The sequence below is a fragment of the Silene latifolia genome, chromosome 1 (assembly GCF_048544455.1).
Source record: "Silene latifolia isolate original U9 population chromosome 1, ASM4854445v1, whole genome shotgun sequence".
NCBI classification, from domain to species: domain Eukaryota; kingdom Viridiplantae; phylum Streptophyta; class Magnoliopsida; order Caryophyllales; family Caryophyllaceae; genus Silene; species Silene latifolia.
The window spans coordinates 107742443-107814531 of record NC_133526.1 but is presented as its reverse complement, the minus strand read 5'-3'; the positions used below and the strand labels follow the sequence as shown (position 1 = coordinate 107814531).

The 72089-nt window shown below is 38.1% G+C and overlaps 1 protein-coding gene across 1 annotated transcript; it reads right to left on the bottom strand.

The window, feature by feature from the left end:
* Positions 1-13748: 13748 nt before the first annotated feature.
* LOC141652515 (uncharacterized) lies at positions 13749-42231 on the bottom strand. Its single transcript, XM_074460033.1, has 7 exons — positions 42081-42231; positions 40550-40711; positions 37334-37434; positions 36983-37147; positions 25332-26312; positions 23562-25135; positions 13749-14328 (listed from the first exon to the last, which is right to left on the bottom strand). The coding sequence occupies exons 1-7, from the start codon at positions 42229-42231 to the stop codon at positions 13749-13751; spliced, it is 3714 nt and encodes a 1237-aa protein (XP_074316134.1).
* Between the last annotated feature and the right edge of the window lie 29858 nt (positions 42232-72089).

The window sequence follows — 72089 nt, the reverse complement described above, 5'->3', positions numbered from 1 at the left end:
GGATCTACGCCTTGGAAATGGAGCTCGGGTAGCGGCCGAATCCAAGTGAACTTATGTTTTAGCTTTGCCAAATGGATTTGAGTTGTATTTGCATAATTGTTTTTATGTGCCTACACTCTCTAAAAACATTATTTCAATCGCCATGCTAGACATGGACGGTTTTTGTTTTGTCATTAAGAACAATCGTTGTACTATTTCTAGGAACGACTTGGTTATAGGCCAAGCTTCCTCTATCAATGGCATTTACATTTTAGAGACCTCAAATCCGACTAATGATATTTATAACATTCAATCAAAGAAACTCAAAACAAGTGACCCAAGTGAAGCGTTCATTTGGCATTGTCGATTAGGTCACATAAACGAGAATCTCATCAAAAGATTAATTTCAACTAATGTGATTACACCATTTGATTATCAATCATTTGGTAAATGCGAATATTGCCTACTTGGCAAAATGACTCGTAATCCTTTTAGTGGTAAAGGGACACGAGCTAGTGAGCTATTGGGACTCATACACACCGATGTGTGTGGACCAATGAGTATCACCGCTCGTGGTAATTATGACTACTTTATAACCTTCACCGACGACTTAAGTAGACATGGGTATGTCTATTTAATGAAACATAAGAGTGAAGCGTTTGAGAAATTCAAGGAATTTCAAAACAAAGTAGAGAACCAATTGAACAAAAAGGTAAAAGCACTACGTTCCGATCGTGGTGGTGAATACCTTAGCCTTGAATTTGATTCACACTTGAAAGGTTGTGGTATTATATCACAACTTTCTCCACCCGGAACACCACAACTCAATGGTGTTGCCGAAAGGAGGAATCGAACCCTACTTGATATGGTTCGGTCCATGATGAGTCAAACCGAGTTACCGAACTCGTTTTCGGGATTTGCGATTCAAACAGCAATTAGATCTTTGAACAATAGTCCCACTAAATCCACCGAAAAGACTCCATATGAGATGTGGACGGGAACGGTTCCCAATATATCCTATATGAGGATTTGGGGATGTGATACTTACGTCAAGACTAAACCCGACAATAAGCTTGCCCCAAGATCCGAAAAATGCACCTTTGTAGGTTACCCCTCGCATTGTCGAGGATACTACTTCTACAAACCTCAAGAAAACAAAGTGTTTGTGTCTAGCGAGGCTGTCTTCTTAGAAAGTCAATTAATTTCTAAGAGACAGAGTGGGAGAAATTTTGAACTTGACGAAGTTCAAGAGCCACAAACCGAGGAAGAGACGCAAGAAGATGTTCCTTCGTCGTCTAACGCGGTTGTACCTCCTCCACTAAGAAGGACGGGCCGAGTAATTCGCCATCCCGATCGATACGTGGGACTTATCGAGGAAGATGGAACACTCGATGTGTTGCTTATGGAAAGTGACGAGCCCGCCACCTACAAGGCCGCAATCTCTAGTCCAAATTCCTCCTTATGGCTTGAAGCCATGAAGTCCGAAATGGATTCTATGCATGAAAACCAAGTTTGGGACTTGGTAGATTTGCCTAAAGGGGCAAGACCCCTTCAATGCAAATGGATATTCAAAATCAAGAATGGCATAGAAGGACATGATGATGTCTAGAAAGCTAGGCTAGTGGCAAAAGGATTTACCCAAGTCCAAGGTCTCCATTATGATGAGACCTTCGCCCCCGTAGCCATGCTAAGATCCATACGGATTTTGTTAGCGATTGCCGCATTTCATGACTATGAAATTTGGCAAATGGATGTCAAAACCGCTTTTCTAAATGGGCATTTAGAAGAGGAGGTGTACATGATACAACCCGAAGGTTTTGTTGATTCTAAAAATCCTAACAAAGTGTGCAAGCTTAAGAGATCTATTTATGGTCTTAAGCAAGCATCTAGAAGTTGGAATCATCGATTCAATCATGTTATAAAGGAAAATGGTTTCACTCGAAGTGTTGAGGAACCATGTTTATACATGAAATTCAGTGGGAGCAATGTTGTGTTCCTAATCTTGTATGTCGATGACATACTACTCATTGGAAATGATATTCCAATGTTGCCTTCTGTTAAGAAGTGGTTAGATAACCACTTCCAAATGAAGGATTTAGGAGAGGCACAACGCATATTAGGTATCCGGATCTATAGAGATAGATCCAAGAGGATATTGGCACTAAGTCAAGAGTCTTATGTTGATAAGATTCTTTGACGGTTCAGCATGGACAAATCCAAAAGGGGTTTGGTACCTATGGTAACCGGGACGATATTGAGCAAGACTCAATATCCCTCCGAACCCCATGATGTTGAATGCATGAAGTTGATCCCTTATGCTTCCGCTGTTGGATCAATCATGTATGCCATGATATGCACACGTCCTGATGTCTCGTATGCCTTGAGCATGACGAGTAGATATCAAGGAAATCCAGGTGAGAGTCACTGGATTCTTTGTCAAGAACATCCTTAAGTACTTGAGAAGAACTAAGGATTCTATCCTTGTGTTTGGAGGAGACACTGAGTTGCGTGTTAATGGATACACGGACTCAAGTTTTCAAACAGATAGAGATGACTTGAAATCACAAGCTGGTTTCGTGTTTATGCTCAATGGTGGTGCCGTAAGCTGGAGAAGCTTCAAGGAAGTCAGAATCGGATTCTACAACAGAGGCTGAGTACATTGCAGCATTAGAAGCTGCTAAGGAAGCTGTTTGGATCAGGCAATTCACGGAAGGTCTAAAAGTAGTACCTACCGCCAATGATCCCATCACTCTCTATTGTGATAATAGTGGGACGATCTTCCAAGCTAAGGAGCCGAAGTCTAGTAATAGATCTAGACATGTACTTAGAAAATATCATGTAATAAGAGATTTCATTGAAAGAAAGGAAATTGCGATTTGTAAGGCTGGGACGGATGACAACATAGCCGATCCGCTCACCAAGCCTTTATCGCAGGCTAAGCATGATGGACATGTTACGTCCATGGGACTTAAACGTGTACCAAATTTTAGTTAGATTTTGAAATGAAATAAAAGTGTTGTTTTTGTTCATGTTCATAATCACATTTGTCTTTTTATCTTTAATTTATACATTGTTACATCCAAAGGGGTTGTAGTGACAATTGAACCCCGTTAAAGTGAACACGGATTAACATAGTATTTGCCCATAGTCACTTGTATGAGGTGACGTCTCGAAGTGACTAGAGTGTGAGGCGATTGATGGCAAGTTCAAGTGCCATAGAGTCATGTGAGATGACTAGTCGATCACATAGGCAAACTGTTAGGAACATTTTGTCGGGCCTTATGACCGCTTATAGAGTTTTGGCAATTTATATAGCCTGGTCGTGGCGGGAGCTACTATAGTATTCAAATGAGTCGATTCTTTTGACTAAAGACTATTCGCCTAAGATCGCACAGTTTCAGATTAACTTTGATTTGTGTTACTACGACCTTCGTAAATGGGGTCAAATGGGCATATCTTGGCTTATGATGGCTGTGGCTAGTCGAAGGGAATGAGTGCGATAGGAATTGTCCACCCCTAGTCAGGGTTATAACAATATCTCAGGGCCACTCGAGGAGTAATGAACTGGAAATGCGTGGCCACGCTCGGAAAGTATCTATGATAGATAAGTCCAGTCAATCAGTTATTCTCCAGATCGAGGAAACCACTCTTGATATGATCACTTGCAAGTACGACCTGAAAGACACCTTGCATTGAGTGGGAGATAGTAATAGGACAAGAGAATTGGTGACGCACACTTGTCGAGGACAAGTGGGAGATTGTTGGGAAATGTGTCCTCAACAATAGTGCGATCATATGATTTAAATATCATTATTAAATCTCATTTTAAAGAATACAATTGGGAAGTATTTATACTGTCAACTGGTCAACATATATCGGTAATGATTGGCTGACTAGAGTTTGACATTACTGTCGTGTGACGGTGGTGATCAGTTGACCCCCTAGGTCATACCTATAGGGCAACACTCTTAATTGATCATTTAATTAATCGTATAATGTTACGAGTTAATTAAATTACTTGAAAAATTGACGGACGATTTTGGAAGTAAAATTTACGTATCAAATTGAAATATGATTAAATGAGATACAGTCTGAGTAATCGAATTGAATCATTACTCGGATGAAATTATTATTTAAAGAAACAATTGGATTTGAATGAATTATTATAAATGCGATTTATAAACGGTAAAATATTTTAGTACAAGTAATTATGAATTACTAAGTCGATTTTTGTATATGACGTATTTTTATTAATACGTTGATTTTTAATATGATAAAAATACATAACAAATTTATGTCACATATGACATGTGACATGTTGACAATTGACAAAAATAAAATGGATTCCATTTTATCTTCAAATGGACCGAAATATGGGTGTGATTAACAAATTGTATTGTGTTAATTAAGATTAGTGGAATTCATTATTATTACTCTAATTTAGGCATGCATACCTAGTGTCTTTTGTGTAAGAGCACAAAGACCATGCATTGGCCATCACCCTCCACCCTACCCGGTTTTCCCTTGAAAAGAACAAGGGTTCTTTTGCTTTTTAATTATCATTCACCATTTGAATGGGTGTGTGATAATTATTATTCATTCACTTCATATTATTAGTTTTAGAGAGATAAAAATAACACTCTTTCTCTCCTCTTCTCCTACCCGGTTTTAGGAGCCAAAACAAAACAATTTTGGTTAAATTTTTCACAAGATTAATATTGTACTAGCTCACATAATATTAATTAGATTAAGAGTTAGCTTTGGGTATTATTCCTAAGGAGAGATCCTATACTTGGATCTTGTTTCTTCCATTAAAGGAAAGCTCAAGAACAAAAGAAAAGGAGATTTCTTTTGTGCCCCATTTGAACCGAAATACCCTTTGTAAGAATAATGTTTCTTTCTCATTTCTTTTATTAGTTTGCATGCATAAGTTCCACCTTTAATTTTATGACAAATTAATTTAAACATATATGAGTATGTTAGTATGTATAAAGATCTACATTTCCTTCAAGCACTAATTATTCTTGCAAAGGTTCACGTTAATGAAGAAGAAAGAAATCGAATAAGCACTATTATCTAATCACGATAACAATAAGAACGAGTATATGAGTTTACAACACACAACCTTTCAAAAATAACAAAACGATTTTTCTGCTTTGAAACACACGGTTTGCTTTGTAAAAATAAGATCAATTTTAACTTAAGGTCTTTGCTTTAAATGTTGTAAAGAGTAAAGTATTTATAGGAAGGAAAGAGCAAAGCAATTCGGTTTAAAGAAACCCTAATGGCCGAATAATAGGAGATATGTTAACAAATCATATCTTCTATTATTTCTTTCCTAAAAGCCTAAAAGATAATAAAGAATATTCCAAAAGATAGAATATAATCTATTCAAATATTATCTTTACTATAAATTCTAAGATATGATAAGATTTCCTAAATCAAGAATATCTTTTATCATAAACAAATATATTAAGTAAGATATATAAGATATGTAAAGATATTATTAAGGAATAAAATCTTTACCAAATACACCTTAGGTTACACGAGATGTCACGGCTCATATGCCTCGTGACTCGTGCAAACCCTAGCTTAATATATGAGTTAGAATTTAGGTTTTAAGAGAGGCTTTGTTGAAACCCTAATTAGTAGCATGGTCCAACTCATAAGTTGACCCAACACGACTACTAGTCAACGTTCAACATAAAACCGAACTCTACACTAAACCGGGCTTTATTAAATAAATACTTTTATCAAAACATTTAAAATAACTTTTAAACAACTTTCAAAACAATTTTGAAACATTATATGTCGTGTATAATAAACTCGACATCTCAATGTTATAGTAGGAGAGTTATAACATTGAGCTCTTTTACTAGTAATGTTATAGCTGCAAAGTTATAACTTTACCAATTCAAGAAACTCATTCTTGGTTACCATTATGAGATAATCACCTATACTATTCTACCATTATGAGATAATCACCTATACTATTCTAATCTTCAGGAAGATCTTCGAGCATAGGCTACGTCATCATCCAAGCTTGATTAATCTTTAGACGGACTTCGTCTTCACATAAATCTTGAATGAATCTTCACATCGTTTGATCTTGAATAGAGGCTTGACTATTGTATACTTCCATCACAATTTCTCTTGTTGCTTGTATTAAATAAGTTGAATCTAAAATACTTAGACAAACGATTACGCGCAACAAGTATATAAATTATAAAGCACCTTGACATCATCGAAACATAAACATATAAACTATATGCTTCAACAAATTCCCCCTTTTTTGATGATGGCAAGTCTCCTAAAATTGTGACTAAGTATGTAGTTCCCCCTCAATATAACACCGTCATCTTAATAATAAAGATCAACGCAAGATCAAGACGATTAACATAAAATCGAAACTTTAAGGACTTTAAGAGACAATTGGTCTTGACAAGGAGCAAGCTTAGGTAGATGCTTACCATAGACGTTCGTTCCCCCTCTTGACATCATCGAAAAGTTAAGAATAAATCAAAAATGACTAGAATAATATAAGACGAGACAAGAGATAAAACGTCATAGAAAATAAAATTAGCACGCATAACTATAAGCATCTAGAGAATTAATTAGATAACAAACTTAAGAAAACATGTTTTAAAGCCGATGGGCCGAATGAAAAACATGTTTAAAGAGACACTTGGGCCATAATCCACAAGTGTATGCCAAAATGGGCCGAATTATAAGTTTGCAAAACACACCACTAGAAAATGAAAAAGAAGGGCTAAAAATAGAAAGTGCTAATAAAGGTAAGGCAAGGGTAGATCAAATGTTGCGGGTTTTATATGGGTTCACGTAGTCGGGCCGAGTACGATGCTCCAAGGCATCAAGATGATCAAAAGAGCTCCGCACAAGTTGGGACATACTTTGAATACTTCGTTCAAAGTTGAGCACCTTCAAGGACAAAGCTTTAGTGGCCTCCAATGTAAGCGATTGATCATTTGCCATAGCCTTTCCGTGCATAACCAACGCTCCACCTTGACTCGTGATAAAAGTGAGACGATCTCCATGTGGGAACACTTCCCCACGGATTGCCATCAATTCCCGTTCAAATCCCATTAACCTTTTATCCACCTCATCCATCCACGCATAAACCCGAGAAGCATCCAAACCCGAGCCTATAGACCGTGTTGGTCCAACTTGAGATAAAACCGTAGCAATGTTAGTTGAATGCTCCTCAAACTTCTCCATTAAACTAGTCATAAAACCTTCCAATTTAGCTTCCATTGCCCCCAAACCCGAATCACTCGGACTTTTCTCAACATCCTTGACAAGAAGTAACTCGGGTCCATCAACGACAAGACCCATAAGCTTAATCAAACGATCAAACATGCAATCCCGTGCACTTACACCGCAACTATCCCGTCCCACCACTTGTTTAACTTCTAACAACCGAGACACCCACATCCCATAGGGAAGGTCGATTGTTGTACTTAATTTTTTCTTGGTAACCGTGAGACTTGTTTGGATGATACGATGTAATAAAAGACTCGCTAAATTCACTTTTTGTCCCTCTAACCACGAGTAAATAATGATAGCCTCATAACTCGAAACCTTATCTCGTCCTCCCCTTCTCGGCACAACCGTGTTCCAAAGAAAGTTCAAGAGGAACTTAATTTTTGCCGAGAGAGAGCGAACAACAATGTTTCAACCGTCCGTCCCAACCTCCTCAAAGTACTTTTTAACCAACCTCTCATTTTCACTAACCACATTGGACCATTCAAGACTCGGATTAATTTCAATTCCGTCATCGGGAACGTAAAAAGCAGAGCAAAAATATGAAACAGAGACCGTCACATCAACACTATTAACCATCGCATGCAAGACCCCTTTCTTAATCGACACACTAGCAAAGAATTGAACAACTTCAACTGGATAAATAGGACCCGAAAATTGACTAATGTGACTCCACCCTTGAAAATCAAGAAAATCAACAAAGAACTTAAGAGCGGGAACATTAATCGACCAATATTTGGAATAATACCTTCCTTCATGGATAGAATACCTCAAAACACGAGAAACAAGGATGCTTTCGTCATGAGTTAACCGAACACGATTTAATCCTTCTTTTGTGGCGGTTTTCGAAACATCCCGGAGCAAAGTTTGTGCAACACCGTTTCTTACAACAACCTCGGGTTCCTCAATATCTTCACATGCATCAACAACTACCTTATTTTTCCTTTTGAAAAGGTGGCGGCGTTTTTCCTCGGACATCGAGTCGTCCCGATCACGAACCAGGGGCGTATTTGGGTTTGGTTGAGATGAAGGAAAACTAGTAGAGTTAAGATCATGAGATGGTAGTGGTGATGATGGTTTGTGAAAGTGGCGGCTTTGTTGATGGCGGGTTGATGATCGGGTTTTTGCATGGTTGGGATTCATTGTGATGTTGATGGTTGAGTAAAGGATGTGATGTGAGATGATGGTAAATATTTTGAAAAGAGAAAAAGTATGCAAGTGGAGGTGTGATTATGTTTACACGGCAAGGAGGGAGTAATATAGGAGTCCAGGTCTAGGTCTTAGGTAAGTATTAATCAATTTTGGTAAGTGATAAGAGTTAGGTGATCAATTGAAGAGTCTGAAGAGTTAAGGTATGAATAGGATGTTAGGTGATCAATTGAATATGGTAAAAGATAAGATATGGAAGTATGATTAATTGAAAATAGTAGGAATAGGAAGCATAATACGTGCAATTCTGTAAGACTATTTTTGTGAGAATTTTGTGTAATTAGGAAACAAACAAAATATGGTGTATCTTGATAAAAGATAAAGTTTGTATGATAATTAAATTCTAAATAACAAATAGAAATTATGATAAATATTTTTCTATTAACGAAATTATTCATGCAACGCAATATACGGACACAGTCATACAATCTTAACTTAAACTAGTCAGTCATAAAGAAATTGAACGTGTGAAGAAGCTTAGGTACCACCGATTAAACCAATTTCCAACCGTAAAGTCTCAAATCATTCTCTAGCGAACAATTTTGTCAAAATGTCAGCCCATTGTTTTTCAGTACTACAAAATTCAAGTTTTATATTCCCCTTCTCAACATGGTCTCTAATAAAATGGTGTCTTATTTCAATGTGTTTAGTACGTGAATGTTGTGCGAGATTTTTAGAAATTATTATTGCACTAGTATTATCACATAAAATAGGAATACATCCTACGTCAATACCATAATCACGTAATTGTTGCTTAAGCCATAATAATTGAGTACATACCAGTCCTGCAGCGATGTATTCGACTTCAGCAGTTGAGAGGGCAACCGAATTTTGCTTCTTCGAACCCCGCGTAATAATACACGGTCCGACAAATGTGGCGACACCCGACGTGCTTTTTCTATCTAGAGAACATCCTGCGTTGTCGGCATCGGAATAACCGACTAGATCGAAGTTACACTCCATCGGGTACCATAAATACAGCTTGGCCGTTCCAATTAAATATCGTAAAATTCGTTTTACGGCCGTCATATGCGATTCTTTGGGAGATGATTGATATCTCGCACAAACGCATACGCTAAACATAATATCGGGTCTACTTGCGGTCAAATATAACAGTGACTCAATCATCCCACGGTAAGTAGTTTCATCAACTGATTTACCGTCTTCATCTAATGTCAATTTCTTGTTCTCGACCATTGGAGTAGGCATAGCATGGGAATTTTCCATTCCGAATTTTCGAATTAATTCCTTGATATATTTTTGCTGATGGATCTTAATGCCTTCATCAGTTTGTTGTATTTGCAGACCTATGAAGAATTTCAATTCTCCCATCATACTCATCTCAAACTCGGAAGTCATCAACTCAGAGAAATATTTGCATAGGTTTCGGTTGGTCGATCCAAAGATAATGTCATCGACGTATATTTGAACAACTAAAAGGTCAGAACCCTCAGATTTTAGAAATAGGGTTTTATCAACAGATCCTCTACTGAATCCACTGTCAAGTAGAAACTTAGATAGTCTGTCGTACCATGCCCTAGGTGCTTGCTTTAATCCGTATAGGGCTTTATCTAATTTGAAGACGTGATCCTCAAATTTGCTATTCTTAAATTCGGGGGGTTGTTCAACGAAGACTTCTTCCTGTAGATACCCATTCAGAAATGTTGTCTTGACATCCATCTGGAAGAGCTTCATTTCCTTATGTGCTGCGAATGTTATTAGAAGTCTAATAGCCTCAAGATGAGCAACAGGTGCGAAAGTCTCGTCATAATCTATTCCTTCTTGTTGATTATAACCTTGGACCACCAATCTTGCTTTGTTTCTGATAATGACTCTGACATCATCAAATTTGCTCCTAAAGACCCACCTTGTTCCAATGACAGATTGATCCTTTGGTCTAGGAACTAAGTGCCAAACCTTGTTTCGTTCGAACTGTTGTAGCTCTTCTTGCATATCTATAATCCAATCTGATTCTGCAAGAGCTTCATTTATGTTTTCGGTTTGATCATGGATAGAAAAGAGTAGAAAGAGCAGAAGTTATTTAAGAACGTCTAGTTTGAACACCCTTCTTAATATTCCCTAGAATATTGTCCATGGGGTGTGAGCTCTTGTATTTCCACTTTGTTTAAGTACTTGGTTCTTCATCGTTATTTGAGCTTGACCCAACTTCATTTGGCTCGGAATTGGAGGAAGTTCCGCCTGAATCCAATCCGGGTTTTGTATTAGAGTCGTTTATAACATCGTACTCTGCACCTTGATTTGGATCCAATGTTATAGTAACATCACCTATAACATTAGTTTGGGAGTCCTTATTTTAAGTCAATGTTATAGTATCATCAAATATAACTTTGGTTTTCTCCTTTTTATCTTTTGAGGAACGATCAAGTTCATCACTTGTTCCCTCAATTTCATTATCCTCCAATTCCAGTTCCGGGGGATCGTCTCTTGAAAGACGGAAGTCGGGTTCATCCAAGTCTTCTTCCTCATCCTGTAAAGGCTTATCAAACATGTTATCTTCATCAAAAATAACGTGGACACTTTCTTCAATACAAAGAGTTCTCTTATTGAAGACTTTGTACGCCTTGCTATGATCTGAATATCCTATGAAAATCTCCTCATCACTCATAGGGTCGAATTTATTTAACCGATTTTTACCGTTATTATGAACAATACATTTACTCCCAAAGCAACGAAGATGGGAGATATTAGGTTTTCGACCTCTAAGGAGTTCGTAGGGGGTTTTCTTAAGGATAGGTCGAATCATAGCACGATTATGGATATAGCAAGAAGTACTAATGGCTTCAGCCCAAATGTTACGAGGTAAACCACTACATAAAAGCATCCTACGAGCCATATCTTTTAATGTTCTATTCATACGTTCAACGACACCGTTTTGTTGAGGAGTTCTTGGTTCAGAAAAGTTATGCCCTACACCATTAACTCTACAATATTCTATGAAAGCTTGATTGTCAAATTCGGTGCCATGATCCGTACGAATAGATACAAGATTTGTCTTATATTTGTTTTGAACACGTTTCATAAGACAATCAAATTCATCAAATGTTTCATCTTTTGAATGAAGAAAGATAGGCCATACATTCCTTGACTAATCGTCTACAAGAACAAAGACGTACCTGGATCCTCCTCTACTCCTTACCTTTATTGGTCCACATAAATCCATGTGTACTAATTCCAAGGCTTGATTTGTGCTTACTACTCTTTTTGGTTTGAATGATGATCTTACTTGTTTGCACCTTGCACACATGTCACACATCTTTTCTTGGTCGAACTTGATTTTAGGTAATCCTTCAACCAAGTCCCACTTCTTGAGTTTGTTCAAGGTTAGTGAGCTAATGTGACCAAAGCGTTTATGCCATAAACAAGGATCATCAAGTGTAACTTTCATGCACGAAAAGGAGTTAGTAGGCACAGCATTTAAATCTACCATATAGACATTTCTTTTCCTGTGGCCTTCTAGAATAACATTGCTAGTTCCTTCAATAATAATGCGACAACTATCAGTATGAAAAACTACTTTGTTACCTTTGTCGCATAGTTGAGATATGCTTAGCAAGTTATGTTTTAGACCATCCACGAGATAAACGTCACTGATCGCGTGAGACTTAGAAATTCCGATTTTGCCAATGCCGATTATTTTTCCCTTTTTTATTGTCCCCGAACGTCACCTTTCCTCCGTTGAAAGGTTTGAGTGAAAGAAACAAATTTCTATTTCCAGTCATGTGTCTTGAGCATCCACTGTCAAGATACCATTGATTGTTTTCTTTCACCATTACCTGCAGAAAGGATTAGATACATTTTTTAGGTACCCAAGCTAAGTTGGGTCCCTTATGATTAGTTACTCTATATACAAAATCTTTTCGAATCCAAACTCGTCTAATAACCGTTTTTCTAAACCTTGGTTTATTTGGCTTGGGAGGAGTTCTAGGGTTAGGGTTTTCTCTTGGTCTAGGAATTTCTCTAGGTCTTTCATGACTATTTTCCTTGTGAATAGGTTTACTAGGTTGAGATCGACAAGGGTTTTGTGAGGTGCTAGGTTTCTTGCTATAGTCGAAGGCCATGTCATAGAACCAACGAAATTTATTGTTCCTTTCTTCGTTAGGTTCCTTAATGGGGGTTTCATCATTCTCGTCAACCGTGTCAATAGTTTTAGCATGGTCGGCATTTTTTCGTATATCATGAGCCTTTTTGACACAATTGATTTGGATGTGACCCGTATGACCACAGTAATTGCAAATCAGGTATTCAGGAAGATCATCATACTTCCTTTTTCTGAAATCAAAATACGAAGGTGTTGATATTCATTTAGAGTGATCTCTACAGCTGTAGCACTCATGTCCTAACCCCATCTTCATATTATTGTCAGATTGTTCGGTTAGGAAGTTTAGGACTTTTGTGCTACCTTCCCACTTATCATATACCTTTCTAGCATGTAGAAGTAGGTCTTTTAGGGTTTCAATTTCTTTTTTTTGGTAGAATGTGAATATATATATTAATATAAAAACGTGCCACCAATACAAACAGTTTTTGGACTACACACTATATATGAACACTACACAAAACTTCTATAAAAAAACAATCAGACTGCCTTAAAAAAACGAGGTTGTCTGATATTTTGAAGGCCATTTTCTGCTCTGAAACCGTGCTTAGACAAAAAGTTTCACCTCCTTCATCACCTGAGCAGGAGAAGATACAGCTATATCAATTCTGCAGAGGTTTCTTGCCCGCCAAATCTGATACAAGACAGCCATCACTGCAGCAAAAACCAAATGTTTTTTAAGCAGTGATCTGCATCTCCAAGTAACACACCATTGAAGGATATCCTGGGAAGGTAAGGAAACATACAACCAATGCCTCAAGATAGACCAACACCTAACATTGAATGCACACTGGTAGAACAGATGCTTGTGATCCTCTGTAAGCACAGCACAAAGGTCACAAGTCCCATCAATAGGTACTCCAAATGCTATCAATCTGTCCTTAGTCAACAACCTCTCCTTAGCAAACAACCAGGCAATTAAGGAATGCTTGGGAACATTGAGCCTATTCCAGACCACAGGAAACCATTGCACTTTAGTCTGAGGTCCTTGCAACCATCTATAGCCAGCAGCCACAGTATACTTACCATCACACCACTGATTCAGATGATAGCCAGGTTTGAAAATCTCTTTAACAGCACATATCTTCCTCAAAGTCCAACTAGATTGTAAAGAAGGAGCATAGTCTTGCCAATTCCTACCTTTCATATACACATGATCCACTCACTTAATCCACAAATGGTCACTCTTACAAGCTAGCCACCAGGTGTACTTGCCAATTAAAGCTTGATTCCATAGTCTGCAGTTCACTAAGCCAAGGCCCCCAAATTTTTTTTCAGTACACAAAGAATCCCAAGCCACAGAAAAAGTTCTCCCATACTGCTCACTACCACTCCAGAGGTAGTTCCTGCAAATAGCAGTGATCCTATCAAGAACTGTAGCAGGGATCACAAAAATTCTAGTCCAGTAGACATGGAGTTGAGATAACACAGCTTGAATCAATACAAGTCTCCCAGAGTAACTGAGTTTTTTTGCCCCCCAACTCCTGAGTTTGCTAACCACTTTCTCAACAAGACGAGTACAATCACCAATTGCCATACGTTTATAAGATATAGGAATCCCTAGGTACCTAAAAGGGAAACTCCCCTCCTTGAACCCAGAAATGCTTAGAACATAATCCACCTCTCCTTGATTCATACCATTGAAATAAATTTCAGATTTATCACAATTCATTTCAAGCCCAGAAATAAAGGAGAACGTAGCAAAGGCTCTCAACAAGACTTTAATAGAAATCCTGTCACCCCTACAAAACATAAGCAGGTCATCTGCAAAGCACAAATGACTGAGCTTCAAGGTTCTGCAGAGGGAATGATAATTAAAATCCAGCTGCTTAGTAACCACACTTTAAACTCTATTCAAATACTCCATACAAATGGTAAAAATCAAAGGTGACATGGGATCACTCTGTCTAATACCACGCTTCCCTTGAAAGTACCCAAATGTGGAGCCATTAAGTGACAGTGTAAACCAGGGGGAAGACACACACCTCATATTCCACTTCACCAATTTATCAGGAAATTTTAAGGCCAACAACATCTGCTCAATGAATTGCCACTCTATAGAATCATTGTGGGAATTATCTGTATGCTTCCCTTTAATTATAAGGATTATAACGAATTTATTATGATGATAACTAGTCATAAAAGAAAATTACATAAACAAAATTGAAGAGGATGAAGAAATAACCTTCGGTCCTAGCTAATATGGCCTAGGAACAATATCGCAATGATATTCTCCTATCAGTTGCACCCAAGATGATATGAGATATGCCTTTGTTCTTTGCTAGAATCGATCCCCAATTTTCTGTAAAATTATTTAGGGTTTTGTGTTTTTGTGTTTTGAGGAGAGGCAAGATTAGGTTAGAATTAGGGTAGTAGAAAAATGATCTCTCTACTCCTCTTATTGAAACCGAAAAAGAGAAGTCAAGGGGAGATCTTTTTCTCACTTAATTTCGGCCCAAATATCAGAAAATAAGAGAAAGCATTTTCTCTTTTTTTCGGTTTTCTCTACCTACCAAAAATAAGGAGATTAAATCTTCTTATTTTGGTAGTATACAAAATGTATAAAATGTATTATTTATAAATTGTCATTTATATAATTCCGTATTAATAAGTCTACACACAACAGCTTGCAGTGGATTTATTAATGCCGGTCTGTGACAATATCGTATAATATATATACTTTAATTATAAATATCGCATATTTATAATTAGCTTATTAAATATAACCGATTACATTTAATTACGAATTAACATATTAATTCGTCCAAGCTAACATTATATACATTAATTAAATATAACTTATTATATTCAATTTACGAATTGACGGTTAATTCGTCTCAGCTAATATTATTTAATCGGCATTAAATAATCGTCTCATCAACATGTTGACTAACTGTTCAGTCATATAAGTCATCAATGTGATTACATTTCCATAATCGCATCTCTCAAACACATCCTTTAGGTGTGACTTTTAGGGACTAGTTGATTACCGCCATCAGTATGATAATAACGTCAAACTTTCTAGCAAGCCAACCGTTATTAAGTAATCGTTAATCAACTGATAAAATACGAAGTATACCCTTGTGAACCTATAAGAGATTTATAAATGTTATCACACTAATTGTGGAGGACACAATCTCCAACAAACTCCCACTTGTCCTCACAAGTGTATGTGCGATAACCGATTCTCATATCCTAAAATTTCTCCCACTCAATGTAAAACAATTTGCAAAATCCGTATTCACAAAGGTCGTATTTTACAAGTGATCTGTATCAAGAATGGTTTCCCCGACTAGAGAGTAACTTAACTGATAAACGAATCATCATTCGAGCATGGCCATGCATTTCAGTTACAACTCCTCGAGTGGCCCTGAGAAAAAACTATACTTGATAAGGGTTGGATATTTTCTTCAACTTGAATCCTGCAGATGTAAGCACAGTATGAAATGACTCAGAAAAAATCTACTTAGTCTCCAGTTACGGCAGACCATGAGAAAGAAACCAAAGTCACCCAAAAACTGCCTTAATCTCAAGAGACAGTCGATAGTCAAAAGAATCGACTCTAGGAACACAATGGGTGTCCTCTCCACGACCTGGCACCGAATGTTTTTAAACATTTAGGACTCCATTACGTTGTCACAAAAAAATATTTATCCTACGAGGTATCGTTATAACTCGTATTTGTGATCGATCAGTCAACTGTTTGACTTATGGCTCGTTGAACCCACCATCAATCGACTGCACAATATAATAGCCAGAGTTATCAGCTCATTAAGGCAATTACGGACCAAAAACTAATATAATGTAATTCAGTTCACTTTGTGGCGTTCAATGTTGTCGGTACAATCCACATGAAAAACAAAATATTATAAAAACGATGAAGTTATAAATAGTATATGAAAAAGATAATGTATCAAATCCATAATCAACTACTACAACTCAGGAACACGTTTAATTCCCATGGAAATAACGTGCCCTTCATGCTTATCAAAATTCAATGGTTTAGTGAGAGGGTCCGCGATGTTATCATCCGAAGCTATCTTGTCAATCACTATCTCTTCTTGCTCCACGTAATCACGGATCAGGTGAGCTTTCCGATGTACATGTCTAGACTTGTTGCTAGACTTTGGCTCCTTAGCCTGGAATATGGCACCTTTATTGTCACAATAGATAGTGATCGGGTCATTCGAACTAGTAACTATCGTAAGTCCTTGTAAGAATTGACGCATTCATATCGCTTCCTTTGCTGCCTCCGAAGCGGCATAGTACTCGGATTCAGTAGTAGAATCTGCTACAACACTCTGTTTGGAACTCTTCCAGTTGACCGCAGCACCATTAAGAGTGAAGACGAACCCAGACTGAGATTTGGAATCATCTCGATCCGTTTGGAAGCTAGCATCTGCGTAACCGATTACGCATAGGTTAGTATCTCCTCCATAAGTCAATACCCTATCCTTAGTTCTCCGTAGGTACTTGAGGATGTTTTTAACAACTATCCAGTGTGTTTCACCTGGATTCTTTTGGTACCGACTCGTCATGCTCAATGCATATGCCACGTCTGGACGTGTGCATATCATGGCATACATGATTGATCCTATTGCAAATGCATAAGGAACACGACTCATGCGCTCAATTCCTTCAGGCGTCGTGGGTGACTGAGACTTGCTCAACGGCATCCCAGACGTCATAGGAAGGTTCCCCTTCTTGGAGTTGGTCATGCCGAACCTCTCAAGAATCTTATCCAAATAAGACTCCTGACTAAGTGATAACGTCCGTCGTGATCTATCTCGGTAGATACGGATTCCCAATATGCGTTGTGCCTCACCCAGATCTTTCATCTGGAAATGGTTCTTCAACCATCCTTTAATCGAAGATAAGAGAAGAATGTCATTCCCAATCAAGAGTATGTCATCGATATACAATATCAAGAAAACAATCTTGCTCCCACTCGACTTGATATATAAGCATGGTTCCTCGGCCGATCGAGTGAAACCATACTCTTTTATCACCTGGTCGAAACGATGATTCCAACTCCGAGAAGCTTGCTTAAGTCCATAAATGGAACGCTTAAGCTTGCATACTTTCTTAGGATGTTCAGGATCTATGAAACCTTCGGGTTGCACCATGTACAACTCTTCCTCCAAATAACCGTTTAAGAAGGCGGTTTTCACATCCATTTGCCAAATTTCATAGTCATGAAATGCGGCAATCGCTAAGATTATCCGAATGGAACGTAGCATGACTACAGGTGCAAAAATTTCATCATAATGCAATCCGTGCACTTGAGTAAAACCTTTTGCCACTAGTCGTGCCTTATAGGTATCTGGTTGCGCGTCTACAGAATGCTTTATTTTGTAAAGCCATTTGCACTGTAGAGGTTTTACCATATTAGGTAAATCAACAAGATCCCATACGTCATTCTCATACATGGAGTCCATCTCGGATTGCATGGCTTCGAGCCATAGCTTTGAGTCGGCACAGGCCATAGCACCTTTATAGGTAGCGGGTTCATTACTCTCTAGGAGCAAAACGTCATTCTCCTCGACCATACTAATGTATCTGTCCGGAGGATTAAAGACTCTACCCGACCTCCTAGGTTCCTCAGGAATATTAACCGTATCATCAGTTGGAGGAACAACTTCCTCCATCTGTTCCTCGGTTGTTGGTTCTAGAATCTCTGACAGCTCGAAGGTCCTATTACTTGTCTTGTTCTCGAGAATTTCTTTCTCTAAGAACGTCGCACTAGCCGCAACAAAAACTCGATGTTCGGTAGGCGAATAGAAGTAATGACCAAACGTTCCTTTTGCATAACCAATAAAGTATGTCTTGACCGATCGCGGGCCGAGCTTATCCTCGTGTCTCCACTTGACATAAGCCTCGCAGCCCCAAACCCGAATAAAGGACAAGTTAGGGACCGTTCCCTTCCACATTTCATATGGAGTCTTGTCGACAGCTTTAGTCGGACTTCGGTTAAGTATAAGAGCAGCTGACAAAAGAGAAAAACCCCATAATGAATCAGGTACTACCGTGTGACTCATCATGGATCGAACCATATCAAGTAAGGTTCGATTTCTCCGTTCGGACACACCATTCAATTGAGGTGTTCTAGGTGGAGTTAACTGTAAAACGATTCCACGGTCTTTAAGGTGTTGATCAAACTCATTTAAAAGATATTCGCCACCCCGATCTGAACGGAGTGCTTTAACCTTTCTACCCAGTTGGTTCTCAACCTTGTTCTGGTATTCCTTGAATATCTCAAAGGACTCACTTTTATGCTTTATTAAGTAGACATATCCGTATCTACTCAAATCGTCCGTGAAAGTGATGAAATATCTATAGCCATCTCTAGCGGTAATTGACATAGGTCCACAAACATCAGTATGTATGAGTCCTAATAGGTCACTAGCGCGCATTCCAACACCTTTGAAGGAAATTCGAGTCATTTTGCCAATGAGACATGATTCACACGTGCCATATGTAAAAAAATCGAATGTGGGAATAGTCCCATTATCGACGAGTTTCTTTACACGTTTTTCATTTATGTGTCCCATTCGACAATGCCATAGATAGGTTTGATCTTTGTCACCAACCTTTAATTTCTTATTATTCACGTGTAATACTTCCGTGGTTTGATCTAAGATGTAAATTCCATTCATAGAAACTGCTTTGCCATAAATCATTTCATTGAAATAGAAAATACAGCTATTATCCTTTACTAAAAATGAAAAACCGTCTTTATCAAGTACGGAAACTGAAATAATGTTCTTAGACAAACTGGGTGCATAGTAACAGTTATTTAAAAATAACTCAAAACCACTAGGGAGTTGGATTACGTATGTTCCCTTCGAGACTGCGGCAACTCTAGCTCCATTCCCGACTCACAGGTCCACATCACCTTTTCCGAGAGGTGTGATGTTTCTTAGGCCCTGTAAATGATTACACAGATGAGAACCACAACCAGTATCAAGTACCCAAGTTCCGAAACTTGCATGGTTAATCTCAATCATATGAATATAAGATGACATACCAACAGGAACGACGCGGCCTGCTTTTATGTCCTCACGGTACACGGGACAGTTCCTCCTCCAATGTCCAGTCTTGTGACAATGGTGGCACTCAATGTCACCGCCCTTGCTCTTTGCCTTGCCCTGTAAGCCACTAGTCTCACCAGGCCCACTCTTACCGTTTCCTGGCTTTTTAAAGTTTGGCTTACCTACAGTTAGGTCGCCTGGAGCTTTGCCCTTACCTTTATTCTTGTTGGAAATCGTGAGAACATCCTGCTTCATGCTCCCACTCAATTTCATATCCTTCTCGGTCTGTACGAGAAGTGAGTGTAGCTCATGAGGACTTTTCTTTAAGTCATTCATGTAGTAGTTCGCCCTGAAAAGTGCAAAACCATCATGAAGAGAATGAAGTATTCGGTCAATGACTATGCTCTCACTGATTTTGCAATCAAGTGCCTCCAATTTCTCGACATTCTCAGTCATGTTAAGAATGTGTGGGCTAACCGGTTGGCCCTTTTGGAGTTTCGCATCAAAGAAGTGACAGGTATGCTCATAAGTAACGATTCTCGGTGCTTTTGAGAACTCGTTAGTGAGCATGGTGAAAATCTTGTTTGCACCTTGGGCAATGAAGCGTCTCTGCAAATTGGTTTCCATTGCAAAGATGAGTACGTTCATTATCGCACCCGCTTCCATGACGAAATCACTATAAGCAAGTGACTCGTTAACTTCCGCATTGGGGCCTGGGTTTACCGGTATTGGCTCAGTTAAGTACTTGAGCTTACCGTCAGCAATGGCAGCATTCCGTAGTAGTCTTGGCTCCCGTCCCAAAGTTGGACCCATCATTCTTGAGTCGTGTGAACTGATTCATGTTGTCCATAAAAACTTTAAGCCAGGACTCGCGTCCAAGTGTGGCACTCGGCATTGGGATTTCGTTATTTCCAGCCATTTGTTGTAACAGTATTATCAAAATAAATGAATTCTACACTGCGAAAAGAAGAATAAAAATAATAAGCATGTGTATCGTTATGATTTTAAGTCTTAATGCAAAACTGTTATAAGCGAAGACTCAAGCATTTATACAATTGACCTCCCTCAAAAATTATATAAATGATCCCAAGACTCAATTATCTGTAAACTGATAAGCCAACCTTTTGGCTAATTCTACTGTTATAATTCTTAGTCGATAAATTTCTGTAAATTCTATCTTTAGTCCATCATAATCACAAGAAACTCTTCGGGCTATAATGTTGAGATAAACTAAGTCAACACAAACTACTTACCCGACGTAGAAGGGGTCATATTATGCCTACCGACGAAGAAGGGATTCATAGTTGTTTGCCCTTATAAAGACTAATCTCAATTTCCGTTTTTAGAGGAAGTTCTCATCAACTTTATTTTAATTCATTTTAAGTGAACTAATATCTAGCATGCGTGAATAAATAAACTAAGGTGATGGCTTAAACTGAGTGACATCTATATGTCTATGAAAACTAACATACAATCTATATGAGTCAATTTTCATGCATTTTAGTAGGTGGTTTGGTTTAGGCGGAATATGATGCATAAACTATCAGGTGAAAGAAAAGCAATAGGAACGAAAACGTAAAAATAATAAAAAGTCCTAGTGTGGCCTATCTATCAAAATGAACATAAATACAACTTTGGAATCCAGCCTTGGACCCGAGAAACTTGTCTTGATGTTCCATCTTGATCCATGTAGCGGGAGTGAGCTCCAATCTCCATCTTTAGCCTTCTCAAAAATTACAATTTAAAATTACATAATAAACCTATTTACATTCTAATTTCAAAACCGTAATAAATAAAGAAAACCAAACGGAGATACGAGATCTCTAATTACATTAAAAATTATGTTTCCATCATTACGAAAACATAATTTGACTAAGGCCACACTAGGTATTACAAATTACAACCGATTGCAGAAATACGTAAATAAATTCATTCAACGATTCATTCAACTAAAAAGCATCAACTAAATAAATTAAACATGCAAGACATAATTCCTTAATTATGTAGATTAATTTCCAAACCACCTATTTAAATGATCAAATTAAGTGATAATTCCTCAATTACTCACATCAATTTCAATCCTAATTCACATTAAACTTGTAATATGAATTTAATCCAACATTATTTTAAACTTCTTTAAAATAATTAGGTATCTTAAAATCGTGAACTTCTTCACAACAATTAATCATACATTATAAATTTAATGTATAATCAATATTGGCCAAAAACTAGCAAAAAAAAATAAAAAAAATTTATATATAGGTCTCGGCATTTTGCAATAATAAAAACAGCCCCTTTTTTTTTCTTTTTGCTCATGATTTAAGCCAAATAAAAAAAAAAACAGAAAAAAATTTTTATTTTGGCAACAACAGCAAAACCGAAAAAAAAAAAATAACAGAAATTTTTTCTTCTCTTTTGGCTCGGCAAACCCTAAAAAAAACAGTCCACTTTTTTTTCTTTGCGGCAAAAATGCCCTAAAACAAAAAATATAGATGAAGAAAATCGTTTATAGTTGCTATTAGAACAAGATTAGCATATGAATTAATGAAACATGATTAACCGTATATGCCAAAAACTATATAGCAAAAACAATTTTTTATATCATCAACATGACGATTTCCATTTACATTTTAACTTAATCTTCATTAAATCAAACATCTACCAATTCTTCATATAATCATTTTAACTCATTAAAACAACAATATGAAAAATCAAAATGGAAATATAACATCAAAAACAAGAACAAAAACCGGTTGCAAAAAAAAATTCAATTCGGCATGAAAAAAATTTCAGCCGTTTTTTTTTTTCTTTTTTTCGATTCAACAACCTTTTGTTTAAATTCATTTTATGAAAATCATCAAAAATAAAATTCGTGGCCTTGGCTCTGATACCACTTGTGGGAATTATCTGTATGCTTCCCTTTAATTATAACGATTATAACGAATTTATTATGATGATAACTAGTCATAAAAGAAAATTGAAGAGGATGAAGAAATAACCTTCGGTCCTAGCTAATATGGCTTATGAACAATATCGCAATGATATTCTCCTATCAGTTGCACCCAAGATGATATGAGATATGCCTTTGTTATTTGCTAGAATCGATCCGTATTAATAAGGAGATTAAATCTTCTTATTTTGGTAGTATACAAAATGTATAAAATGTATTATTTATAAATTGTCATTTATATAATTCCGTATTAATAATTCTACACACAACAGCTTGCAGTGGATTTATTAATGCCGGTCTGTGAAAATATCGTATAATATATACTTTAATTATAAATATCGCATATTTATAATTAGCTTATTAAATATAACCGATTACATTTAATTACGAATTAACATATTAATTCGTCCAAGCCAACATTATATACATTAATTAAATATAACTTTTTATATTCAATTTACGAATTGGGGGTTAATTCGTCTCAGCTAATATTATTTAATCGGCATTAAATAATCGTCTCATCAACATGTTGACTAACTGTTTAGTCATATAAGGCATCAATGTGATTACATTTCCATAATCACATCTCTCAAACACATCCTTTAGGTGTGACTTTTAGGGACCAGTTGATTACCGCCATCAGTATGATAATAACGTAAAACTTTCTAGCAAGCCAACCGTTATTAAGTAATCGTTAATCAACTGATAAAATACGAAGTATACCCTTGTGAACCTATAAGAGATTTATAAATGTTATCACACTAATTGTGGAGGACACAAGCTCCAACAATCATAAGCTTTTTTAAGGTCTATCTTCATTATACATCGAGGAGAGCATGATTTCCTATTGTAGAGCCTTACTAAATCTTGACATATTAGGATATTATCAACAATCTCCCTCCCTTTAATAAAAGCGCTTTGACTGGCACTTGATCTCAGGTAGGACAGTGGCCATTCTATTACAAATAACTTTGGAAAGGATCTTATAAAGTACGTTGCAACAGGCAATAGGCCTGAAGCAGACACACTCAGAGGCCTATCCTTTTTTGGAATCAACGTCAAAGTGGTAGAATTCACTTGTTTCAGAAGCTTACCAGTAATAAAAAACTCCTTGACAGCCTGAATGACATCCTTACCAACAGTTGTATATGCATCTTTATAAAACTGGGAAGTATATCCGTCAGGGCCTAGAGATTTGTTAGGGGGAATAGAAACCAAAGCTTCATAGATTTCATTATCAGTTACATCCCTGATTAACTCCGCAGCCTGTGCCTCAGAAACAGTCACTCTATGCCTCACAGTTGGTACATGAACATTGCCAACCCACTTACTGGCCCCTAAGAGATTCCTGTAATAATCCTCAAAAGCTGCCTCAATCCCAGCATTAGTATTTTGCAGCACACCATGTCTATTCAAAATACAAAAAACGCTATTCTGCAAACGCCTAGCTTTCAGAGTACTATGAAAATAGCTAGTATTCTCATCCCCCTCACTACACCACTGAGTCTTAGCTTTTTGGCTAAGGAAACTCACCCTAGCTTTGTCCAACTCTCTATAAGCCTCTGTAGCCAGCTTCTCATTTTGTTGTAACAGAACCTTAGAAGGGTCCAACTGCAGCTTTAACTGAATATCATGGAGGTGGATCAGAGCCACATTGGCAGCAGTCTCAATATTAGCATAACATGAAGCATTTAGAGCCTTCAGAGGTTGTTTTAGCAACTTCAATTTTTTAACAACTTGAAACATAGTATGGCCTTCAATCTGTTGATCCCACACCTGTTTGACAATATCTCCAAAAGTAGGCTCACTCCCCCACATATTGAAGTATTTGAAACTCCCTCTCTTCCTTATAACCTCTGGCCAGAGAGATATAGTGCATGGGCAATGGTCGAATAATCCCTCGGGATGGAACATAGTATGAGACTCTGGGAAATGAAGGAGCCAATCATCATTCACCAGAACTCTATCAATTCTACTGTAGACCTTGTCCCCCACCTCATGCTTGTTATTCCAAGTAAAGAAAGCCCCATGAGCAGGAATATCCATCAAACCACGGGCATCAACACAATTCTGAAACCCCCTCATCTCAGCAATAGTCACCTCAGACCCAATCCTTTCATTCATAGCCAAGACATTGTTAAAATCACCCATGACCACCCAAGGACCATCAACTATGCCAGACATATTAGTAAGAGACTCCCACAAGGGAACCCTCTCAGCAATTCTATTAAACCCATAGACCACTGAGACCCACCAGTGCACCCCAGTAGAAAGAAAAGTCACTTTAGTATTAATAACTTGAGCTTCACTACTAAGAACCTCAACCTTATAGTTCATAGCATCCCAAATAAGCCAAATCCTACCACCATCATGACTACTAATATTAGTGACTAAAGACCAATTAGAACCCAATCCATTATGGACCTTATTTATAGAGTTTATTCGAACCCTAGTTTCTAGAATACCAAATAATCCTACATTATTTAGGTGCAGAAACCTTCTAACATCAGTCTGCTTATTACTACTATTAAACCCTTGAACATTCCAAAACCCAATGCTACCCATTCTCTATCAAGGATATTCCATCAATCACTTCACTTTCACAAACCTTCCTAACATGAATAGATCGTTCTAATACTTCCAGGAAAGTCCTCCTACCACTATTCACACTTATCCCTCCCTGCCTGGTCAATTGGGTAATGTTTCTAGAGGGATAAAAGGAAGGATGAAAAGAGAAGGGCATGGGTATAACAAAAGCACCAACCCCATCATTAGACCCCTCCCCACTTCTAGGCATCATCACTCTAGACTGTTCAGGTAAGGTAACAACAGCAGGCCCTGCTGCAGCTGTCACAGAAGGTAGAGTAGCAGCTTGCACAGAAGCAGCTAGCTGTGGCTTTGAAGGGACAATCTTCTTTGGCACCCAAGTCTTCCTACCACGCATAGGCCCCTTTGGCTGCTTGTCTTTTCTTCTGCAATCATGAGAGAAATGACCCAAGGCTTTACACTCAGTGCAAATGGTAGGTTTCCACTCATAGTGGACAATTTGCCTATGCTTAACATCCAATTCATCCATAAATTCTACCACATCAGGCAACTCATCCCCAACTTTAACCTCAACCATGATACGAGCATAGCCAAGGAACGACTTCAACTGTGAATTGCTATCACATCTTATAGGATTCCCAACTAGACTAGCAATCTTTTTAAGAGCATTGCCCCAAAATTTCAGAGGAAGCCCATAAAATCTAATCCAAATTGGAACCATATCAACTGCCTCCCTAATTAGTTTTGACTCCGGTGTCCATTCCTTGACAACAATAGGCATGTTATCAAAGAAGACCGGTCCAGCCTGCAATACTCTCACTTTCATAGCTTCAGTTTTAAAACGCACCATGAAGATGCCATTAGAATGAAAAGCAATCTTCTCAATTTCAGTATATCCCCAGATGCGTTTAACAAACCCATCTAGAACCTTCCATGGAGGATTCGCTCCAAGGACATAACAGTAGACAGCTGTCGACCCATACTCTAATTCATCTTTAACATCAGAGTTAGTTAACTGAAGCCCACTTACCCTTGACGATGAAGGCGAGTCTGTAATTTGCCCATTGCTACGTCCAGGAACCTCCACCCAATCCTCATCAGATTCTTCTTCTAGTATCGATTCCATCACCTCACTCAGATTGTAAGGACGAAGGACCGATACCGGCTCCTCAGTACCTGCATCAGAAACCCCAAATTCCTGAGAATTCAAAGGCAAAACACGAAATCGGGATCCATAATTATTTTGATTACTAATCGATGAATTATTATTATTACTAAGTGTAACACCCCCATTTATTTAAGGGCCTGGACTAGGACTCCTCAGATAAAGAAGGGTGTTACCATCTCGGAAACCCGAGGCAGTAGATAACAAAGGAAAAATAAATAGTACTTAAATTTAAAGTTATAAATGTTTACAACTCAAATGGAATATGTCCCAAAACTGAAAATAAAGTCTGATAGCTAAACTGAAATAAGTGGGCTAGCTCTAAGTCAGGTGATCCATGCTCTCTCCCCTGCCAGCTCCATATGTCTCAACAACCTGTCAATCTGCTCCCCAGTAAATGGATCATCACAGGCGTACACGAATACACAGGGTCAACCGCGAGGTTGAGTAGGTAATACGATATAATAAAGAATGCAATGATATGATCCTTCAATCTCAACTCCATCACACACATCCCAGGAACGCCCAGCCATACCGATCCCCGGCAGACTATACAAATCGACCGTCGTCGATATACCAGCTCGTAGCTGAGGACACCAGGGCAAGTCCTGCAGAACCCGCCTGGGCCTTAATCACGATAATCTCATCTCCTCCAACTCCAACTCCAACTCCAATGCATAAGAAATGTATAAAATATATGAAACAATAATGCTCAACGAGATAAATAAGATAAACAGATATGTCATATAATCACCGAACATGCCAACTCTTTATAATCGTAAGAACTCAATCAGTGTATTCCCCTACCTCAGTACTACAGTCAAATGGACAGATGCTCAATAATATTCCACAACAAATTCGCCCTCTGAAAGATAAATAAATGATAGATGATTACTTAACTATTCCCGTTCCCAAAATAGAAGGTTACTAAAAATAAAAACTTCCTAAAATGGAAAGTTTCCTTAAATGGAAACTTCCCCGATATAGCAATTTTCCATTTCAACCAACCTGACTCAAAACCCGTCTCTAATTATTTAAATGACTCGGGAATTAAATTAAATAACTAATACGATAAATAAAAGATTAAACGAATTATACGAATAAGAAAAACCGAATCAAGCATTAAACAACCCTAACAACCCGACTCCCACAACCCGTGACTTCACACTCGCCCAAACCCCTCACGCGCCGCCTGAACCACCACGACAACCACCAGGCCCGTTCCCCAGTTCGACCCAACCGCCTACAACCGACCCCAACCTGGTCGATTCGCCGCCGGCGAAGTCGAACCAGGGTCGCCAACACCGACACACCGCCTATCGTGGATTGCCGCCTGTGACCTCCCCTTGCAACCCTATAACCACCACCGTCATCAACATCATCTTATGCTACCACCACCACTCTGCTCGCCGTCAATCAACGCACACAGACGCCGTGGCGCCGCCGTTTCGACCTCCCCCGAGTCCACGGTGGCGCCACCCCAATTCTAATCGTCTAAACCCGCCTGAAAACCCCTGTTTGAACCCGTTTGATTGTCCCTGTCGATTACGCCTCTTACCGCCATTTCCACCGCCTAAAACCTCCCTAACCGCCACCAATAGGGGCAACTCAAACCACCCAATACAATTTCCCCGACACCAACCACCATTATTACCTCCCTGTGACACACGGTGACAACAACTACAACCCGACAAACGACAAAAAATGAAAAAGAAAGGGTGACTGCTTACCTAAACTGCCATGTAAACCACCACTAAGGCCGCCTCAAAGCGTCGACAACCACCCTATGCTCTTCCCTGCTGCGCCGTCACTACCCACGTTCAATCTCTCCCTCTCAATTTGTGTGATTGTGAAAAAGTGTGTCGTCGAAGTGAGGGAGGCGGGTGAGAGAGGAGTGTTTTGTAGAGCTAGGGTAAAAATTAGGTTAAAGTAGGTTAGACAGTAGATGGGTCATGGGTAACCTGATTGGGTAAATGGGTAAGTGTCATGGGTCAGCGTGATTGGTAACTGGGCTATCTAACGTGACTTCGTTCACTTAAACCCGTCTCAACAAGTCTACGAATAACTCGATCTTACGATATCAACACGATTAGATAGCTTAACGTAATAAATCGATATAACCCGTCTTTATTAGTCATATAAAATACGGAGTATTACACTAAGAGTATTTTTTGAGTTTTTTGTCTTATTTGATGCTATTATTCGTACTAATCTACTAGATTTAGGGTAATTTTTCTTTTGCTTAGCCATTGCTAATCTAAGAATCGTTTTCCTAAATCATTTCTCTCTCTAGCCATTCTCTCTCCTGTCATTAGGGTTTTAATTTCCTCTTGACATTTCGTGTGATCTACATCATTATCTTTTTTAAAGTTATCACGAAAGTCTTGGAATCGTTTGTTAAGAAGGAATACAACATCGGAATGTTATTTCTTAACATTGATCATGTCGGTCTTAGATTCCTTTAATTGCTTTGAAAGGAAATCTATCTCTTTCTTTTGGTCTAAGATCACTGCTTCATCAGATGTGACCTTAGTTTCCAAAAGTTCTCTGGCTTTTCTAAGTTCTAAAGTTATAGCTTCATTAACTATAACTTTGGCTTGAAGGTGCTTGATGTTAAGCTTTAGATCTGAAGTTATAGCTTTATTAGCTATAACTTTGGACTCTAATTCCTTCTTTTCAGCCATAGTAGAATCTAACGTTGTTGCTTTCTCAGCTATAACCTTAGATTTTAACTTCTTAGCTTTGGCCTTCAGAGTATGATTCTCTTCTGCAATTTCGAGAATCTGTTCCTTTAGATCTTTTAGCTCCAAGTCCTGTTCGTGACACTTATCGAGAGATTGTTCAAAGAATTCAATTAAAGCACTTTTAGACAATTTCTTTACGCGTTTTTTAAGCCCAAGATAACTTACCTCTTCATCGTCATCTTCGTCTGATTCTCCAAGAAAGCAATAATTTGAATGTGAGTTTGTGCTTTCATTGTCGCTGTCGGAGATTAGATCAAGACTAACGCTGCTAAGACAAAGGTTTGCTACTTCGCCGTCTTCAGATTCCTCGTCATCTTCTGAGTCAAGGTCTCCCCAACACGACGCCATCATAACCTGTTTAAATTCTCTCTTTGTCTTCTCACGTTTTGTCTTGTCCTTGATCTTCTCCCATGTTGGACAATCCTTGATCATGTGACCAGATTCTCCACACTTGAAGCAACCTCTGTTTGCGAAAGATGACTTTGATTCAGTAACCTTTTTGTTGGATGACTTGTTGTTGTTGTTGTAGGATGATTTTCTTTGTTTGTTTCGAAATATCTTATTTTTGAAACGGCGTGCAAACAGAAGAGTTTCATCCTCTAATTCAGAGTCAACTTCTTCGCTCTTTAAGGCCATACTCTTATTACGGCTTGGTTCAGCGTCATCTTTGTTAAAAGTAATTTCATGGGCCATGAGAGCACCGATGAGTTCTTGATAGGATAGGTTTTCAAGATCTCGTGATTCCTCCATTGCAGTGACTTTAGCACGCCACTTCTTAGTCAGGCTCCTAAGAACCTTTCTAGCAATGTCCTTAGTACTGAATTTCCTACCTAGGTTTTTCAGTTCGTTTATGATGCTTGAAAACCTTGCGGACATAATATCTAGGGACTCATTAGGCTCCATAATGAATAGCTCATATTTTTGCATAAGCAAATATATTCGGTGCTTCCTAACAATGGAAGTACCTTCATAAGCTAACTCATGCCCATCCCATATCTCCTTGGCCGTAGAGCACGAAGAAAACCGATCAAACTCTATAGAAGTCATTTTGTTTTGTAGAAGACTTATTGCTTTGGAGTTCTTTTCAGCCTTCTTGTAGTCGGCCTCGACATAGTCCTCTTCTTTATTTTCAAAGGTAGTGCCTTCCTCGGATCCTAAAAGAATTTTTTGTGGTCCGTTTTGGATAATCCTCCAGCACTCCCAATCGTGACCTTTCACATAGTGAGTCATCATGTTTTTCCACAATCCATAATTCTTCCCATCAAAGACGGGGCACTTGAGATATTTGGAATCCATTTATCACGTGATAGGCAGTGGAATATAAAACGATAAGATAAATAAGAAAAAGATAGATCAGCCTCTTTACGGTTAGGCAATCAAGAGCACGAGGCTCTGATACCAATTGAAGAGTCTATCAATCTGAAATACTCAAGAGGGGGGGTGAATTGAGGAATTAAAACTTTTGAAAGCTTTTTCAAATGTATGAATGTAATTGATTATTTAAAGTTTATTGATTAAACTTTAACTAATAAACTAATGAAGGTAAAACAAAATAAACAAACGAACGAAAGAGAGGAGACACACGGTTTTTGAAGTGGTTCAGTTTCACAAGTCGAAACCTACGTCCACTATTCTCGATTAATAAATTTAGTACCTTTCTACGGAGTACAAATTCACTAACCCAACTCGTACAACTAACTCTAGCTGTAACTCAATGAGTACCGTTAAATACTCGAGTGACTAACTTACGCTAATAAGAAAGCACTAATGATTCTTGCAAAGGTTCACGTTAATGAACGAGTAAGAAATCAAATAAGCACTATTATCTTATAACGATAACAATAAGAACGAGTATACGAGTTTAAAACACACGACCTTTCAAAAATAACAAAACGATTTTTCTGCTTTGAAACACACGGTTTGCTTTGTAAAAATAAAATCAATTTTATACTTAAGGTCTCTGCTTTAAATGTTGTAAAGAACAAAGTATTTATAGGAAAGAAAGAGCAAAGCAATTCCGTTTAAAGAAACCCTAATGGCCGAATAATAGGAGATATGTTAACAAATCATATCTTCTATTATTTCTTTCCTAAAAGCCTAAAAGATAATAAAGAATATTCCAAAAGATAGAATATATTCTATTCAAATATTATCTTTACTATAAATTCTAAGATATGATAAGATTTCCTAAATCAAGAATATCTTTTATCATAAACAAATATATTAAGTAAGATATATAAGATATGTAAAGATATTATTAAAGAATAAAATCTTTACCAAATACACCTTAGGTTACACGAGATGTCACGGCTCATATGCCTCGTGACTCGTGCAAACCCTAGCTTAATATATGGGTTAGAATTTAGGTTTTAAGAGAGGCTTTGTTGAAACCCTAATTAGTAGCATGGTCCAACTCATAAGTTGACCCAATACGACTACTAGTCAACGTTCAACATAAAACCGAACTCTGCACTAAACCGGACTTTATTAAATAAATACTTTTATCAAAACATTTAAAATAACTTTTAAACAACTTTGAAAACAATTTTGAAACATTATATGTCGTGTATAATACACTCGGCATCTCAATGTTATAGTAGGAGAGCTATAACATTGAGCTCTTTTACTAGTAATGTTATAGCTGCAAAGCTATAACTTTACCAATTCAATAAACTCATTCTTGGTTACCATTATGAGATAATCACCTATATTATTCTAATCTTCAGGAAGATCTTTAAGTATAGGCTACGTCATTATCCAAGCTTGATTAATATTTAGACGGACTTCGTCTTCACATAAATCTTGAATGAATCTTCACATCGTTTGATCTTGAATAGAGGCTTGACTATTGTATACTTCCATCACAATTTCTCTTGTTGCTTGTATTAAATAAGTTGAATCTAAAATACTTAGACAAACGATTACGCGCAACAAGTATATAAATTATAAAGCACCTTGACATTATCAAAACATAAACATATAAACTATATGGTTCAACAATGTTCACAAGCTAAACTTTTATTGCGTTAGGCAAGTGCATAAGTACACTTATGATTATAAGACATAGAGTAGTAATATGGTATTGACTACTCGTATGTGATAATCACATTTATCGTTTGAGTTTTTTTTAACGCATCTTGTACTTTGTTACATCCAAATGGGTTGTTCAGACAATATTGAACCCCATTAAAGTGAACTGCATTAACATAGTACTCGCCCCTAGTTACTTATATGAGGTGACATCTCGAAGTAATTAGAGTGTGATGCGATTGATGGCGAGTTCAAGGGCCATAGAGTCACGAGAGATGATTACTCGATCACATAGGCAGACTGTATGAGACACTCTATCGGGCTAATGACCGCTTATAGAGTTCTGGAAATTTTTATTGCCTGGTCGTGGCGAGAGCTACTATAGTATTCTTATGAGTCGATTCTTTGACTAAAGATTGTTCGCCTAAGATGGCACAGTTTCAGAGTGACTTTGATTTGTGTTCTACGACCTTCGTAATTGGGGTCAAATGGGCATGTTATGGGTCATGATGAGCTGTGGCTATTCAAAGGGAAGAGTGCAATAGGAATTGTCCATCCCTGTCAGGGTTATCTTATATCTCAAGGCCACTCGAAGAGTAATGAACTGAAAATGCGTGGCCACGCTCGGAAGGTATCTATGGTAGATAATTCCGGTCAGACAGTTATTCTCCAGATCGAGGAAACCACTCTTGATATGATCAAATGCAAGTACGACCTGCAAGACACCTTGCATTGAGTGGGAGATAGTAATAGGACAAGAGAATTGGTGACGCACACTTGTCACGGACAAGTGGGAGATTGTTGGAATATGTGTCCTCGACAATAATGCGATCACATGTTTAAATCTCATATTAAGAATGCTAAGGGAAAGTAATATTTTATTGTCAACTGATCCACATTAATCGGTAATGATTGGCTGGCTAGAGTTTGACATTACTGTCGTATGACGGTGGTGATCAGTTGATCCCTTAAGGTCATACCTCTAGGGTAACACTCTTACTTGATTAATTAATTAATTGTATGATGATACAAGTTAATTAGTTCCTTAAAATTGAACTAATGATTTTGTGAGTAAGTATACGTATCTTATTGTAAGTGGATTAAATAAGATCCGTACTAAGTAATTAAATTGTTTTATTACTTACACTACTACACATACCTTGCATTGGTGACGCTTTTTTAGGTGTTTTTCGACGCTTTAAAGCGTCAATTTTTTTTTTAGCGACGCTTTATAAAAGCGTCAAATTTTGGGCCGTCACTATTTTTTGACGCTTTTTTTAGTCAATAATTATGACATTTTTTAGCGTCTTCATGGCCTATTGACGCTTTTAATTGTCAACAAAATTGACGCTTTTAAGTGTCTTTGGTAGCTATTGACGCTTTTAATTGTCAATAAATGTGACGCTTTTAAACGTCTTCATGGACTATTGACGCTTTTAATTGTCAACAAAATTGACGCTTTTAAGCGTCTTTGGTGGCTATTGACGCTTTTAATTGTCAATAAATGTGACGCTTTTAAGCGTCTTCCGCGACTATTGATGGTTTTATGTGAGTCGATGAGACGGAATTAGGCGTCAACTATTTATATATTGACACATCTTCTTGTCACGGTCTAATTTCGACTTTTTGATTTCTGATAAAAACGTACGTAGAGATTAATTAAATACACCTATAAATAATATAGTACTACTAGCTATCATTACTAAATCATAAAAAATAAAACATAATGCAATGTACTCCGTATATAATTAATAACGTATCCACGTACTTTTATAAATAATTATACATTTGATACATATACCGTCTCCATCACAAATACTATAGCTAGCTAGCATTGATAATTTAACTAATATAAACTAGTACGTAATTTTTAGTACGACAAAATCAAAAATACCAAAAGGGATCCGAAAGATAGTAAAAGTCCAAAAAATCGTAAAAAATGCTACGTAACTAGCTAGACAAGGACACTGATCCAGTAGTTTGAATGTGGTAGGGGCTTCAATCATGTAGGCGCAATGTCACAGAGACTTCAATCATCAACATATGAAGGCGCATCTTCGATCAACATTTGAAGGCGCATCATCACCATCTGATGAATCTGAAACCTATAACGGGCAAAGAATATAATTTATATGAATATATTTGATTAGTACATATACACTTCACAAAAATGTTTCAAAATTGTGCTGAATAGCTTTACCCGTCGAAAGGTAAGAAGAGAGAAAATTAGCGAGAGGATGAGACTACTAAACAATATTAGATTCAGGTCAATAAAGCACAAAAACAATCACAATCACAATCTCGGAAAATTATAGCGCACTTGATTAGAGGACAATTAACTAAATATAGTTAGAACTCCCAATAATAGAAATAAGTTAGAGTCGCAACAGAAACTCCAGCCAATTACAACACAAACACGCACCCACGAGGCACAAGCAAACCGCGACTTACCTACTTCACTCAAAAGAAACAAAATTAAAGAGTTCCAGACTAATTTATATAAGGAGAAGTAAAAAAAAATTACGCATACCTGTGTACTGCCCATCTCAACAATTTTATTATATGAACAACTCAAAACTTACTCAAACTTATTCAAAGTAGTACTTGACACTACCGTAGCTGCAATCTTAGCCAAAGGAGGTCATTAATAAACAAAATAGTAAGCTAAATAAGTGATGCCATCAGATGAAAGCAGGCACTGAATGAATAGCACTGAAGGGTACAGATGATTTGGGGGAAAGAACACAATAAATAAACTATTTTAGTAATTAACAGATGGAGTATATAGTTATATACCATTCATCAGTATCATCACCACCTGCCAGTCCATGCTCCTCTTCTTTGATTTACCCATGAATCCTTTATCGTCCTCTGGCACTCCTTCAAGTCCACATATTGCCTCGCCGCACCGACCTCGTCGATGAAAATCAGACCCCCTATAAATACCTATATCAAACTCCCTAATTCTCTGACACCGAACCGACAACACCAGAGCCGACCCCATAAATACCAACCTCAAACCCCCAATTCTCCATCTCACAATCGACTAATCGATGCCAATTATTTCTGCCAAATTGGCACTTCTCTCTCCTGGTGTTTCGGAACATAATCAATGACAACAACAACAAGAAAGCTAACCCTAAAGAGGGACGTAGGGTAGGTCGTCGGCTACCGGCGACTATGCAGTATTATGAAGAAGGTTTTGGGGGAAAGTGAGTTATTGATTATTATTATTATTTATTGTTAAAAAAGAGGGAGAAATTGACGGAGAATTAAAATAGGGAGGAGGAAAGCATAGATGAAAATGGAGAATGAAAAATTAGGAGACCAAGAAATGACATTAAGGCATTAAGAATAGAAAAAGGAAGAAGATGAAAAATGGGGCTCACATGAACTTTACCCTTTGCCTTACCTATTGTCACGGGTCAAAAATTACACAAGTTCAATACAAGATAAATGAGCCCATAATTATAAGGCGTACATAGCTAGTTATTGATTTTCAGAAAAATTATAAGTACATAGCTAATTGGAAGACTAGAAAACAAAAACACGAGAGCGAGTAGATACTAAGTAGGGATCATTAAAATAGAGTGTGAGAGAAAGAGACGAGCTAGCCAAAAATATTATTTGTAAACTGCTTCATGGAAATCCTGTTTGGAGAACCTTGAAGGTATTGCTTTAAGACATTAAAATTTTTGTAACATTATCTTTGGGTATACATTCCTGGTCACATAAATGCATCTCCTTTTAATAGCTTATCCATAATTTTGGTGGAGTAAAGGCCATATGGTTTGTCTTTTTTCAGAATTTAACTCACTAGTTCAAATAACTTTTTTGGGTGAATATGTAAGCTTGTATTAATCAATCCATTAGGTAACATGAGAGACCATCTCCCACTAATTTAGTGGGAGACATAATAGGGAAAGTAGAAATTAAGTGGATCCCTCACCCCATCATGTGAAAGGTCTCTCAATAATGCTATTGAGAGACCGTCTCTCCGGAGTTTTTGTGTAATCAATATATCACCAAATACATCCCATCTCAGAGCCTAGCCTATGCATTAACTGACATATAAACTACGCCGACGGAGTAGGAAACTAGCATATTACATTTCAAATTGACTTCTAACCAACTAGCATCTCTCATTCACCCCAAATGGAGTCATATCCCTACTGAAAACCTGTGTGATTACTTCGTGCAGAACCTGTTTAATGATCAACTTTGGCAGAAACACCGATTCATCTATCCTACTTTTATTCCTGACCCTACATATGTGATAGCATAAGGAACAACAGAAAAAGAAATGAATATGACTTATCTATTAAATGCTATGAGTGAAAATATACCACAAGAAATATGTCGATCAATTAATATGTTGATAATATTATAGTATCTTAACCGCCAGGCGCATTACATGCTCCACAGACTGTTGGTTTATTGACTTAACATTTTTCAACATTTTGGTTTATTGATGACAACATGTTAACATTTTGATTTATTGATAACATTTTTCAACATTTTGGTTTATTGACTGGACATTTTTCAACTGTTAAGTAAATGGCAACAAAACTGATAACTTAACCGCCAGGCGCATTACATGCTCCACAGACGGGTTAATGAAACACAGTTACACAGGGAACCATAACTACTAGTCATCTAACACAGTTAAACGGATGCATAAAAATGTTAGCAGAACATTGAATTGTAGCAACTGTAGAGACGAATTCGAACATGATATCAAAATGGGAGAACATTGTAGCAACTGTACAATGCACAGGAGACATGAAATACAAAAAGATAAGAAACAATTATCTAACTAGGATTCCTAAAAAGTAAAACATACACATGAAGACATTGAATTAAATGTTAGCAGAATAAACAGCCGGGGGCTCAAAGACCACTAAAACTAACAAAAGAAAGAGTACATACCTGAATACGGCATAAAACAACAGCCCCAGACTTGACAGAAGGAGGCTTATTCTTCATGGGTTTCTTCGTCTCTGGATCAATCTCCTCTAGCAAATCAACTATCTCACAGTTCTCAGCAACGGAATGAATATGTAAGATTGCCTTGTATCTAGCTGTGAAAATCTCCTATATTTCCAAATCAATAAAAAGAATAAGAATAAGAATGTACTCATTCTATAAAACCAGAGCAACAATATGAATATACAAAATGTAATCACTGTATATGACATATATAACGAAAATTTAAGAGTTTAGATCACCAACTGTTTCCAATGAACTGCTTCTATCAATACAGAATGGAAAGAAAATTACCAGAGATATCAATAGGGAATCCTTAGGTATATATAAGCCACTCCAAGCTATGAATCTCTTCTTCACATGAATCACATCATTCTCTTTTATATAGAGATTTCCTGAAACATAAAATTTCAATGCCAAAATTGTGGATAATTTATACAAGAAAAGTGAAATGAAAATATACACCTAACTGATAATCAATGCTGAAAAGTACCAGTTACAAAAGCATCATTTAGCAACAAAATCAGCAATTAAAAACCAGCAACAAAAGCGAGCCTACACTACTACGAATTTGACGTTTCAACACAAGTAAAATACCTTATGAAATAGAAACACATTATAACTGTGTTGCAGACCTATCAACCAGCCCGAATCATAACACGGTTCAGGTCACGAAGAGGGTAATTCCCAAATCCGATTGATTAATTATAAATCGAATAGCAAAATAAAACAATTGATTGATTAGGGAAAATAGATACAATCAAAACAAAAACTTGAATTGAAGAATTAGAATTGACTCCAAAATTTCACAAATCATGGATTAATACACTAGCAAATTGCAGAAGAATACATACAATCAAAACAAAAACAATTTAGAAAATAGAGCAATAGAGCCGTACCTTCGATGTTTGATAGGAAGATTGTAACTTTGTGAATTGAAGAATTAGAATTTATTGAAATATTTACTCGTCCTTGATGATGATCAAAGAAGGATTTTCCAAGTTAGAGGGGTTAGGGTTTTTTCTTTGAGGAAAATGACAAAATAAAACGTACTGTATGGGTTATTAGCGGGATTTTAGGTGAAATTTAGAAAAAATGCGCCTTCCAAAATATTTTTAGGTGGTTTTCCAAAATATTAAATTGGAGGGTTAATTTTGAGGTCGACGCTCTATAAAAGCGTCAATGCAAAAGCGTCATCAATGTAAGGGATTTGTAGTAGTGTTAGGTTTATTTATTGTTTATGAAACAATTAAAATAAGAATGAATGGTTTATTATAAATACAAGTTGTTGTAATTTATAATTCTATGACCCATTTTAAGTAATTGTAATTGTGAATTTTTAGTTAATTTTTATATGTGATTTATTTTGTTTATATAATGATTTTTAATAAGTTAAAAATGCATTATTAAACAACATGTCTAGTAACATGTCCAATATGTCAAACTACACAAATTGACATTTGACAAACTTAAAATGGACCCATTTTATATGGGTGTGCCGTGTAAGTGGAGGAAGTTGGGTAGGTTTAGGACATAATTGTTGCTCTAATTGAGAATTAAGCATAATGATTGTGTTTCTAAAAGACCTATACCTAGCCCTTCACCCTACACCTTGAGAAGAACAATTATGGGCTTGGATAGGGCACCCTTCCCCTTGCACCATCCGGCCACCTTAGGAGAATAAGGAGAGTTTTTCTCTTCTTATTTTTATTACAATTCATTCTTATAACATTATCATATTGATAATTACTTTATCTCTCTAATTGTCTTTAGAAGTAATAAAAGGGCAAGAACTCACAAAAATTACTAATATTTTTCACCATTACTAGAAGTAGTAAACTACCATATTAGTATCATTTTTAGGGCACTAATACTAATTTCTAGTACCAAATTAGTAATAGTATTAAGTGGGTTATCTTGGTACAAATCCTTGAGGAGTAGATTCTAGTATTGAATCTAAGGGTTTTGTTGGAGCACTTGGTTTTTCTTAAGAAGACTAATTTGGTAGGAGACCGATTAGTATAAACCATTTCGGCCCTCAATGTAAGATTAATCGATTTCTTCTTACTTTGTATCATTTTGTTATGCATGCATAAGATCTAGATTAGTTTATGACTAAACAAAAATATAAAGTTATTAGAAGTGTCTAATAAGAGGTTAATGAATCTTACAACATATATATCTATATGGTCCAACAAACCTATTCAAAAATGGCGAATTAAGTTTCTAATTAATTTTTACATGTTTTACTTTTGAAACAGCATTTAAAATTAATTTTTTTTTCACTTACCTTTCCTCACATTTCAATTCATCAGAATCACAATTAGATAAAACATAGATGAAGTGAAATTGGAAACAACACCAAGCTCCACTTTCCACGGTTTTGGACCTCGTCCTAATTTGAGGTCTAACTCAAAAACCGTCAAAGAAGTCATGGCTCCACCCGTCCTAATTCTTATCTTGGGTGAGTTTGGGATGTTTTTGTGTAGGATCTTTTATATCCAAAGGCTACCATTCAGAAATTATTTGAAAAATCAATGCAAAGGTACCAAGGGGACCCGGTTTTGAACAATGAGCAAAATGTCGCTATCAATCTTTCCTCTTTTGATCTAACAAAGCTCAAGATATTTTTAGGAGCTGTAAAAGAGCCTTACACGGTTCTCCAAGGCTTCTAATCAGTCAATGTAATCATAAATAAGAAGTTGAGCTAACAAACAAGGAAGATTGGACTATTAGTTTACTTTATCATTTCTTTGTTTTATGTCATTTTCAAATTCAGCAATGTGTATGACCTAGGCTGCCATTTTTATGTCCTTTAGCTGCTCATTTTGTGGCCCTTAGATGTAACTTGTAGTCAAGGGTTAAGATTGTAAGCCTTGGTCTATATAAACCAAGCTAGGCACATCAGAACTTCAGATTTTGAGTGAATTAAAATATGAGTTTGAAACTAAAGTTTTCAACCAACTTTCTTCTTTCTTAGTGCGGAAAACCCCTCATTACTTAGTGTTTGACGCGGAATTAGCTCTTGCTTCGTGATCTTGAGTTTAATTCCAAGGCTTAAACCTGCTTCGTGATCTAATTTAAGTCATATCCCGGTTACTTGTTCTTGTTTTCGTGTCAAAACAGTCCCAAAGTTTCTGTTTTCGTTGCTTTAAGTCATTGTGGAAATTGTTATTTGAATCTTTAGTTCATAAGCATTTAAATTACAATCTTATTTCCATTGTTTTCCTTCAAATTACTCAAGTTAATTAAGGTCTTATTTTTCGTCCAAAACTGGCTATTTCGTGCCTTGTTTTGATTGAGTCAGTTGTTAGCTTTTAAAACTATCCTTTTGTTGTTTATTGGTCTTAAAAAAGTCCATTCAAGTGTCCAAGTCAAGTCCTTAGAGTTTCTGTCAAAAATCATTGTTATTTATGTTTGTTTTAGTCATTTTAATCACAATCAAACAGTCCATTATACTGTTAAAATCTGAGTCTTAATCGTCCAAAATTCGAGTCTTAGTAGTTTTACTCCAATAGAGGTCTGCACGTTCATATTCGTTATCTTCCAAAAACCTTTCACGATATTTTCCAGAAGTAGTGCCCTCATGATCTTGAAATAGCTCAGGCAAGGTAGAATGCTCCAACTTTTTCGTACCAACGTCAAGGTCCTTTGCCTTCGTGTCTATCTGTTCTTCAAAGTAAAAAGAACAAAAAATTGCTATTTCTTCAAGCAAATATGCGTTACATAATGACCCTTGAACACGAGCTTTATTTCCAATTTTTTTTATAAATGATTCAAGAACCTACAAAAAATGGGTTAAGAATAACTGATATTCAAGTAATAACCTTAAAAGGTTTCTGAAAAGATATTGATATTACCTCTCAAAAGGATACATCCACCTATATTGCACAGGACCACCCACTTTCACTTCGTACGGCAAATGAATTGGCAGATGTTCCATTGAGTTAAAAAAGGAAGGTGGAAGTATTTTTTCCAATTTGCAGATTATCTCGGCAATATTTTTCTCGAGACTTGTTATTTTTTCAATTTGTATTGATGAAGTGCACAAATCTCTGAAAAATTGACTAATCTCAGTTATGGCATTCCACTCATTTTTTGGGAGAAGGTGCCTTAAAGCAACCGGCAGTAAACACTCCATAAACACATGACAGTCATGGCTTTTCAAGCCATGTAGCTTCAACTCATTCATATCGACACATCTTCTCAAATCTGAAGCATAGCCGTCCGGAAACATTAAATTACATATCCAATCACACAACACCTTCTTCTACTCCTTTTTCAAAATGACTGAATCCACCTTTCGCTTACTTGAACAAAGTTGTAACATGTCTTTTTGTGCATTTGGGTTAAAGGTTGTCTTGTCTTTTCTATCCATCAACGTGTGAATTAGTTGTTCGAAAAACAATTTCTCAATATGCATGACATCAAGGTTATGTCGAATTATTAGTGTGCTCCAATATGGATGCTCCCAAAAAATGCTTTGTTTCCACCACCCAATTCGTTTCGCTTTAACCGTTCTCAATTCATGGTTAAATAACCTCGCCCGATAACCTCGTTCCAGCAACATCGTTCTCTACTCTTCCTTTTCGAAAGTGCACCTTATCCTTGCGAAAAATATGATCAGTGTCTAAATATTGTCTATGACAATCAAACCAACTCCATTTTCTGCTATGCTGAAGCCAAATCGATTTAGTCTCTTTTTTCGTACAACATGGACATGCATTCTCACCAACATTTGACCAACCGGATAACATGCCATAAGCAGAAAAGTCGTTGATCGTCCATAGGAGTGTGACTCTTAAGTCGAAGTTTTTTTTCCTAGACACGTAATATGTAAACAATCCCGTGTCCTACAATTGATTCAACTCATGAATTAGAGGCTGTAAATAGACGTCAAGGTTTTGTTTGGGACTCTTTGGACCGGGAATAATTAATGTTAAGAACATAAACTGCCTTTTCATGCATAGCCCGGGTGGTAAATTATAAGGAGTAAGCATCACCAGCCAGCATGAATACAACTTCCCGAATAGACCAAAACCTGAGAAACCATCGGTGCAAAGTCCAAGTCTAACATTCCGAGACTCAGATGCAAAAGAAGGATAAAGGCGATCAAAATGTTTCCAAGCCTCACTGTCACTTGGATGAGACATTGTCCCACTAACACGGGGGCTTTCATAATGCCAACGCATTTGTTCCACGAGGTGTTTTGTGGCATAAATTCGTTGCAAACGTGGCCCTATTGGGAAATCATTTATGAAATTTTCGGGGACCCTTTTGCCATTTCCATTCGTTGCACTTTTGTACCTAGCTCTACCACATTTTCTACACTTGTCAAGAAGAGCGGCGTCCATCCAAAAAAGCATACATCCATTAAAACATGCATCTATCTTTTCATGAGGAAGTTGAAGAGCTTTGAGAACATTTTTGGTTTCATAGAAGTTACGCATCAAAACATGGTTTTGAGGAAGAAGGTCTCCCATAAATGACGTGAAACCATCTACACATCTATGGGCTAAGTTGAATTCACATTTGAGAGTGACAAGCCTTGCAACTGACTGTAGCAATGAGAGTCGACATCTTTCGTAGACAGGTTGCTCGGCACGTTTTCACATTTGAAAAAAGGCTAATACATTGGGATTTGGAGATTCATCAACCACCTCAGCATTAAGAGCTTCTTCCCTAATTTGATCAATGATATCGCGCAACGCATCCTCTACCATATCCCGATAAGGATTGTCAGAGGGCATTGCCATTTCCTCTTCCTCAACGGGATATTTATCTTTGTGACACACCAAATCATAATAGTTGTCACAAAAACCCTTTAGACCAAGGTGTTTTTGTAATACTCCGTATTTATATGTCTTGGGGTACTCTATCGAGTAGCCCTTACTCTGTCGAGTAAGGGTAAGTTGCGAAATAAAATAGTTTCTGACCTGTTGGGTACTCGATCGAGTAGCTGGGGTACTCGATCGAGTAAGGGGGTACTCGATCGAGTACCTTGGGTACTCGATCGAGTGTCCGGTTTTACGGGGAGTTTTCTCGGGTTTTGTTAATTATGCGATTAAGGTATTTAAACATAATCGTCATTGTTTTAAATCACTTTTACAAAACCTAAAACCCTGTTTAAGAGAGAAAGCAGCCACTTCATCTTCCTAATCGCATTCTTAGCAATTCCCGGAGTTCAGACGGTCAGTTCTTGTCGTAGTTCGTATCGTTGAGTTCCTTGCGTCAAGGGTAAGCTTTTAACATAATTTTTATAATGCTTTGTTAAGATTGGTTAAACCCTAATTTAGGGATTGGGGTTTTGTGTGTAGTATGTGATGTGTAGTCTCTATGTGTTATGTGATAGGAGGAGGATTCGTAGAAGAGGCGTTTTGATACATTTTGTAGATACCGTCTCGCTTGTTGTGCTTTCGGGTAGGATTTCCTACTCGGTATTAGTCCCATAATGGGATATTGGTGATGTCTTTGTAGTTAGTTATTTGATGTGATGATTGTCTTGTGTTTGTGGTTGTGATTCTTTGTTGATGGTTCTCGAGATGCGTTCTCGGTGAGTGGGGTCACTTGCGGGAGTGACTTCACGCCCTAGTTTCGCCCTTCGTGGAACCCGCCACGGGAGGGGATGTGCACATTAATGGGACAGGGTTATCGCTCGGTATGATGAGCGGGGCTTAGGTGGGAACGGCTGCGGTCCCCCCGGCTGTGTAATGGGTTCGGTGGACGATCGTATTGAGGTGATGGGAGTTGGTGGTGTGTGTGTGTGTGTGTGACGGTTCATTTGTCTGTTTATCTTATTATTGTTATCTATGTTGATTGTGTGATTAGATCGACCCGGTGTTGTTTTGTAAACTGCGGTGATCCATTCGGGGATGGTGAGCAGATATTGAGCAGGTATTGAGATGAGTATTGGGATAGCTGGGATGCCACGACATGATGATAGGAGTCTTCCATTTGTAGCCTTAGTTTATTTACTTTTCGATTAGACAGTCATTTGAGAATAATGTATCGCACTTTTAGTTGGTTTCAAGGATTGTAACTATTCGTTAAACTATTTATAATAAATGTTGTTTCTTTATTGTTGTTTGATTATCATTGCCTCGGGTAACCGAGATGGTAATGTCTTCATACCTGAGTGGTCCTGGTAAGGCACTTGGAGTATGGGGGTGTTACAAATGGTATCAGAGCGACAATCCTGAAACCTGTAACCAATGAACTTAATGAACATAGGGAGTCAATTAAAATGAACCCGGGGTAAAAGTTGTAGGAGCTAGTGCAAAGGCTTGGGAGACGTCCTAAAGTCGCGGGGGTCGCCCTACAACTTTGAACCGGTCACATGGGGGAAGTGTTTGTCGAGTTGTATGTGTGTTTGGTTAACTTGTTTACAAATTTGATGGAATGTGTTGATTGTTGGATGTTCGAAGTTGGAAGTTGAGAAGGTGAAAGGAAAGTGATGATATATAGAAACTGTTGATGATATGATAGCATGTTGAATGTTTTACAACGTGGCAATTAATAGCATGATCGTTATGATATAATATGTGATTTATAAAGTTTAACATGTTAGCATATGACGTAACATGCGGGTAGCTTTTACGAATTAGTGTTACTCGATCGAGTGAGACTGACTCGATCGGGTGGGTTTTTGGCGATTTTGAGTCCAGAATCGAGTTTTGGGGCACTCGATCGAGTAACTAGGGGTACTCGATCGAGTAGGGGGTCACTCGATCGAGTAGCCTAGATACTCGATCGAGTAGGAAAGAGATCAGAAGGTCTGTTTGGTTCTGGAGTTTGGGTACTCGATCGAGTACGTGGGGCACTCGATCGAGTAGCCCGTTAATCGATCGAGTGGGTTTGGGAACTCGATCGAGTAGGTTCTGGGGGTCGCGTCTTCGTGTTTTGAAGTTTAGTACGTATGTTCATATCTACCCCTTTTCTTATATATGCATAGTTTCAAGATGCCGCCCAAGAGAACTGCTTTATACGCGAGAGCTGAGCTTATGACCGTGGATGACATCGTTAAGATGTTAGAGCACCAGGATGCTCTTACTGAGACCCTGAAGAGAGTGAATGAGGACAAGGATAAGAGTAAGGAGAAGGAGGTTGATCATTCTAAAATCAGCCTCTACATTGCAAGGTTTAACCCGAAGGAATACAAGGGGGTTGGGGAACCTAACCTTCTTGATAGTTGGCTGAGAGAGATGGAGAACATCTTAGACTTGGTTCATTGTCCTGATGAGATGAGAGTGGAACAGGCTGCGTTCTATCCGAGGGAGGCGGCAGGCAGTGGTGGTGGGATTCGGTGAAGGTGAGTGCTAAGGAGATATACACCAACCAAGGCTTACCCGCTATACCTTGGGAGGAGTTTCGTAGGGCTGTGAGGAAGGAGTTCGTAACGGAGCATGTGAGGAGTAAGTTGAGGGAAGAGTTTGATAAGTTTAAGATGACCATTTGAGATGTCGGTAGCTGAGTACTACGACAGTTCAATGAGAAGTCCAGGTATCCGAGGATATGGGTTTGAGTGAGGAGAACCTGGCATTGAGGTTTGAAAGAGGGTTGACTACCACGATTATGGATAAGTTACCCGTGGGGATCCTTACCGATGTTTAGGAAGCTTATGAGAGGGCTGGAAGAGCTAAGAGGTTGGTGGAGATGGCTCAGGAGAGGTCAGGTGGTGAGAAGAGGAAGTCTGAGGGCGAGGGTGGTGGCCAATCGAATCACAAGAAAGGCAACCACAATCAGTCTAAGGGATTTTCTGCTGGGTCTGGGTTTAGTGTTGGGGCTTCCTTTGGGCGTGGCCGTGGGAGTGTGAGTAATAGTTGGGGAGTGACCTGCTTTGGTTGTGGTGGTGTAGGCCACAAGAGACATGAGTGCACGAGCGCACCGGGATCTTTTCAGAGACCTGCACAGAGCTTCGCAAGCAAATGCACCGGGCTGGATCATGGCCAAACCGGGAAGTCGAGTTACAGAGTGGAGGCAACCGCAACGGCGGTAATTCTTATCGAAGACACCGACGAACAACAACAACAATCAAGGGTCGGGTGCTAAGCCGACCGCATCGCCAAGATCTTGTCCGGGGAGGTGGGCGAAGACCGATGGCAAGTTGTTCATGATGGAGAAGAAGGCAGCGGAGGAGGATGCGCACGTTATCACCGGTACATTCCTTGTTAACGGTATTCCTACGTTTGTTTTGTTTGATTCGGGGGCTTCTCAGCCGTTTGTGTCTTCGAGTCATGTTAAACAGTTGGGTTTGAGAGTATATGAGTCTGTTAGTGAGCAAGTTTTCATACCTTCGGGTGAGTCTGTATCGTGTGGGAGGTTGTTTAGGGATGTATCTTTGATAGTTGGGCAAGTTGATTTCCCTGTAGACTTGCTAGAGTTTCCTTTTAATGGTTTTGAGATGATAGTGGGGATGGATTGGTTAGGAAAGTATAAAGCTAAGATAGACTGTCATCAAAAGAAAGTATCCTTACGAGGTCCTAAGGGTGTTAGTGTGTCTTATCGTGGGTTTCTAGTCAAACCCAAAGTTAAGTTGATTGCAGCTGTCACCTTGAAGTCTTATCTGAAGAAGGGATGTCCGTTGATCTTGTGTCATGTGAGAGATGACCGGATAGAGAGTCCGACAGTTGATGAGAAACCAGTGGTGGGAGAGTTTGCAGATGTTTTTCCAGAGGAGATTCCGGGGTTGCCACCGAAGAGGGAGATAGATTTCACCGTAGAGTTGAAGCCAGGGACGGGGCCAATCTCAAAGGCACCGTACCGTACGGGTCCTAAGGAGATGGAGGAGCTTAGGAAGCAGTTGGATGATCTGATAGATAAGGGATACATTAGACCAAGTGTATCGCCTTGGGGAGCACCAGTTCTTTTCGTGAAGAAGAAAGATGGGAGTTTGAGGCTAAGCATAGATTACAGGGAGCTGAACCGTGTGACGATAAAGAACAAGTATCCTTTGCCAAGGATAGATGACCTGTTTGATCAGCTGAGCGGTGCAACAGTCTTTTCTAAGATTGATTTGAGGTCGGGGTACCATCAGGTGAAGATTAGAGAGATGGATATACCAAAGACAGCTTTCACGTCAAGGTATGGCCATTATGAGTATGTGGTGATGCCGTTTGGGTTGTCTAATGCGCCGGCAGTGTTTATGGATTTGATGAATAGAATCTTCAGACAGTTCTTGGACCAGTTTGTAGTAGTGTTTATCGATGATATCTTAGTCTACTCTAAGACTAAGGAGGAGCATGAGGAGCATCTGAGGATCGTATTGCAGACTTTGAGGGATCATGAGTTGTATGTTAAGCTGTCCAATTATGAGTTCTGGTTAGAGAAAGTTGCTTTCCTGGGGCATGTAATCTCTAAAGATGGGGTAGCTGTGGATCCGACGAAGATTGAGGCAGTGACAAAGTGGGAAGCACCGAAGAATGTTGCTGAGGTTAGGAGTTTCTTGGGTTTAGCTGGATACTACAGACGGTTCGTGAAAGATTTCTCCAAGATAGCTAGACCGATGACAGCGTTGATGAGGAAAGAGAACAGGTTTCGTTGGGATGAGAGTTGTGAGACGGCGTTCCAAACATTAAAGGAGCGTTTGACCACGGCTCTGTCCTCGCATTACTGAAGGGAGCGAGAATTTTGAGGTTTATACGGATGCCTCGAAGAATGGGTTGGGATGTGTGTTGATGCAGAATGGTAAAGTGATTGCCTATGCTTCTAGGCAATTGAAGCCTTATGAGGAGAACTACCCTACCCATGATCTGGAGTTGGGTGCAGTGGTGTTTGCTCTCAAGATTTGGAGACATTACCTTTATGGAGCAATCATTAAGGTATTTTCTGATCACAAGAGTCTTAAGTACATCTTCACGCAGAAGGAGTTGAACATGAGACAGAGGAGGTGGATGGAGTTGATTGGCGACTACGACATGGAAATCATCTACCATGAAGGGAAGGCCAACGTTGTAGCTGATGCATTGAGTAGGAAGAGTGTACATTCCTTGTGTACAGCTCTATCTTTGATGAGGCTGAGGGATGAGGTAGCGAGCTTTGGGATACATATGATGCAGAAAGGAGATGCCATGGGCGATATGACAGTACAGCTTGAGTTTTATGATGATATTCGGGATAAACAGGCTTTGGATCCTAAGATAGTGGAGTGGAGAGCTGGAGTAGAGAAAGGGACAGTGTCCCGGTTTTCTATTCATACAGATGGTAGTTTGAGGTTTGATGGTAAGTGGTGTGTTCCTAATGATGAGGAGTTGAAAAAGACGATCATGACAGAGGCGCATTGCACACCATACTTAGTTCATCCAGGTGGAGACAAGCTATACAAGGATTTGAAGAAAATGTTTTGGTGGCCTGGGATGAAGAAAGAGACAGCTGAATTTGTGTCCCGTTGTTTGACCTACCAAAGAGTTAAAGGGGAACAGAGAAGACCACAAGGTAAGATTCAGTCTTTAGAGGTGCCTGAGTGGAAGTGGGAATCCATTTCCATGGATTTCATTGTGGGTTTGCCTAAGAGTCAACAAGGTAACAACATGATTTGGGTGATAGTGGATCGTCTGACCAAGTCAGCTCACTTTGTTCCAATGAAAGATACATGGACTAAGGCACAATTGGCTATGGCCTATCGAAAGAACGTGCTTAAGTTACATGGAGTCCCTAAGGACATAGTGTCTGACAGAGATGCGAGGTTTATATCAAGGTTTTGGAAGGAGTTGCAGGAATCGTTGGGAACAGCTTTGAAGATGAGTACTGAGATTTCATCCCGCGCTGACAGACAGATCGAGAGAACAATTAAGACTCTTGAGGATATGTTGCGAGCTTGTGTGATGGATTTTGGTGGTAGCTGGGAGCAGAGGTTGGACTTGATAGAGTTTTCTTACAACAACAGCTATCACACCAGTATTGGTATGGCACCGTTTGAGGCTTTGTATGGGAGGAGATGTAGGAGTCCAATCTGTTGGAACGATAGTGCTGAGGCAGTGGTTTTAGGACCAGAGATGGTGCACGAGATGGTGGAACAGATTAAGATGATCAGGGAACGGATGAGATCAGCCCAGGATCGACAAAAGAGTTATGCAGATCTACATCGTCGGGACATAGAGTTTCAAGTTGGGGACAAGGTTCTTCTGAAAGTGTCTTCGATGCGTGGAGTTATGAGATTTGGGAAGAAAGGCAAGTTAAGTCAGAAGTTTATAGGGCCTTATGAGATCTTAGAGCGAGTTGGGGAAGTTGCTTATCGTTTGGCTTTACCAGCTGCGTTGGAGAGAGTGCATAATGTGTTTCATGTATCGCAGCTGCGGAAGTATGTGAGTGACCCGTCACATGTGTTGGAGGTAGAGAGCTTAGAGCTAGATGAGTCTTTATCATATCTGGAGGTGCCTAAGCAGATTCTAGACCGAAAGGTTAGGAAGACTAGGAGTGGTGAGACAATTTTGCTTAAGATCCTCTGGTCTAACCACGAGACTGAGGAAGCTACATGGGAGGCAGAGGATATCATGAAAGAGCGTTACCCTTTCCTTTTTGATCAGGTATGTATGGTTACGGGGACGTAACCTTGTTTCTTTTAGGGGGGTAGGAGATGATCGCGAGCAGTTTTAAGAGTTTTATACACCTTTTATAGGTAGTGTCGGTATGTTTGTCGGGATGAGTTGGGTTAGTATCATGTTTTATGTTATGTTAAAATTTTGTTTGGCTTTTGAGTCGGGAATGTTGTGGGAGTACCTTTGTTTGGTAGTGGTTTGAACTTCGGGGACGAAGTTCCTTTTAAGGAGGGAAGACTGTAATACTCCGTATTTATATGTCTTGGGGTACTCTATCGAGTAGCCCTTACTCTGTCGAGTAAGGGTAAGTTGCGAAATAAAATAGTTTCGACTGTTGGGTACTCGATCGAGTAGTGGGGTACTCGATCGAGTAGGAGGGTACTCGATCGAGTACCTTGGGTACTCGATCGAGTGTCCGGTTTTACGGGGAGTTTTCTTGGGTTTTGTTAATTATGCGATTAAGGTATTTAAACATAATCGTCATTGTTTTAAATCACTTTTACCAAACCTAAAACCCTGTTTAAGAGAGAAAGCAGCCACTTCATCTTCCTAATCGTATTCTTAGCAATTCCCGGAGTTCAGACGGTCAGTTCTTGTCGTAGTTCGTATCGTTGAGTTCCTTGCGTCAAGGGTAAGCTTTTAACATAATTTTTATAATGCTTTGTTAAGATTGGTTAAACCCTAATTTAAGGATTGGGGGTTTTGTGTGTAGTATGTGATGTGTAGTCTCTATGTGTTATGTGATAGGAGGAGGATTCGTAGAAGAGGCGTTTTGATACTTTTTGTAGATACCGTCGCTTGTTGTGCTTTCAGGTAGGATTTCCTACTCGGTATTAGTCCCATAATGGGATATTGGTGATGTGCTGTAGTTAGTTGTTTGATGTGATGATTGTCTTTGTGTTTGTGGTTGTGATTCTTTGTTGATGGTTCTCGAGATGCGTTCTCGGTGAGTGGGGTCACTTGCGGGAGTGACTTCACGCCCTAGTTTCGCCCTTCGTGGAACCCGCCACGGAGGGGGATGTGCACATTAATGGGACAGGGTTATCGCTCGGTATGATGAGCGGGGCTTAGGTGGGAACGGCTACGGTCCCCCATTTGTGGGGTCCGGTGGACGATCAAGTATTGAGGTGATGGGAGTTGGTGGTGTGTGTGTGTGTGTGTGACAGTTCAGCTGTCTGTTTATCTTATTATTGTTATTTATGTTGATTGTGTGATTTAATCGACCGGTGTTGTTTTGTAAACTGCGGTGATCCATTCGGGATGGTGAGCGGATATTGAGCGAGGTATTGAGATGAGTATCTTGGGATAGCCGGGATGCCACGACATGACGATAGGAGTCTTCCGCTGTAGCCTTAGTTTATTTACTTTTCAGTTAGACAGTCATTTGAGAATAATGTATCGCACTTTTAGTTGGTTTCAAGGATTGTAACTATTCGTTAAACTATTTATAATAAATGTTGTTTCTTTATTGTTGTTTGATTATCATTGCCTCGGGTAACCGAGATGGTAATGTCTTCATACCTGAGTGGTCCTGGTAAGGCACTTGGAGTATGGGGGTGTTACAGTTTTCGTACTTCTTATTCAACTAAATACTTTTTATTTTTGTACTTAGTACATGGACACCTAATTTCTTTACTTCTAATGAATTCGTCTTGTTACTTAACATAATCAATGAATTTATCAACCCCTATTACGAATTCCTTCCTTAATTTTTTATTGGAATCCAACTTTTCATACATCCAGTTTCGTTCTAATCTCTTCATTGCAAATCTACATATATGTTGGCAAATAACAATTATTGAGAAAAATGGTAACAACACTCATATCCATATTCTTAGGACGACAACACCAACACCGCCACCACTACCAACAACAACAACAACAACAACAACAACAACAACAACAACAACAACAACAACAACAACAACAACAACAACAACAACAACAACAACAACAACAACAACAACAACAACAGCAACAACAGCAACAACAACAATAGCAACAACAACAACAACAACAACAACAACAACAACAACAACAACAACAACAACAACAACAACAACAACAACCTGCAAAAAAATACATTATGTATTGGGGTCCATATCTCTCTAACTTAAACCCATCCTTGAATCTTTCATACCATTAGTAAATACTAATTTTTTTCTTGATTGTAATGAGACAAAAATTCGGCAGCACTTCCTTACAGTTCTCCAAATACATTATGTAGACTGAATTCTCACTCTACATATGTATTCAGGGAACATTACAAGAAATGTCAACCAAATTTTGTCTCAAAACAATCAAGAAAAAAATGAGTATTTACCACCTAAATGGCATAAAGATTCAAAGACAGTCCCAAAACGGGGACTATTCAAGAATTACACCTAATGTGTAATCCCTGAACGGGCACTAGGTCAAAAATATATTAACAACCACAGATACAAAACATTATGATTTCATGACAACACAAGCATAGGATGAATTATTATTTGTAAAAAAAACACATGACATAATTTAATTTATAAGTAAATGTACACAACTTATCAAAACAAACTTAATGCTTACTAATAAACCATATAAAACTAAGAAAAAGTAAAGTAAGCATACTAAAACCAGCTGCAACTGCTAGTAAGCTCTCTGAATCTGAATACCCTGTGTTGACTGCAGCTATAGGTTCTCCTGGAAAAAAGGTGACTACATCTACTACTGCCAAACCAATTCAGTCACAGGAGATCACTGCTGTAACACCCCGTAAATTCGAAGACCTTTATTATATTTTAAAAGTAATATTTTAATCTATTTTAATTTAATATTAATTTATTTGAAATAAAATCTATTTGATAAAATATAATCTTATTTTATTTTGAAGAAATGTAATTATTTTTGATAGTTTAGAAATGATTAAAAGTGATTTAAACTATATTTAAACCTTTTCCTTTGATAAAATAGATTTCGGATAAAAGTCGTAAAATCGGGATTTTCCCATTTCTTAAGGTCGTTGGGTAAACGAGTTTGGATATTGGGCATATGAGTACTTAATCTTTTAGTAAAATCGTGTTTAAGAACTTTAATTTTCTCGGAAATCGCGTTCGACGAATATTTCTAATTTCATTTAAACGAACTAAAAACGTAAACAATTGAAACTCACCCAAACACCCTACCCAAAACCATGCACCCTCCATCCTCCATGGGTCTCCTCTTCATCTTTCATTTCCTCAATTCTCATTCTATCACTTCCTTCTCTCAAACACCAAATTCCTCTCAAAATAACCTCCTTACAATCCCTAAATCCACCATAACTTCTTCATTTCTCCACCAAATCGCATAAAAATTATATATTAGGAATCCTCTCTTCAATCCTCATCTACTAGTAAGCTTTATTTTCATTTCCCCCAAATTTTGTTTAAGACACTTTTTTTAGGGTTTCGAATTTAAGCTTTTTAATTGTGTTTTTGTTGTTCTTATAGGTGAAGCATTTGAAGATGAGTTAGGTGACTCATATGTTGTTGAAGATGAAGAGTAATTTTGGGTTTTAGAAGCTTTCTTAAGTTATTACTTGTCTCTTTGCTAACTTAAGGTAACTATTCCGAGTTACTCGACGAATTAATGTCACATTAGTAGTTGTATTTGTTGTTTGTTGTTGTTTGTTGTTGTTTGTTGTTGTTTGAGACGATCTTGTTGATAAATGAATGAATGGAGTAAGATGAGTATGCTTATGTTTACTTTATGTTACCCATTTGTATATTATTGTTTGGAACAAATTTGGATGAGAAATTTTGTGTTGTGAAAAGTCCGTGTTTTGGCTGGAACCCGTCAGTACCGGACCGAGGCGGTTTCAAATGTTTCCAAAAATATGACAGATTGAACGGCGTCGAAAAATTAGGTGGTTTAGCCACTTGAATCACTCAATTCGGAGTCCGTATGAGTAAATGGCGTCGTTTTATCGATAAAATTTATAGAAAAGTTTACCCTTGTGTGAGACGGTTATTTATGCTATTTTATTATGCGAGAATTTTTTGGAATTAGTTATTTTGTAAGTTGGAATATATTTTCTTATGTTGATAGTCTTTCACATGATAAAAATTGGAATAGTGCATGAAAATGATATTGTAATGAATTTTGTGATTTGGGCCAAAGTAGGCCAAGACTCTGAGCTGGGCCAGATTGACCGAACGAGTTTGGTCAAACTAGGTTTAAACCGGTCAGCCTCGATTTGACCGATGACCCGTCGCGGGACTCGGGTCGAGGGTTTGTCTTTGAGGTGATATTGGTTGTCATTGGATGTTTTATGTTGATTCCTTGATATTTGTAATTATCATTCCACATGTTGGTTGTTGGATGCTTTGGATGCCTTATGCTTGAGTCTTATTGCCTCTTTGACATTTTAGCTTGTTCTCAGGGATTATGGTACTGTTGGTTAGCTGAAATTTGGATTATTATTGATATTGGAGATATTGTTGGATTGTCAGCTGAATATGCTCTTGCGTAGTCTTTCATATGCTAGGGTGTGTATGATCTTTTGTGTGTGCAAGTTTGGACTCTTTGCCCCTCTTATGGTTAATTGGGTGTCTTACTTGTCTAGTGTGGTGTGGGCTAAAGTATTCAAGCTGGGACTAGGTCCTAGGTGAGTATTTCGGCCTTCGTCATAGATAGGCCCTTATAGTCTATGACGAGTATATGTTCACCGCTTAATAGCCTTTGTGTCTTAGCTTGGTGGGCTTATATCCAAGTTAGGGCAAGACCTTCTGACGTACTCTTAGAAGTATGTGGTCAGCTTAAGTACTAGCCAACCCTTTGGTGGACTCCTTAGGGGTACTCATGTGTGTGATCATGGGTCTTGGATGCGGTACTTTCCGCATGTCGCTAGGTCTGCGCAGGTTTAGGACTAGGGTGTTTACCTTACCTCGTGGTATAGACTCGAGTTACAGAGTGACTATTGACTGTCCTAAGAACTTATGCCTGTCTCTAGATATATTGTCCTTTCTTGTTTGATGATTCTATGAATCATAGAAGGTGAGATGCAAGCCGGCTATGGTTGATAGAGTTTGGATTCCTGGATGTTATGTGATTCACATGATAGTGTAGTATGAGTCGGTCTAGTATTCACATGCTAGGACTATGTGTTGTCGTATTGTTGTTCACATGATAAGCATGATTGTCTAGCATCTATATGCTAAGGCTATGTGTTATTCATATTCATATTCTTATGTTTACATGTTATATTAATTATGACATTTCGTGGTCGGGAGAACTCGGAGTTACTCCCCACCGACCGTGGCTTTCGTATTTGTATAAAATGTGATTGTGGTAGGTGATGCATATATGGGGTACATGGACGAGCTAGCGAGCAAAGTAACCTTGGGACCTAGATTGGCTTTATTTTATTGTGACCCTTGAACACTTTTTATGTCATATACTTTTTAAGGACATATGTCTCCCTTTTTCATACTTGTGTTGTATAACTTTATTTCGCGACTTTAGCGATGTTTTATTTATGAGGTTTATTTTGGACCTTGCATGTTTGACACCTTCCCATTTGGATATTTTTATAACAGGTTCAGGTTTTAAAAATTACAGGTTTTTACCCAAATGAACCTATTACAAATATATCCATGCAGTTTTTATCTAGAATTATGTGTTTACTTTTCCGCATTAAATGAGGGTGTCACGGTTGGTATCGAGCATATTTGCTCCCGACGCACGTTGTGCACCCCAATATAAATAACTTGACCTTCAAATAATAAACTCGAGAGATGGGTAGGATGGGTAGACTTAGGACCTTATGTTGTAGTCTCTTTGTGATTGCTATTTATTAGGTGCTAATTAGTGTTCTCTTTTGCAAGATGGCTCCTACAAGAAACGTTGATAATGCAATCTTACAAGCTCTTACTCAGATTCTCCAGAACCAGCAAGACATACAACAAAACCAACAAAACCAACCTCCTCCTCCTCCTCCTCCTCAGTTTCCAGAAGGTGAAAGACCTGGTTCTTACACTTGGGTGGCAAGTCAATTGACTCGAAACAAGACTCAAACTTATGGTGGTGAAGTAGACCCGGTGGCACTCACCGAATGTTTTCGTGAATTGGAGAAAAGCTTTGCCTTGTATGATGTTCGTGAAGAAGACAAGGTGAAATTGGCTTCTCACTTCCTTGTGAAAGAAGCTGATAGATGGTGGACCATGACTAGTCCTACTTCCACTCTTGAGCCTGGTTTTGGTTGGGATCGCTTTAAGGATCTAGTTGAGGCTAGGTTCTATCCAAAAGAGCTGAAACAACAAAGGCTTAAAGAGTTTATGAATTTGAAGCAAGGAAGCCTTTTCTGTCAAGTTTTTTACCGACAAGTTCAACGAACTTGCTCACTATGCTTCTAGACTTGTCAAAAATGAAGAAGAAAAGGCTTTCTTTTACCTTGACAAGCTTACTCCAAAGCTTAAGAGCTTGATCCGTAGGGATTCTACTTCCTTTGTCTCAATCTATGATGATGCATTATGGGCCGAGAGCTCTATTCGGGCTATTGATGAAGAGGCTCATGCTTCTCATACTTCCCTTGGCAAGAGGCCACTCTACTCCACTTCTAGGCCTTATGTTGCTCCTTCTAGACCCTTTGTGCCTACTTCTTCCCCCTCTTATCCTAACAAGAAGAGGTTTATTCCGAGTGGACAAGCAAATCAAGGTGCTCGTGTTCTATCTCCTAGCAACGACAAAAATCCTAAGGGTCGTATGTGCTATCATTGTAAGAAGCCTTTGCATCCCGGAATTCGTTGCTTTGATAAGCAAATTGTGTGCTTCTCTTGCAACAAGCCTGGACACAAGGCTAATGAGTGTCCTGAGAAGAAGACTACTACTACTCCTGCTGTTCCTGAGAGGCCGAGAGGTCGCATCTTTGTGATGAGCCGTGCTGAGGCTGAGGCACACCCAGACATAGTCACTGGTACGTTCTTAATATTTGATGTCCCTTGTTTGGTTTTATTTCATACCGGTGCTTCTTTGTCATTTATATCGATGAAATTCTCCGACAAGTTACCTCTTGAACCTTCACTTGGAGATAGTACATAAATATCTTTACCCTCCGGCGACATCTTCTCTTGTTCTTATTTTTATTCGGATGTTCCTATATCGATAGCGGAATCTATTTTCCCGGCTAATCTCCTTCGATTTCCACTTGAGGAGTTTGTTGTTATTTTGGGCATGGATTGGTTATCTACTTACCATGCTCGATTTGAATGTCGAGAACAAAAGATTGTTCTTAAAAGCCCTTTGGGTACTCGCGTATCTTATCAAGGAGTTAGAAAGCAAACTGCTGTGAAGTTGATCTCGGCCATGAAAATGGTCAATGCGTTGAAGAAGGTTCATCAAGCATTTCTATGTGTAGTGACTACTTCTAATTCTCCTTCTCTTCCTCCCTTGAAGGATGTTCCCATTGTTTGTGAATTTCCGGATGTATTTCCCGATGAATTACCCGGGATTCCTCCTGAAAGAGATGTTGAATTCTCCATCGATCTAGTTCCCGGAACCGGTCCTATTGCTAAAGCTCCTTATCGTATGGCACCTTCCGAATTGAAGGAGTTGAGAGTTCAACTTGATGACTTGATTGAGAAAGGCTTTATTAGGCCTAGTGCTTCTCCTTGGGGTTCCCCGTCCTCTTTGTGAAGAAAAAGGATGGATCTATGCGACTTTGCATTGATTATCGTGAACTCAATCGTGTGACAATCAAGAACAAGTATCCGCTTCCACGAATTGATGATCTCTTTGACCAATTGCGTGGTGCTTCTAATTTTTCCAAGATTGACCTCCGATCGGGTTATCATCAAATTCCGGTTCGTGAGTCCGATATTCCTAAGATCGCTTTCAAAGACGAGATATGGTCATTTCGAATTTAAAGTGATGCCTTTCGGATTGACTAATGCTCCGCCTATCTTCATGGATCAAATGAATCGTACCTTTAGTGAGTACCTCGATAAGTGTGTGGTGGTGTTCATTGATGATATCTTGATTTTCTCAAAGAATGATGAAGAACATGCCCTACACCTCCGTATCATCTTAGACATTCTACATCGTCAAAAGTGGTATGCTAAGTTCTCGAAATGTGAATTTTGGTTGCATCAAGTTACTTTTCTCGGACATGTCATATCCAAAGATGGTATTATGGTAGATCCTTCTAAGATTGAGGCCGTTGTTGATTGGAAGAGTCCGAAAAATGTGATGAGATTCAAGCTTTCTCGGTTTGGCGGGTTATTACCGTCGATTCGTGAAAGATTTCTCTAAGTTAGCTAGACCGATGACTCAATTGTTGAAGAAGGAGTCTAAGTATGTGTGGACCGATGAGTGTGAGAATGCCTTCTTAGAGTTGAAGACTAGGTTGACTACCGCTCCGGTGTTAACCTTACCTGAGAATGGTGTGGACTACGATGTTTATTGTGATGCTTCAAAGCATGGCCTAGGTTGTGTCTTGATGCAAAATCGAAGGGTTATTGCTTATGCTTCTCGACAGCTGAGAGTTCACGAGGTGAACTATCCGACTCATGATCTTGAATTAGCCGCCGTGGTACATGCCTTGAAGACATGGTGGCATTACCTTATTGGGGTTCATTGCCGCATTTATACCGATTATAAGAGTTTGAGGTGTATCTTTACCCATAAAGAATTGAATATGAGGCAAAGAAGATGGCTAGAGTTGGTGAATGATTATGATGCCGAGTTGATTTATCATGAAGGGAAAGCAAATGTGGTGGCCGATGCTTTGAGTAGGAAGACTAGTCACTCTTTGAGCACTATCCGTGTGTTACCTGACGAACTTACCACGGAATTTCAAAAGTTAGGGATAAGCCTTGTTGGGAAGGGCTTTGACTATCTTAGTGCCTTGAGTGCAGAACCCGATTTTTACCGTGAGATCCGTACTTGCCTACCTGAGGATGCTACTTTCAAGTCCATTCAAGTAAAAATCCAACTTGGGCAAGCTAAGGATTGTGTGGTGGATAGTGATGGATACCTTCGTTACCAAGGTAGGATGTATGTTCCGAGAGTAGCCGAGTTGAGGAAGAAGATCCTTGATAAGGCTCACCTTTCTTCTTATTCTATTCATCCTAGTGGTGACAAGATGTATAAAGACTTGAGATTACAGTTTTGGTGGCCTAGGATGAAGATTGATGTCCTAGAGTATGTTAGCAAGTGTCTTACCTGTCAGAAAGTGAAGATTGAGCATCAGAAACCCGGGGGTTTGCTACAACCTTTGGATGTTCCCCTTTGGAAATGGGAGTCCATCTCCATGGACTTTGTGATGGCTTTACCTAAGACTGCTAGCGGAAAAGATGCGGTTTGGGTGGTTGTAGATCGATTAACCAAATGTGCTAGGTTTATACCTATCAAAGAGACGTGGAGATTAGATGTCCTAGCTGAGGCCTATGTGAGGGAGATAGTACGCTACCATGGAGTGCCGAAGGATATAGTTTCAGATCATGACCTAGATTCTGTTCCCGTTTCTGGACTGCTTTGCAAGAAGCCATGGGTAGTAAGCTACTGATGAGTACCGCTTTTCATGCCGCTACTGAGATGGGCGGGATCGAGAGGACTATCCAGACTTTAGAGGACCTCCTCTGTGCTTGTGCTTTAGACTTCCACACTTCTTGGGAGAAATGTTTACCTCTTGTCGAATTCTCCTACAACAATAGCTATCATTCTTCTATCAAGATGTCACCTTATGAAGCTTTGTACGGTAGGAAGTGCCGTAGTCCTGTTTGTTGGGATCAAGTCCAAGATGCTCATGTGTTGGGACCCGATTTGGTGACTGAGACCATCAATCAGGTTCAGATCATTCGAGAGCATATGAAAACCGCTCAAGACCGACAGAAATCTTATGCCGATGTCCGTCGTCGACCACTTGCCTTTGAGGTTGATGATCGAGTGTTCCTTAAGGTATCACCTATGAAAGAGGTGAAACGTTTTGGTGTGAAAGGAAAGCTGAGTCCCAAATACATTGGACCTTTCCGTGTACTTGAGAAGATTGGTCCCGTTGCTTACCGTTTGGAGTTGCCCCCGAATTTGAGCAAGGTTCATAATGTCTTCCATGTATCTCAGTTGAGGAAGTACATTAGTGATCCGAGCCATGTTATTCAAGAAGAAATCCCAGATTTGGAACCCAACTTGGCTTTGGAAGAAAGGCCGATCCGAATCCTCGAAAGAGCAAATAAGCAACTTAGAAACAAAGTTGTGCCCCTAGTTCGTATCCTTTGGCGTTGTGGGAATGTCGAAGAAGAAACTTGGGAGCCTGAATCTTCTATGTTAGCTAAATATCCCGAACTCTTCTCGTGAGGTACTTTCCGTTCCTTTATCCAATTCTTGTGAGTTAAGCTATCCTTTCGAGTGTTTCCTCTCCTTCTCTTAAATACCCTCGCGTTAGTAGTCCTTGCTTAGTTGTTTAAAAGTCGTAGTTAGAGTTTGGTCATAGCTAGTGGAGTTATTATCCTTTTTATAGAGTTTCGAACTAAAAATTTTTGAAAATGTTTTACTGTTTTCCACTGGTTTTAACGTCAATGAGTGGTAAAGCTCGTTATTGGAGACGTCCGATAATTGGTTTTCTCATTTGTTGGTGTAAAAATATATATTTTTATGTCCTTGATTTGGAATGTTGATGTTCTTGAACGGCCGAAGAGGATTTTCCGTTCCATTGAAAAGACATTTATACTTCATACGTCCATATTTTGAAGATTTTGTTTACTTGATTTTAAAGAGATAGACCTACATATATACAATGTTCCTTATTCTAAGTTTCGGGGACGAAACTTCTTAAAAGGAGGGATGATTGTAACACCCCGTAAATTCGAAGACCTTTATGATATTTTGAAAGTAATATTTTAATCTATTTTAATTTAATATTAATTTATTTGAAATAAAATCTATTTGATAAAATATAATCTTATTTTATTTTGAAGAAATTTAATTATTTTTGATAGTTTAGAAATGTTTAAAAGTGATTTAAACTATATTTAAACCTTTTCCTTTGATAAAATAGATTTCGGATAAAAGTCGTAAAATCGGGATTTTCCCATTTCTTAAGGTCGTTGGGTAAACGAGTTTGGATATTGGGCATATGAGTACTTAATCTTGTAGTAAAATCGTGTTTAAGAACTTTAATTTTCTCGGAAATCGCGTTCGACGAATATTTCTAATTTCTGTCGAAACGAACCAAAACGTAAACAATTGAAACTCACCCAAACACCCTACCCAAAACCATGCACCCTCCATCCTCCATGAGTCTCCTATTCATCTTTCATTTCCTCAATTCTCATTCTATCACTTCCTTCTCTCAAACACCAAATTCCTCTCAAAATAACCTCCTTACAATCCCTAAATCCACCATAACTTCTTCATTTCTCCACCAAATCGCATAAAAATTATATATTCGGAATCCTCTCTCCAATCCTCATCTACTAGTAAGCTTTATTTTCATTTCCCCCAAATTTTGTTTAAGACACTTTTTTTAGGGTTTCGAATTTAAGCTTAATAATTGTGTTTTTGTTGTTTTTATAGGTGAAGAATTTGGAGATGAGTTAGGTGACTCATATGTTGTTGAAGATGAAGAGTAATTTTGGGTTTTAGAAGCTTTCTCAAGTTATTACTTGTCTCTTTGCTAACTTAAGGTAACTATTCCGAGTTACTCGACGAATTAATGTCACATTAGTAGTTGTATTTGTTGTTTGTTGTTGTTTGTTGTTGTTTGTTGTTGTTTGAGACGATCTTGTTGATAAATGAATGAATGGAGTAAGATGAGTATGCTTATGTTTAGTTTATGTTACCCATTTGTATATTATTGTTTGGAACAAATTTGGATGAGAAATTTTGTGTTGTGAAAAGTCCGTGTTTTGGCTGGAACGCGTCACTACCGGACCGAGACGGTTTCCAATGTTTCCAAAAATATGACAGATTGAACGGCGTCGAAAAATTAGGTGGTTTAGCCACTTGAATCACTCAATTCGGAGTCCGTATACGTAAATGACGTCGTTTTATCGATAAAATTTATAGAAAAGTTTACCCTTGTGTGAGACGGTTATTTATGCTATTTTATTATGCGAGAATTTTGTGGAATTAGTTATTTTGTAAGTTGGAATATATTTTCTTATGTTGATAGTCTTTCACATGATAGAAATTGGAATAGTGCATGAAAATGATATTGTAATGAATTTTGTGATTTGGGCCAAATTAGGCCAAGACTCTGAGCTGGGACAGATTGACCGAACGAGTTTGGTCAAACTAGGTTTAAACCGGTCAGCCTCGATTTTACCGAGGACCCGTCGCGGGACTCGGGTCGAGGGTTTGTCTTTGAGGTGATATTGGTTGTCATTGGATGTTTTATGTTGATTCCTTGATATTTGTAATTATCATTCCACATGTTGGTTGTTGGATGCTTTGGATGCCTTATGCTTGAGTCTTATTGCCTCTTTGCCATTTTAGCTTGTTCTCATGGATTATGGTACTGTTGGTTAGCTGGAATTTGGATTATTATCGATATTGGAGATATTGTTGGATTGTCAGCTGAATATGCTCTTGCGTAGTCTTTCATATGCTACGGTGTGTATGATCTTTTGTGTGTGCAAGTTTGGACTCTTTGCCCCTCTTATGGTTAATTGGGTGTCCTACTTGTCTAGTGTGGTGTGGGCTAAAGTATTCAAGCTGGGACTAGGTCCTAGGTGAGTATTTCGGCGTTCGTCATAGATAGGCCCTTATAGTCTTTGACGAGTATATGTTCACCGCTTAATAGCCTTTGTGTCTTAGCTTGGTGGGCTTATATCCAAGTTAGGGCATGACCTTCTGACGTACTCTTAGAAGTATGTGGTCAGCTTAACTACTAGCCAACCCTTTAGTGGACTCCTTAGGGGTACTCATGTGTGTGATCATGGGGCTTGGATGCGGTACTTTCCGCATGTCGCTAGGTCTGCGCAGGTTTAGGACTAGGGTGTTTACCTTACCTCGTGGTATAGACTCGAGTTTTAGAGTGACTATTGACTGTCCTAATAACTTATGCCTGTCTCTAGATATATTGTTCTTTCTTGTTTGATGATTCTATGAATCATAGAAGGTGAGATGCAAGCCGGCTATGGTTGATAGAGTTTGGATTCCTGGATGTTATGTGATTCACATGATAGTGTAGTATGAGTCGGTCTAGTATTCACATGCTAGGACTATGTGTTGTCGTATTTTTGTTCACATGATAAGCATGATTGCCTAGCATCTATATGCTAAGGCTATGTGTTATTCATATTCATATTCTTATGTTTACATGTTATATTAATTATGACATTTCGTGGCTGGGAGAACTCGGAGCTACTCCCCACTGACTGTGGCTTTCGTATTTGTATAAAATGCGATTGACAGGTAGGTGACGCATATATGGGGTACATGGACGAGCTAGCGAGCAAAGTAACCTTGGGACCTAGATTGGCTTTATTTTATTGTGACCCTTGAACACTTTTTATGTCATATACTTTTTAGGGACATATGTCTCCCTTTTTCATACTTGGGTTGTATAACTTTATTTCGCGACTTTAGCGATGTTTTATTTATGAGGTTTATTTTGGACCTTGCATGTTTGACACCTTCCCATTTGGATATTTTTATAACAGGTTCAGGTTTTAAAAATTACAGGTTTTTACCCAAATGAACCTATTACAAACATATCCATGCAGTTTTTATCTAGAATTATGTGTTTACTTTTCCGCAATAAATGAGGGTGTCACAACTGCACCTCTGAGTGGCAACTCTAGTCAATCAGATCAAAACTCAGAAAGGTTAAATACTCAGCAAATGGTGATAGTTGATAATGGTAACCCTCCTATCCAAAACAGTAATAATGAATAACATTAGTTTTTGGAATGTTCGAGGGTTCAATAATGTAAATAAACAACATACAGTGAGAAGTTTTATTAATAAGCAGAATATTGGTCTTTTTGGATTATTAGAAACAAAAATAAATGCTGGAAATGTGAGTAATATTTCTCAAAAAAAATTTGATGGCTGGTGTGTAACTACCAACTGCCATACTCATAAGGGTGGCAGAGTTTGGCTCATCTGGCAACCAAGTTTGTTTGATATCTTAATCTTGCAATACAATCCTCAATTCATACATGTTAAGGTTACTGTGCTAGCTTCTCAACAAATCTTTTACCTGACTATGATTTATGCTTTTAATGATGGGACTGAGAGACTTGAGTTATGGAACTAGTTGAGTTCTTTTACCTTGCAGTGCAATGGGCCTTGGGCACTGGCTGGAGATTTTAATACTGTCATACACCCTGATGAGAGGATGGGAGGGCAAACAAAACAGGAGGATATGGAGGAGTTCTTGAATTTTTTAGGTAACTGTGGCATGGTTGATATTCCTGCTACTGGTGCGTTCTTTACTTGGAACAATAAGCAGGATGCTGAGCATAGGAAGTATAGTAGGCTTGATAGATTTTTAATAAATCAAGAGTGGGTGGAGAAATTCCCTGATATGGCTGCCCATTTTCACCCTGAGGGACTGCTGGATCATACACCCTGTGTGGTTAGCAATATGCAACTAAACAATGGCAAGGCTAGAAGCTTTAAATACTTTAACATGTGGAGTAGTGCCCCTGCCTTCCTATCAAATGTGTAGGAAGTACGGGAGAAACCAGTGATAGGGACAAAAATGTTTTGCATAGCTAAGAAATTTAAAGAATTAAAGTATAGTCTCAAAGCTCTGAATAAAGAATGCTTTTCTGACATTGAGAATAAGACTAGCCAAGTTGCCCATTTATTAGCTGACACTCAAGTACAGATTGCTGCTGATGCTCACAATGATGATCTTATTGAGAAGGAAGTGAGCCTCATGAATGAACATTGAAGTTTGACTAAAGCCAGGGACAGTTTCTTTCAACCGAAATCAAAAATCCAGTGGATGGAAGAGGGTGTTAGCAATACAGTTTACTTCCACTGTGCTATTAAGAAGAGATGTTTGAGAAATAGGGTGATCCAAATTGAAGATCAGGAGGGACAGCTCTGTAAGGACACTGATGCCATTCAGAATGCATTCCTAGATTACTATAAAGATCTGCTTGGTAGAAAGAGTCCTACTAAGGAAGTCAAACCTAGGGCAAAGTGTGCAATCCTGAGCATATTGCAGTGCTTAACAGTACTGTCACCTATGAGGAGGTTAAACAGGCAGTCTTCTCCATTCCTAAGGACAAAGCCCCAGGGCCTGATGGATACTCTAGTGGCTTTTTTAAGGACACTTGGGACTTGATTGGGAATAATGTCTATGAAGCTATTGCATATATTTTTAACACAGGTCAGTTGCTTAATCAGATCAATGCCACTAATATTACTCTTATCCCCAAGTGTGATAGGCCTACTTCTGTTAAGCAATTTAGACCAATTGCTTGCTGTAATATGCTTTACAAAATTATATCAAAGCTTCTCTGCAACAGAATGGCTCCTGTCTTACCTGACATTATTCATGACAACCAAGGAGCATTTATACCAGGAAGATCAATTATTGAGAATGTTTTAATATGTCAGGATATTGTGCATATGTATGCCAGAAACCATGTGTCCCCTAGATGCCTCTTCAAAATTGATCTTCAAAAAGCATATGATACTGTAGAATGGGACTTTGTGGAGCAAATTCTATATGGTCTCAACTTCCCTAGTCACTTCACAAAGCTGGATATGGCCTGCATCAGATCCACCTCCTTTACCCTGGTTTTGAATGGTAATAACTTTGGATATTTCAGGGGTCAAAGAGGGCTTAGACAGGGTGACCCAATCTCTCCTTTAATCTTCACCATTTGCATGGATTATTTGACTTGACTGATTGCTTTTGCTACAGAAAGATGGCCTTTCCATTATCATCCCCTCTGCAAAAATTTAAAGCTCACCCATCTTATGTTTGCAGATGATCTCCTTATGTTCTGTAAAGGGGATGCTCCTTCAATAATGCTCCTTATGAAAGCCTTCACTTCCTTTTCTAATGCTTCTGGTTTGAGAATGAATACCACAAAGTCTGAGATCTTTTTCAGTGGCATGACATCTAATCTAAAAACTGATATACTGAGAGTCACTGGGTTTCAAGAGGGCACAATGCCTTTCAGATACTTAGGAGTCCCAATCCAACCTGGCAAATTGAGTAAGAAAGAATGCAGTAGCTTGACTGAGAAAATAATTTGCAAGATCAGAAGTTTGGGTGCCAAAATTATCTTCTGCTGGCAGAATCACTCTCATCAACTTAGTGCTGAATACTCTTCATAGCTACTGGGCCAATATGTTCTTGATCCCCAAGTCAGTAATACGGAGAATTGAGGCTATATGCAGGAACTATCTTTGGTATGGGAGCCCTGATTATCACAGAGTTCCATTACTCACATGGGACAAGGCTACTCTCCCCAAGGATGCTAGTGGACTTGGTATTTAGAAGGCTGAGACTTGGAACTTGGCAGTTGTAGGGAAACTAGTTAATTGGGTGTACTGCAAAGCTGACAGGTTATGGATAAGATGGATAAGTAATGGCTATCTGAAATCTCAGGACTGGCATTCTTATACTCCCCCTGCAGACTCTACTTGGACTTGGAAAAATATATGCAAGGCTAAGGATAAACTGAAGGAGAGTTTCATTGAGAATTGCTGGATGCCTAATGATAAAGGTTACATTCTCAGAAATGGATATGTGTGGCTCTGCACCCAACAGCCTAAACTGGATTGGTGTTCACTGGTATGGAACAACTGGAACATACCCAAACACTCAATCATTACCTGGCTATTGTGACTTACCTTATTCTAATTAGTATTGTGACTTACCTTATTCTAATTAGTATAGGAATTGTCATTATAATTAAATTATTATTATTATCACATATTATTAACCTTACCATAACTAGGATTTCCTCATATGATACTTACTAATTTATTATTGCCATAACTTTATTATTATTATTATTTTTATTATAATTATAATTATCTTTATATATTATTATTTCCTTATTATATTATTATACATTTCCCGATATAAATCACGATCATACTCATACTGGATGAATCATAAATTCGGCCCAACTAACAATGGCACACGGCCCAATGCTAAATATTAGCTAAACCCAATTCCCGACTTGAATTATTAATTTATTTATTTAATTAACGTCTTACTCGTAATTATTATTAGAAATGCCTTTAAATAATTATTAAATTACATAAATTATTCTCATAAATTATTATCAAAATACGGGGTATTACAATATGTCACATGTAGTATGTTATATGTTATTAATTAATTTAATGCATATTTATCACATAAATATCATTTTACAAATTAATTAAATTACATACAACAAATTGACTAGTGATACTTGATCACATAAATAAAATGGGTCATATAATTATAATTCACAACATCTTGTAATTATAATTTACCATTCATTCATATCTCTATCGTTTCTCAAACAATAAACAATTTTAGTAATAAAGCATTTTTATTACTAAAACAAATATTATTTAATTCCATTACAATAAGATATCAATATTCTCTCTTACAAGTAAATTGTTCAATTTTAAGGAATTGATTACCTTGTATCGTCATACAATTAATCAATTTATCCATTAAGAGAATTGTCCTTTAGGTGTGACCTTAAGGGATCAACTGACCACCACCGTCACACGACAGTAATGTCAAACTCTAGTCAGCCAATCATTACCGATTAATGACGATCAGTTGATTATATAATAAATCATCCCTCACGTATTCTTAATATGAGATTTAATTATGATATTAAATCATGTGATCGCACTATTGTTGAGGACACATTTTCCAACAATCTCCCACTTGTCTGAGACAAGTGTGCGTTACCAATTCTCTTGTCCTATTACAATCTCCCACTCAATGCAATGTGTCTTGCAGGTCGTACTTACATTTGATCATATCTTGAGTGGTTCCTCGATCTGGAGAGTAACTGTCTGACCGAAATTATCTACCATAGATACCTTCCGAGCGTGGCCACGCATTTCTAGTTAACTACTCCTTGAGTGGCCTTGATATTTCAAACAACCCTGACAAGGAGTGGACAATTCCTATTGCACTATTCCCTTTGTTCAGCCACAGTTCATCATAACCCAAAATATACCCAGTTTGACCTCATTTACGAAGTCGTAGAGTATAAATCAAAGCTAATTAGAAATATGTGCCAACTTTGGCGAACACTCTCTAGTCAAAAGAATTGAATCATAAGAATACTATAGTAGCTCTTGCCACGACCAGGTTTTATGAATTACCAGAACTCTATAAGCGGTCACTGCCCGACAGAATGTCCCATACAGTCTGCCTATGTGATCGACTAGTCATCCCATATGACTCTATGGCACTTGAACTTGCCATCAATCGCATCACACTCTAGTCACTTCGAGACGTCACCCTATATAAGTAACTAGGGGCGAATAACATGTCAATCCAGTTCACTTTTAATGGGGTTCAATTTGTTCTCAACAACCCATTCGGATACGACAAGGTAACGGGTGAGTTTAATGAAACTCAAACGATAAATGCGATTATCACATATGAATAGTTAATACACTATTACTACTTCATATCCCATAATTTTTAGTGTATTATTGACACTAGTTAAAATGCAATAAAAGCTTGGCAAATGAATATCCCCTATATCCATGTATTCCAACTTTGTCAATTGCTATTTCCTTCAATTCAAATAACTTGAATTTTTCTCTAAGTATTTGTCTAGTCTTCTTACTAGACTTGGCCTCTTTCATTTGAAAGATGCTCCCACTATTATCGCATAACTTGTGATAAAGTCATTTATATATGGATTCCCTCTTAATCCCTATCTTGACCAACTTATCATAATTTACTTAGATTTCTTTTGTAGAATTTGCAATGCACGAAACTAAAACACTTTTCTAGTTTCTTACTCTTTCGTCAATAAAATCAGCCTAGGATTGCAAAAAATCCCTTTATGTTTGGAAACTAAAGTTTGTGTAACCCTTCAACACTTTACTTAGTTTATCATCCAAACATACGAACAAGTCTTCAATTGTTCTTTAAAGCTTTCACAAGACCATCTTATGAATTAACTTGTTATTGACTAATTATGCTCCTAGCATATGGTTCATCACAGCATGTGCGTCTGATGGCATACATGATCGTTCTAATGGCGGAAACATTAGTAATCGATTTTATGTGATCAACAACTTAATAGGTTCAGTGAATGACTATGACTCCATCATAGTAATTCCACTTTCATCAACATGAATAGCCTATTCAACCTTGTTGATTCACAACAGATACGAAAGATCTTATCCTCATAAGACTCTCAACTCTATGCCAATATACTCTTACATATATTCGGTAATCTAAAGTATATTGCACCTTCTCCTAGTCTCCCAATCACTCTTGACAAAAGAGAACATTGGTACATTAATCTCAATAAGTAATATGTCATCAACATATAAGACATGGAGAAATGATTCTGGCTCCCACTTAACTTCATGTATAATCATGATTCTTCAATCACGTGAATGAAACCATTCACCATTATCACATAAATGAAAAGTATAATCCTTTAATGCTTGCTTAAGACCATTCTAGGATCACTTAAGAAAGCTACGCATAAGATGTTAGGATTCTTAGATCTTTATCTAAGGTTTTGTGTTTCAAACACTTCCTTCTCTAAATTCCCATTTTAGAAAAGCGAATTTTATTTGCCATTCTTCATTAAAATGAAATGCGGCAATTCCTAACATAATTAATCTTGATCAACATCTTTATGTCAATCTTATGCATTTAAGCACTCTAAAGCTCTATTTATCTTTAAAGAGACCCTCGCCTTTAAGTAAATCTACTTTTGAGTAACAATTATCGGATTGTAATGCTACGGCTCGTATGTAACAAGGTCATAATACTATTACTTTCACAAAGTAATATTTTAACCAATAAGACATGTGCGATAAACTCCCACTGAACTATACTCCCACTCTATCTTTATAGATTATAGTTCAACTATACTCCTACTCTATAGTTCCATTACTTTCACAGAGTAACACTTCAACTATAAGAGATGTTTGTGACGATCCAACTTACTCCCACTCAATCTCTCAGAAATACATCTATCTTCTTGAGAGATAGCTTTGTGAGTTACAAACATATATATGATGGAATATTAGGAGTTTATCTAGAATATGTATTAGCTTTCAAAAGGCCATCCCTAACATGGCAGTTTGATTCATGTAATATACGAGTCTTATCCAAGTCATCTGTTTAATAGACTCTCTATTCTAGGTATCTCATGGTTGACCATTCATTTAGAATAATGTGTCCATATTGTATCGTAAATTCCCTACTCAATGAGTTCAAAAGCTCATCACAACTTTATAATTGATCTTACATAAGTAAGTTGTTACTTTTAGTAACAATGACATAAGGAGAATCAAATTCATAGCTTATGGACATATAATGATCTAATCATCATAATTGTCTATTTGATCAATTATGTTGATAATCTAATGTTTCACTATGCAAGTAATATATGATGATGATTTTAGAACAAATGACATAATAAAACAAGTAACTTGGGTTGCAAACAAAGTCACCAATATCCAAAATACAACCCATGTTTAAAGGATACATACCAATTTCCAAGTCACACAAGGAAATCAAAATAGTTCTAAAAACTTCAAATACATCATGAAATTAAAGACAAAGTAAACTAAGGCCAAGCGTCCATAGATCCATCACCACGGTCGGCTACTCTAGCTTCCCACATGATCCTCTAAGCTTGATTCTCCTTGCCTTTGTCCTTGCTAGGAGCCCCTATTTACAATAAAAAGGGTAATCATCACAACTTGTATCATCATACCAAGGTTGAGATTGAAACACAAAAGATAGGGATAGTTATATACCTACTGGAATAACCTTTCCAGCTTTGATGTCGCCAAGATATTTGGAACAGTTTCTCTTCTAATGCCCAACACCACAACAATAGTAGCACTTGTCCCCGGAGGAGGCACTGTACTTGTGCTTGGAGGAGCTTGCTTCATAAGTCTTAGCTTTGTTCCTGTTGGGAGTTCGCTTCTTTTCCTTTTTCCCGCCTTTCTTGAAGGTTCCCTTGCTCTTATGATTGACATTGAGCACATCTTTGGTGGAGCTAACACTTAGCCCCATATCCCTTTCGGCTTGCACAAGCATTTTGTGCAACTCATCAAGGGAAACCTTCTTATCTTGCATATTGAAATTCACCCGGAATTGAACATATGCTTTGATTTTGTTGAGGGAATGAAGGATGCGATCAATCACGAGTTCATCGGGAATCTCCACCTTATGCATTTTCAAGGTCTCAACATGCTCCATTAACTTGAGCACATGAGGGCTAACCTTTTGGCCCTCCTTAATGTTGAGATCAAATAATGCGGAAGCCGCTTCATATTGTATGACCCTAGGAGCGCGTGAAAACATGTTCACAAGCTTCATGTAGATCTCATGAGCGGTGCTAATCTTTATAGCACTTCTTTGGAGTTCGGCCTCCATAGCAAAGATCAACACGTTTTTTATCGCGGCCGACTCCTTTTGGTAAACCTCATAGGTTTGCCTAGCGGCGGCGGTGGACCTAGCATTAGGTTCGGTAGGAGATGCCTCGGTAAGGTAACGAAGCTTGTCGTCGCCCTCCGCGGCCAAGCGAAGTTGCACGTCCCAATCGGCGAAATTGGACCCATTCTTTTCTAACTTCCGTTGAGCGCAATCCAAATTTCGATGTAATAACATTTTATTACCCACTTACCCAACGTAACAAGGTTTGTATTACGGTGAAGCCGGCTTAACTCCCTTGTGAAATTGGGATTCATGGTTTCTACTATTTGGTAAGGCTATTTCTCAATTATTATATGTGAGAGGTTTTGTCAATTTATTATCTATCACGTTTTAAGTGAACTAAAGCGGTGAACTACGATAATTATAATTGACACGGTCGATGACTCGATATGATATGCATGTGATATTATGGCGATTTGGTAATGCATGTAACATAATAAAAGAAATGCAAAGCAATAAATAAAGTAAATTCCTAGTATGGCCTTGCTAAAATAGAAAATCTACTAATGTATTACATATTCGGAAACCAACTCCATTGGTCCCTTGAATCTTCAATTGGCACGCCTCCCAAGAACACCTTCTTCGTCGGATCACCTTTCCGAATGACACCGTCTTTGAAGATACTCCATAATTACAAATAATAATAAAAATACAAAGCTATTCCTATTATAAATTGAGTTTTTTGTCAAAAACTACCTTATATTTAGGTGTATTTGTAAAAATACTACCTTATATTATTTTTTTTGTTTTCAACTACCTTTGTTTTCTTTATTTTTGGTCAATAACTACCTACGCTAAGAATCTAGACATATTTGGTCTATTTTCCGGCTTTAATATATCTCACATGACTCTTTTATGTTTTAATCTTACTAAGGCCCGATTTTGGGAAGTCATAAAGTACTTACGCTAAACTTTAGTAGATGTT

What these genes read in the sequence shown, in the direction of transcription:
- LOC141652515 (XM_074460033.1), bottom strand. Translation starts at nt 42,231, where the DNA reads ATGCGTTGGCATTATGAAAGCCCCCGTGTTAGTGGGACAATGTCTCAT. An exon ending in TTGCACCGATGGTTTCTCAG is followed by an intron (nt 40,712 to 42,080) that starts GTTTTGGTCTAT and finishes TTTACTTTGAAG; the next exon opens with AACAGATAGACACGAAGGCA. An exon ending in ATTCCCTATTGATATCTCTG is followed by an intron (nt 37,148 to 37,333) that starts GTAATTTTCTTT and finishes TTGGAAATATAG; the next exon opens with GAGATTTTCACAGCTAGATA.